This window comes from Chlorocebus sabaeus, chromosome 25 (genome assembly GCF_047675955.1).
Source record: "Chlorocebus sabaeus isolate Y175 chromosome 25, mChlSab1.0.hap1, whole genome shotgun sequence".
NCBI classification, from domain to species: domain Eukaryota; kingdom Metazoa; phylum Chordata; class Mammalia; order Primates; family Cercopithecidae; genus Chlorocebus; species Chlorocebus sabaeus.
Window position 1 is genome coordinate 11016300 of NC_132928.1, and position 72089 is coordinate 11088388.

Genomic DNA, 72089 nt, shown 5'->3' on the forward strand with positions numbered 1-72089 from the left:
TAAGGAAAATAAGGTAAAAACGTAAAATATGTAGTGTATCAGGATTTGCAGTGAGGTCAACAAAGTTTCATAAAAAGATCCTCGTAGTGTTGCGGCTCCCTAAAGGAATCTGAAAGCCTATATGACATGCACTAACTGATAAGAGAATGAGGAAAGGTGGGGGCTGCGGGGGGAAGGCAACGAAAACAATGCAGAATGTAGGGTGAATTAGTAAATTAAGAACTCAAAATGTGGATAAATGAATAGATGAATCTATCAATCAATTAGGTAGGCACCCAGTAAGGCACTGATCTAGCCAGTTCTGAGTGCAGAACTATTTTCAGCTTCCTGTATGGTAAGTAACTGGTAGTCAAATGTAAACCCATACTTTCAGGGTATGCATGCAGCTAGTTATTGTGTTTATTTTAACTGTTCACATTTAGTTAATAATTTATGCATTCTGTGTGACTAAGTTATTTTTAAAAGCTTTTTTGTTTTAAGCTAATAAGACATCTAATGTTGATTATGATAGAAAAAATCCCAATTCAGAGGTGTAGTATAAGCAAGAGCCTAACTGTAGTAGACTTAAAAAATGGTAGGGAGGGAGAAATTGAAGACCTCGGTGTAGATAACTATTTTGAGGAGCTTGCCTTGAAATGAACAGAGAACTAGGACTAATGGGGAAGAGGCTTTTTTTTTAAGTGGAAAAAGAATTATGCTTGGGGCTGGGCACGATGGCTCATGGCTGTAATCCCAGCACTTTAGGAGGCTGAGGTGGGTGGATCAGAAGTTTGAGACCAGTCTGACCAACATGGTGAAACCGTGTCTCTACCAAAAGTACAAAAGTTAGCTGGTATGGTGGCACATACCTGTAGTCCCAGCACTCGGGAGGCTGAGGCAGGAGAATCACTTGAACCTGGGAGGCAGAGGTTGCAGTGAGCCGAGATGGTACCACTGCACTCCAACCTGGGTGACAGTGAGAATTTGTCTAAAAAAAAAGAAAAAAGCCAGAAGGAAAACAAACTGTAGAAATGATCCCTGAAAGTATATCTGTCTGACAACAAGCTACAAGGAACTTAAATAAATTTACAAGAAAATGCAAACAATCCCATCAAAAAGTGGGCAAAAGATATGAACAGACACTTTTCAAAAGAAGACATTTATGCAGCCAACAAACATATGAAAAAAATCTCATCATCACTGGTCACTAGAGAAATGCAAATAAAAACCACAATGAGATACAATCTCATGCCAGTCTCATGGCGATCATTAAAAAGTCAGGAAACAACAGATATTGAAGAGGATGTGGAGAAACAGGAACACTTTTACACTGTTGGTGGGAGTGTAAATTAGTCCAACCTTTCTGGAAGACAGTGTGGTGATTCCTCAAGGATCTAGAACCAGAAATACCATTTGACCCAACAATTCCATTACTGGGTATATACCTTAAGGATTATAAATCATTCTACTATAAAGACACATGCACATGTATGTTTATTGTGGCCCTGTTCACAATAGCAAAGACTTGGAACCAACCCAAATGCCCATCAATGATAGACTTCATAAAGAAAATGTAGCACATATATACACCATGGAATACTATGCAGCCATAAAAAATGATGAGTTCATGTCCTTTGCAGGGACATGGATGAAGCTGGAAACCATCATTCTCAGCAAACTAACACAGGAACAGAAAACCAAACACCACATGTTTTCATTTATAAGTGGGAGGTGAGCAATGAAAACACATGGACACAGGAAGGGGAGGGGAACATCACACACTGGGGCCTGTTGGGGGTGGGGGATTAAGGGAAGGATAACATTAAGAGAAATACCTAATGTAGATGACAGATTGATGGTTGCGGCAAACCACCATGGCATGTGTATACCTATGCAACAAACCTGCACATTCTGCACGTGTATCCCAAAACTTAAATTATAGTAATTTTTAAAAAGTATGCTTTATGCTGAAAGGAAGATGCAATGTATTATAGAGGAAGATATAATGCAGGAAGAGAAGGAGAGAATTTCTAGAGGGAGGGTCTTGAGTAGGTAAGAGAAGTAGAGTTCTAAGGAGGAATACCTGAGTGTATGTTAGGCGGGGAGCTTGTGAAGTTTTCTTCTTATAATTCTTGCTTTCTCCATAAAATAATAAGTGAAGTCTTCAACTGAAAGTGAGGAATGAGGAGGAGGTATCGGAGAGTTAAGGAAGGAGAACACACAAAATTGTTATCTGGAAGAGTGCAAGAGAGAAAATGGGATAGGGATAGTATGATTGACAGATGGCATTTCACTTCCACTTGAGGTTTGTGCTCATAAATTTAACATGAGACTAATAGTCCAATAGGACTGCAACCTTTTCCTTGTCTTCATTTAGGAACATGGGTGCAGATGTGTAGTAGGCAGAGCATTGTAATTAGCCAGGTTTGAGATTTTTGTCAAGTGAGTACGATGAAGAAAGAAGGGGCAAGGAAGTTGGCCACATATACAAGAGAGTGGTAATAATCAACTGCCATGGACTCTAAACTGGGTAAAGTTAAGAGTGAACATGAATGGAATGAGGGAGGTAGAGAAACTATGTGTTTGAGTGGATCAGTGAAGTTCAAGAATTGTTTTGTTTGCGCAATAGAAGCAATGAGCAGGAAAGATAAGAGGTGATAGAGAATTAGATGCTGAAAATTAAGATCATGAAAGGGTAATAACAAGGTGTAGGGGAGGGAATGTCTGAGATAGAAACAAGTTTACTGGAGGAGAGAAGGCTAATGATCTGAAGTATAGGGTGCTGGAAGGATTGTCTCTATAGGGACTGAAATCCTCCCCCAAAAGGTAGTAGTTCTGTTGGGAAAGTGACAGCAAGCTAGAACTTTACTACTCGAAGAGTGGCCCAACAGCTTCCACATTACTGGGTTCTTATCAGATAAGCAGAATCTGAGGCTCTAATGCAGAACTACTGAGTCAGAATCTACAGTTCAGCAAGATCCCCCTAGACACTCACGTGTTCACTGAAGTTTGAGAAGCATTAGCCTAGAAACTAAATGTCTTTGTGAAATGAGGGGTAACCTAGGTTTGGGATGACTGTTACAAGGAGGGGTTGTGGGTAGAGTTGATGACAGGACACTCAAAGGGAAGAGGGATGGTGAATGGTTTGGAAACTGCAATGAGAAGCAAGGAGGTTGACCATCCCACCTCCAGATGAGTGAAGAAAACAGCCACTATGTGAAAGGACACAGAGGAGGCAGTGAAGTCAAGAGAGCCTGGGTTTAATTTAGAGCCAAGAACTGAACATCTGGAGGAAATATGGAGTATGAATCCTTGAAAACTCAAAAAAGGGCAGTGGGTTCCAAAGGGCAAAGTGGAAGGAGTGCAGAGGCTGGGAATATGTAACAGAGAGGACCTCATGCAAGTTAAAGAGTATGGGAGTCTGGGACTTACCACAGTGACTGACATAAACAGCCGTAAAGGAATATAATGACTTCTTCCAGGTGAATAATGGTGGAGAGTGTGAGTATTATGGGACAAAGAAATGTGGGTGTCTAAGGTGGGGGCGGTCCTCCCTCTTTACTTCTACTGAGGGAGGTTTGGAGACAAAAAAAAGAAACAGTTCAACTTCCTTCCACAGGGGAATTGATGAATGACATTAAATGTTTACATAATGAATATTACAGTTCCGTAAAGGAATGAATCAGGATTATGTTTTTCAACATGGCTAAAACAAACACATAATGTTGAGTGAAAAAAGCAAGTCACATAAAACAGGTTAGTTTTGAAATAAAAAATGCAATTTGATAACACTTATGTAAAAAAATTGAAATATAATGAATAATAGTGAGTACTAGTAATGAATATATGAAGATATAATGAATACATACTTTTTTTAAAAGTTCGCAATTGATATTCACTATTTTAGGAAATTGGTTACCTCTGGAAGAGAAACAAGGGGAAGAGGAAGATGGAGTTTTAGCTCTATTTATACGGCTTTTTTTTTTTTTTTTTTTTTTTTTTGAGACAGAGTCTCGCTCTGTCACCCGGACTGGAGTGCAATGGTGCAATCTCGGTCCACTGCAACCTCCGCCTCGCAGGTTCAAGTGATTCTCCTGCCTCAGCCTCCCAAATAGCTGGGATTACAGGCACGTGCTACCACATCCAGCTAATTTTTTATTTTTATTTTTAGTAGAGACAGGGTTTCACCATGTTAATCAGGCTGGTCTCAAACTCCTGACCTCGTGATCCACCTGCCTCAGACTCCCAAAATACTGGGGTTATAGGCATGATGTAGGGCTTTTTAAAAAATAAAAGGAGAGCCAGGCGCGGTGGCTCACGCCTGTAATCCCAGCACTTTGGGAGGTCGAGGTGGGTGGATCATGAGGTCGGGAGATCGAGACCATCCTGGCCAACACAGTGAAACCCCATCTCTACTAAAAATACAAAAAAATAAATTAGCTGGGCGTGGTGGTGGACGCCTGTAGTCCCAGCTATTCGGGAGGCTGAGGCGGGAGAATGGCGTGAAGCTGGGAGGCAGAGCTGGCAGTGAGCCGGAGCTTTCAGTGAACCAAGATCACGCCACTGGACTCCAGCCTGGGCAATAGAGCGAGACTCCATCTCAAAATAAATAAATAAATAAATAAAATAAAAATATCTGAAGCAAAAGTATAAAATATTAACATCTGTTCTTAGTGCACACATGAGTGTCTGTTATAATTATTTGAAGTGTTTTTCATTTTAAAATATTACACTAAAATGATAGATAATGGAGAAGGGATTATAATTTACCACTGAGCCTTGGAAGATAGACATTGAGGTTCTTTCAAAATAATGACATGGCCATTTTATCCAGCTACCACTTCTTTAAGTTATAGCCATACAGCCCATCTCAGTTCTCCCATGTTTGTCTCTCTTCCTCTCCTTCTCCAGAAGTGTTAAACAGGGTAAATGCTTCATATTTTCTTACGCAGAGCAATTAAGCTTTTAAGGTGTTCCGCCCTCTCCTTCTAAACTCTTCTTGGGACATATTATTTTACAACTAAATGGTATTTTACTATATAAATGGTATTTTGCCTTACCTAGACAGTTTCCTTCCTGAAAAGGAATTTGATGCCATTTGTTAAGTGGTAAGGGGAGGGGGAAGGTAATAACTATACAACCACAAAAAATTCACAAATACATATGTAAAAGCCAAATGTTCCATCCTTTGCAAACAAACATACTGAAACCACTTCTTCCATCTCAATAGGGTGTCAGATTTTGAGCTTATTTTTTGGTGATGGTGATGATAGAGTTGAGAAATATTTGCGAGACCTTTTGCTGGAACTAGTCATGGCCACAGGATTTACTTTTTTCTCAGTACAGCATCAGGGATGAAATACATGGGCTTATAAGTCAAAAACCAAAGTCAAGTGAATTTATTAATCTGCCTTTGTAGGCATTCACACAGAGCACAGCTTATAAGCTGAAAGCCCCACATCTGCTGAACAAAACTCCCCCCTTTGCCTAGCTGAAACTGTCCTTCACATATCAATCATGGAACTGCAAATGCCAGCCATTGAGATTTATTGACATGTCGCAATGCAGAATCAATTACTTTAGTTTGAAAACATTTTTGTCTGTTTCATCACAACCCAATAATCAAATTTCTTTAATAAAACTTATGAACTTTATGTAAACCCAAAATATGTGCAGTATGACAGCCAGAACAACAAATGCAGTTTTGACCTGCATTAATATGGTGTCCAGATCAAGGAGCAATGTCATATAGCAGTGTTTCTCAATTCTTTTGTCATTATCACTCTCTAAGGAGCTTTTTAATACACGTCTTTATAATTGTCACTTGTCCCATGAAATGTTTTGTGTGTATGTCTGGGATTTATATTTAAGAAGTATTTTTTTTGCCCACCAAGAACCAATTTTTACCCCCTTGGGAATGATAGCTCCCCTCTTAAGAATACATGCTGAATGGCAAGGCCTCCAATTATATCAAACTTACAAATTGATTTTAGAACCTATATTTATCCCCCTTCTTGTTTAATTCTCATGCAACAAAAAATAATTAATATATATTATATTATAGAGCTTAATATTTAATCACAATGAAGTAATATTTCAGGCAAATAGAACCAATTGAGTATTTTCTTCATCATCACTGGTGATTTGATTATTACCTTAAAGACAGAATGTTTTAAATTTGCAGGCATCTGCATATCAACTTTCCTTGTTAAGCATTCTTTAGTCAACATAATGGTTCTCAAATTTTAATGAGCAGAAGAATTTCTGGACAGAATTATATACAATATCTTATGTACTCTCTATTATGAGTCAGTTAGGGCTTTTTCAGAAGTAATTTTGGTTATTCTCAATTCTCACCTTCCAGGCTAATTTTAGAACCTAACAATTACATGATTCCACACAATTCTATACGTTCTTCAGAACTTAGTGGAGTCTGGGTTCAGTTCTGAGCACTGGTTTTAAGAGAGACAATCACAACCTAGAAGATCACAACCATGGCATGAAAAAAAAAAAAAAAAAAAAAAAAAAGATTGCATTAATTAGGGACAGTTAGCCTGAGAAAAGAATGCTTAGGGAAACCCTAATAACTGTCTTCAAATATTTGAATAAGTAGCAAGAGGTATTAAACATTAGAGTGAACAAGTGAAAGATAGCACAATATGCTACCCCAAAACTTGCTACTTTGGCATAAGGATTATTAAGAAGCAGATACAAGAAAAGCTCTTGCCCTTCCATTATTTGCCTAAATAGCAAGACATAAATTTGTCAAGGTGTCCTCCTTCCCCTCTCTACCACAAAGGAAGAAGTTAATCATCAGAGACAGTGTTAGACCCTTCTCAGTCCAAAGGTGGGCACCAGAAAAATTTACATCACCAACTTTGCTAACCTTAGCCCTTACTTACTACTAGTTTCCCCCATATATTTGTCTTCTCACAATTTATCACCTCGGGAAACTCAAAGTCCTTTTCCTTTGTCTTGTCACTTCCCTCAAAAAACATGCATTGTGTTTTGTTAAGGTGCTACATAAACCCAAGTTCTACCTCCCGCTTTGAGTTACTCATCACTGGGTGCTCCCATGTATATGCACAATGCACATACTAATAAACCTCTGTTTATTTTTTTCTTGTTAATCTGTTTTTTTTGTTTGTTTGTTTTTGGACTTGTTGTTGTTGTTGTTTTTGAGATAGAGTTTCGCTCTTGTTGCCCAGGCTGGAGTGCAATCTCGCCCAGGGCATGATCTCGGCTCACTGCAACCTCCACCTCCCAGGTTCAAGCGATTCTCCTACCTCAGCCTCCCAAGTAGCTGGGATTACAGGCATGCGTCACCACGCCCGGCTAATTTTGTATTTTTAATAGAGATGAAGTTTCTCCACGTTGGTCAGGCTGGTCTCAAACTCCCGACCTCAGGTGATCCGCCCGCCTCCGCCTCCCACAGTGCTGGGATTACAGGTATGAGCCACCATGCCTGGCCTAATCTGTCTTTCAGTAGTCTAACTTATAGGACCCAGCAAATGAGCCTGAAATGGGTAGAAGAAAAACAGTTGTTCCTTCTCTACACTAGTTATGAGCTGATACTAGAGTAAGACCACCATGGTTCAAATCCTTTGGCCTTATGAAGGTTACATAACCAACTCATGCCTTAATTTCCTCATCTAAAAAAATGTGGGTATTAATAGAACTTAGTTTGTTATGTGTACATTTTATCCATGGAGTTAAAGTGAAGATTATATGGGTGAATATCTCTAAAGTGCCAAGAACACTGGCTAGTAGATATTATGCACTATCCCAGGAAGTTGCAACAGCTCTAAGATACTGATTACTAATTTCAGGAAAAACTTCCGTGCAGTGTAGTGAACGCCCCTTTGCTGGAAGCTGTCAAGGAGAAACCGGTTGATTATCTGTCAATAATAGAGTGAAACAGAATAGATCATAGGCCGAGGGCCAGGATACATGATCTCTCCGAACTCATCAAGTCTAGGACTCAATGCATATGCAGAACCACCTCCCTAATTTTCTCCAAGCTTAAACTACTTCAATATTTGGTCTGAGGGAAGTTGTTTGCAAAACTGACCAATAAACAAAATCCCACATGGCAGTGGCCTGAAAATCTTCCCTATGTGGTTAGTGACGTGTCCCCATTCCTGTTCAACCACATCGCTGAGCACATTGGCTACCTGAATGGTGGAGCTGACTGACTACCCCCCTTCGTCCTTACACTGAAAATTCTTTGTTAACCACCCAATGACTGAACAACTGCCAGTTCCTGCTGAAAATATGCCTCGACCTTAGATGGACTATGTTTCCCTTGATGCGAACAATGAAGAGCTTTCACTACTAGAAAAGAAACTATATTGCAATCCTTGTTGTGATACGGCTACCCAGGGTCCATATTCCATACAGCATATTAAAAACAACAAACCAAGCAGCTTTATTTTACAGTATATACATAGCTCCAACTAACTGGGGGCAGGCAACTATTTCCATTTAATTTCTAAAACTGATCTGACTAGTTATTAATATGTCACCTATTCATAACCACAGACACAAATTTTATAAATCCAGTTTGAAAATGATTAAGCTAATGGACTTTTCTTGTTTGTTTTCTTTTTTACCTTTCTTCAGTACTTGACAATTCCTTCATTACCTGCCTGTTGAAAACTCTCTTCCCCCTTGACTCGGTGACTCACAAATCTTACATTCCCCATCCTTTAAATGTACCATCTCTGTTTCCAGCCCTCCCTGCACTCCTCCTGTTGTGGTCATTAGGCTTCTGCTCTTTGCACTCTTCTCCCTGTGAAGTTATCCCTTTGTCTTAACTCCAAACACCATCAGTCTCAAGCAATCTAAAAAGGCTCCTTAGGGAGTGATAATGACAAAAGGTTTGAGAAGCAATGCTATGCAACATTGCTCCTTTCTTTGGATACCATATTAATGCAGTTCAAAATTGCATGTTGTTGCTTTAGCAGTCACATTGCAAGCATGTTTGGTTTAAATAAAACTCATTGGTTTTGCAAAAGAAATTTGATTATTGAGATATGATAAAAATAGACAAAAATGCTTTTTTTAACCTAAAGTAATTGATTTTGCATTGTGACGTGGCAATCTTAATGGCTGAATGTGTACTTCCAATGATTGATGAATTGAGGTACTTTTAGCTTTGGCTTTGACCCAGACACCAGTTGGAGAGTTGTGGTTTCGGGATGTCTCCATGCAAAGGCTTCTCCCATGACCCCATCCAAATATGCCTAAAAATAATACCATTCCTGCTTACTTTCCACTACTTGAATACTCTTTGTACTCAGATCTGAAAACTCAACTGTCTTTGACTCTTTTCTTCTCCTTCATCTTAATAGTTTCCCTGTAGCCAATGAGCTACAATGTCTCACTGACATTTCCCATAAGCCACCACTTCCCTGCCCTTTTCCTTGTATTCTCATTTAAACTTTCACAGTCTAAGGTCTGGATTACAACAAAAGTTCAACTGTTCTTGTTGCCTCTGGCCTTCTTCCTTTCAAATCCAGCACATTCGCCTCCTAAAACACAAGTTTTTACTAATTATTAATTCTTCATCCAATAAATATTTATTGAGCACTAACCTATATGCCAGGAAGACACTCCAGAGTGGTAGCCACACAAGAGGTACCCAATAAATCTTTGTGGAAAGTTTGTAAAATTCTTATATTTATTTAGATTTAGTGAAGATTCTTTGAGCAACTTGACACTGCTGATGCTTATTAGAGGGGATTGAGTCATATGACCTGGTTTGCAAACTTTCTTAGCATAGCAGTGTAACATATTGAAAATTGTTCCTCAGGGGCCACTGTGAGAGCCTCACACTCCATATTAATGCTTCAATGTCCCCTTCCAGTTTGCCATGGTACAAAGGACAAAGTCAAGGGAATGTGAGGGGAATAAAGGTGTTCTTATTCTTGTTATTTATTTGCCTAGCCCATACCTCCACATGGGGTCAGGCTTACAAATGAAAGAAGTATGGAGCTGTTATTTCTTAAGGCTCATCAAAAAAGCCTTTGACCAAAAATATATCACGTTCTGGGCCAACTTCATAGTGAAATTTCACAAGTTATTTTTTGGAACTAAAACATCAAGAGCGCAGCCTAAAATGTTATTAGGGAAACTACATATTAAACCATGGTCTGCCTTTAATTTCTTACTACCCAATAAGCTATGTTCAACAACACTTCAATTATTTGTAGTCTCTTGCACATCTTCACTTTCTTTTCATTCCTGCTGCTGCCATGTGAGGTCAGGCTCCACCAGGACTAGCATGCAGATTTGTACAGGTTGAACACTGGACATCTCCAGGGTGTACCATTACCATAGACTCCAAAACAACCTATACTTCTCAATTAGCCTTTTCTTCTCTCATTTCTATTGTAGTTTAAATCAAATTTACTTATCTAGCATAATGTATAGATAGTATATGTATAAAGTATAAGGCCCATCTTTTCCAAACAGAATTTCCATAATATAAAACTTCAGTCCTCTTATTCCATATAGCTCCACTTGCTGTTCACCTACTGGCCTCATGTTGAACATGATGACATTTGATCAATCCGTTCCTCTAACCCAAATATTCTTTACTTCTCTTTGTTCTCTCCCAATTCATATGTCCTCTAAGTTCTAGTCTAAATCCTGTCTCTTCCGTAAAACCTTCCCAGACTATTCCAGCTCAATGTTCTCTCTCTGTTGTACTCTTCCAACAAATGCCATACAGTCTACTTATTTCACACATGTTTTTTGCAGAATAATTTTTATGTACATATTTTCTTTTAAAGAAACTGTAAAATTATCAATGACAGAAGCATGATTTACTATTATTTTTATGTTTTTTATTAAAAACCAGACAATGTTGATGTTGAGAAAACTCAGTGAGCTGCACATTTTAAAGCATCTTTCTGTGTGTGTAATATAATTCAATAATTCAGGCCAGGCACAGCGGCTCACGCCTCTAATCCCAGCACTTTGGGAGGCAGAGGCGGGTGGATCACTTGAGGTCAGGAGTTTGAGACCAACCTGGCCAACACAGCAAAACCCCATCTCTATTTTAAAAAATAGAAAAAGAGTTAGCCGGGTATCATTGCACATGCCTGTCATCCCAGATCCTTGAGAGGTTGAGGTGGGAGAAATGCTTGAACCCAGGAGGCAGAGGCTGCAGTGAGCTGAGATCATGCCTCTGCACTCCAGCCTGGGCAACAGAGTAATATGTCTCAAAAAAAAAAAAAATCAACAATTTGACAAACAGAACAATATTCTGTTATCATTTGATGGTGTCTCCCAAAAGTTAATGTGTTGGAGAGAATCTTTCTCCCTTCATGAATGGACTAATATCACTAACACAGGAGGGTTTATTATTACAGAAGTGGCTTTGTTATAAAAGCAAGCGCTCTTTAGCTCTCTTGCTTTTGCCTTCTCACCATAATATGCCCTCTGCCTTGCTATGACACAGCAAAAGGCCTTCACCAAATGCCAGCGCAATGCTCTTGGACTTTCCATCTTCTAGAACCAGGAGCTAAATAAACTTCTTTTCCTTATAAATTACCCAGTCTATAGGATTCTATTGTAGCAACAGAAAACAGACTAAGACAAATACATATAACTGATACCAAGTAACTGATTGTTAGTTCAAGTCAACGGAATAAATATGAAGGCATACAACACAAAATTGAAAACATTCAATTGAAGTGGGTGTGAGACTCATGAATTGAACATAAAAAGTTTTTGAATATTAGTTATTGCTAGGAGGACAATATCACTTGAACTGCTAAATTGGAAAAATTAGATAGATAATGGGAAAAATTTATTGCAAAAATATTTGTTGAGTATCTACTATGTACAAGTTCTGTTCTAGGCCCTGAGCAAAATATCTATAATTAAATAACCCTCATGGAACTCACAAGTTAATGCGGCTTTGTGACAGTATATGTTACAGAGTTTCAATCAATAACTGTCTTTGGGTTCAGCCAAATTGTGTATTCAGACATTCATAATTATCTAGAAGTTTTAAGCCAGTTTTATAAAATTTGTAAGGGTTTAGACTAAAATTTGCAATATAACAACGTAAGGAACAAAAAGTAACAACTTGATTGCTATTCAGAACTGTTCCAATTTATGAGAACTGAAGGAAACCACTGGCTTCCAAGGACAGATTTGAAGCTGCCAAATATGGAAGAACCTACGTTCTCATTATACCTCAGACTCAAACTGGCTGTGAGATGCTGGGAAAGTCACCCAATCTCTCGGAGCCACATTTCTCTCTATGTAAAAATGAGGATACTGGACTACATGATCTCAAAGAGAACTTCTATTTCTAGTGTTCTAGGAGTCTTTATTTGCTGTGGGCTGGCATTTAATATAAGGCTGCCCTGTCTTGGATCTCACTCATTAGAAGTTAATAGGGAGCCAAAAAAATCATCCTCCTTGAAGATGAGATTTCCCAGGAAGTCAGGCAATGTGTGTCTATCAAGGGCCAAAGACTGTGCTTTCTCCTCTACAACATGTTTCCCTCTATCAAGTTTGATAGACAATGTTTGATAGAGATAGTTTTGAATGCCTAAAAGTAAGAATATGCACATCTTATTTCTACAATCTCCTGAGGTGGTTCCAAGGTGCCCCTGTGGTTACAGTTTGAAGAAGACCAAAAAGTGCTTATAATACTTGTAGCATCGTTTTCAGGGGTTTTCTGTGTACCCTCAGCAGCAAAGACATGGCAGGGCACATCTTCAGTTGTGGACATGCTGGTGCCAGAGCTGTCACAAATGTACAAGTACACAGTTCTACAGACACGCTTTGAACCAAGGGGAAGCACAGGACCTGACAAGGCTAGGGGGAATGCCCCCATATAACTCCCCTGTATTTGAAAAACAGAGATCCAAAAATTGAAACTTCTGCTCATAAGTTGGCAGCAGAGCTGTGGGAAAAGTTTTGGATGGAAGGAAAGCCAGTGAATATTGATCTTTTGGCTCTTCCTTTTCATAAAAGGCAAAAATGACTCTTCTCTTAATGAAGGATGGCTGGGAGACGCTTAGAAGATGCACTGATTTGGTTTCATTCTAGTCAGTTTATCTAAACCAGATCCAAATGATCTAAGACTTTCTGGGTTATAAAATGGGACTGGAATTCTTAGGGCAGACATGTACAATTTCCAAGGCTCCCTATTTCTTGTCATCCTTTCAGCAGTGTGGTGCCAGCAAAAACCAGCTAATAGACTCTTATGATCCAAAATTAATTTGGAAAAAAAAATAACCCGCCAGAATTTTTTAACCTAAAAAACAGGGCGGCAATTTAGGTTGGATTTGCATTTTCGGCAAAGGTTCACACTAGTCTTATTTTTATGTTTGTGGATTCACTCAGGTCTAATCTTAATAAGGACAGTTTTAGAGGCCTGGGCAGATTTTGAATGACTGATGGGCACCAATAAAGCTGGAAGAGTGCTAGAGTCCACTGGAAGTTCCGGGAGAGTCGTTGGAATCATCTCCTTAAACACCCAAGTTTCTACCTAAAAGTGGGTACCTTCCTCATTAATTACCCTCCTTTTTGGAAAAGGAGAAACTAAAAGGACAGGCTGTTTTGTTAATAAGATTTATTTTTTACTAAACTCTAAAAGGTTTAACTTCTACCATGGAGCTTACTCTGACTCTAATTCATTTTATTATTTTGCTTCTCTGAACTACAATATTTACCAGACACTTTACTTTTAAAATTGGTAATATCACTCTTTTTGTTCCCTTATAGTCACATAAGAGACAGGCTAATAGAAACAAATTGATCCAAGTTTGTGTTTAGTTAGATAAAACTTAGGTAGCAAGATGAAGCTTAGGTAGTTAAGATGAAGACAGGTAGTTTGCTTCTTTCAACTATAATATTTGCCAGAAATTTTACTTTTAAAATTGGTAATATCACTTTTTGTAGCTTATAGTGACAGGAGAGATAGGTTAATAGAAATAAATAATCCAAGTTTGTAGTTTAGCAAAATGAAGCTTAAGTAGTTAAAATTAACACTCAATTAGAAATTCATGTTCAATTGACATACAACTCATTTCATTACATTTGCTAAACATGATTTTCATAACAGTTAAATCAGTCAGCTTTTAAATTATGTTCAAACAATAATCTATTATTAAGTTGTTAGTGTTTTAAAGAGAGGCATGGATTTATTTTTGATTTTTAAAATAACATCTTAAAGCCAACACTTATGTTAATTCCCAGTTTAGTTTCTTCTAAAATATTTCTACTCTGATAACAAATTGGGGCATACAAATTTGGTAACATTGTTTCTTATTTTTAAAAACTTAAATGTGAAATGGTGTGATTTATAATAATAAAGAAATAGCAGTAAAAATGTAATTTTTCATTGGTACACATAGTAGCTATTTTATTTTATTTTATTTTATTTTATTTATTTATTTTTTCAAGATGGAGTCTTGCTCTGTTATACTAGCTGGAGTGCAGTGGCACTATTTCAGCTCATTGCAACCTCTGTCTCCCAGGTTCAAGCAATTCTCCTGCCTCAGCCTCCTAAGTAGCTGGGATTACAGGTGCCCAATACCATATCCAGTTAATTCTTGTATTTTTAGTAGAGATGGTGTTTCACCATGTTGGTCAGGCTGGTCTCAAACTCCTGACCTTGTGATCCACCCGCCTCGGCCTCCCAAAGTGCTGGGATTACAGGTGTGAGCCACTGTGTCCGGCCTAGTAGTTAGTTTATTTTTAATCACATTAAAACAGCATTTAAATGACATATATTTAAATTAATCTTAAAACAACCATCTTGATATACCTAGGATCTACCTACATTTTAGTTACAACTTAATTATCAACTAGATCCATAAGTTATCTGTCTTTGTGGAATCAATAAAACTATGCTAAGACTATACTTTCAGGGATTATTTCAGATAAGCTTCTAGAGTTTTTTCTGAACCTGTAGGGCACCAGAAACCATGAAAAGAGGGTGTAGCATTCTCTCCTGAGTGTGAGGCCAGCTCTTGGTGCTACCTCACTGAAACCACCATAGCCACTGATGATCATTCTTCTCTTACTCTGAGAGAGTAAGGAAGAGATGACACAGTCTGAGTGGTTCTCTTTCTTTTCTTTCTTTCTTTCTTTCTTTCCCTTCCTTCCTTCCTTCCTTCCTTCCTTCCTTCCTTCCTTCCTTCCTTCCTTCCTTCCTTCCTTTCTTTCTTTCTTTCTTTCTTTCTTTCTTTCTTTCTTTTCTTTTCTTTTCTTTTCCTTTCTTTTCTTTTCTTTTCTTTTTTTTTTTTTTTTTTTTTTTGAGACGGAGTCTCACTGTGTCACCCAGGCTGGAATGCAGTGGTGAGATCTCGGCTCACTGCAAGCTCCGCCTCCTGGGTTCATGCCATTCTCCTGCCTCAGCCTCCCGAGTAGCTGGGACTGCAGGCGTCTGCCACCAGGCCCGGCTATTTTTTTGTGTTTTTAGTAGAGATGGGATTTCACCGTGTTAGCCAGGATGGTCTCCATCTCCTGACCACGTGATCTGCCAGCCTCGGTCTCCCAGTGTTGGGATTACAAGTATGAGCCACCGCGCCCCACTTGAGTGGTTCTCATTTTAAAAATAAAATTAAATTAGTAAAGAAATAAAAGTGTGCTTTTGTCTACTTTATAGAAAATCTAGTTCTACTGACAAATTCATACCTATATCTTTAATATACATAGACATATCCACATATGCATGTGCACACACACACACACACCCCACACACACCAATCAGTAAAACTCAAGTAAGGGAATGTTGCTTTGTAAATGGTTTATACTCAATATTCCCTAATCAAGTGAGGCTTTGGTATAAAGCAGTAATCTCAAGATATCATTCCAAAATATGCAGGAAAACAGTAAGAAAATAGATATGTTTATTTACACAAATATGTAAATACTTATATTTATTATAAAGCTGCTTCAATATTGAAACCTCAGAATTTTGTGCTATAAAGTACAGAAGAGGTAGTTAACCATGTTTTCTTGTTGTTTATTTTAACGCATTCCTTCATTCTCTGGACTATATTTTTGAGGAGTTTTTGTGGTTGGCAACTGATAAATTGTATAAAACTTCATAGATAGGCCAGGTGCTGTGGCTCATGCCTGTAATTCCAGCACTTTGGGAGGTCGATGTGGGTAGATCACTAGTTAGGAAGATCGAGACCATCCTGGCTAACACAGTTAAAAATATAAAAAATTAGCCGGGCGTGGTGGCGGGTGCCTGTAGTTCCAGCTACTGGGGAGGCTGAGGCAGGAAAATGGCATGAGCCCAGGAGGCAGAGCTTGCAGTGAGCCGAGATTGTGCCACTGCACTCCAGCCTGGGCGACAGAGCAAGACTCCATCTCAAAAAAGAAAAAAAAAGAAAAGAAAAGAAAAAAAAAACTTCATAGATATCAGAATGTCAACTTAGCCATTTCTAGAATTTTTAGATCAGCTCACTTTTTGAAAAGGCTCTGTAGCTATTACCCCATAATTGATTGTTTCAAAAAGATTCCAGAAGTCACTCTCTTAGTTCGCTTGGACTGCTATAACAAAGTATATTAGATTGGGTAATTTATAAACAGTATAAATTTGTTGCTTACAGTTCTGGGAGCTGTAAAGTCCAACATTAAGGCACCAGCAGATTTGGTGTCTGGTGAGCAGTCATTCCTCATTGTTGGAGAACAACAGGGCAGAAGGGTAAAAGGGTAAATAAGATCCCACCGGCCTCTTTATAAGAGCATTAATTTCATTCATGAGGGCTGATGACCTAGTCACCTCTCAAAGCCTCCACCTCTTAATAACAACACATTGTAGAGTAGATTTGAACATGCAAATTTTGAAGAAACGCAAGTATTCAAACCATAGCATCCCACCCCTGGCCCTCCAAAATGTATGTCCTTCTCACATACAAAACACATTAATTCCATCCCAATAGCCTTAAATTTCTCAATTCGTTCCAGCATCACCTTGGAAGTCTAAAGTCCAGAGTCTTATCTGACTATCATCTAAGTATGATATGTGTGAGACTCAAGGTACAATGCATTCTGAAGTGAATTGCTTTGCAGCTGTGAACATGTGAAATTAAACAACTTATGTGCTTCCAAAATACAATGACTGGCATAGGATAGACATTCCCTAAAGGGACAAATAGGGAGGAAGAAAGGGGTAGCTGGTCCTAAGCAAGTTCAAACCTCAACAGGGCAAATAACATTAAATATTGAAGTCTTGAGAAACATCATCTCTGACTCCATGCCCTGCCTTCTGGACACATTTGGGTAGGAGTTGGGCCTTCAAGGCTCCAGGTGGTCCCACCTCCATTACTTTACTAGGCAAAGCCCACACTGCAGCTCTCACAGATTGGAGTTCAGTGCCTGCAGCTCTCTAAGGCTGGAATTGCATGGTTGCGACTTTATAAGAATGGGGTTATGGAGGAGGCCCTGCATCCCCAGTTCCACTAGGCATTGTTCTAGTAAGGGCTCTCTGCTGTGGCCCTACCCCCATGGCTCCACGAGGCATTGTCCTGGTGAAGGCTGTCTGTGGTGGCCACACTCCTGTGGCAGTTCTCTGCCTGGGTCATCAAGCTTCTGGGTCATTCTTTGAAATCTTGGTGGTTCCAGGTGGCCCCACCTCCGTGACTTTGCTAAGCAAAGCCCACAGTCACACGCCCACAACCAGTGCACTCTGTGACTGGTGGAGATGACACTGCATGGACACCAAGATTACCATTTGGAGGAGCAGCCAAGGCTGCACCTGTACCCACTACAGTTGAACCTGAGGTGACTGAGGAGAAATGCAGGGAGCAGAGCCTTGGGGCAGTGCAAGGCAGTGAACCTCAAATGTCCATAGATACCCTGGGACCCTCTTTTGAAATTGTTCTTTTCCAAAGGCCTTGGCGTTGTAGACTTGTAATGAGCAGGGCAGTTCTGACAATCTCTGAAATGCCTTTGGGATTATACTCTGATTGTCCTGATGAATAACATCTGGCTTCCTTATATCTGTAGTAATCCTCTTATCAAATGTCTGCTTGATCATACCTTTGGTGTTCTCTCCTGAACACATTTTATCATTTTTTACAGGCTGAGAATTTTCCAAAGCTTTAAGTTCTGCTTCCCTGTTAATTATAAATTCCATCTTTAATTCATTTCTCTCTTCTCACATTTTACTGTCAAGCGAAGCCATGCTATACACTCAACACTTTGCTTAGATATTTCTTCTGCCAAATATTGTATTTCATCACTTGGAAGTTTTACCTTCCGTAAAGCACTAAGACGTGGACAAAATTTGCCAAGTTCATTGCCACCTTATACCAAGGATCACCTTTCCTTCAGTTTTCAGTAACAAGGTCTTTATTTCTGTTTGAGACCTCATCAAAATGGCCTTTAGGGTCCATATTGTTTAGGACCACTTGGGTAATTTCTAAGAGGACTGAAGTCTCTACATCTCTCCTATTCTGAGCCTCCACCAGAACCGTCCTTAATCCTCCCTTCACAGAAATGTAGGTTGTTTCTAGCATGTACCTCCAAACTATTTCAAACTCTTCCCATTACCCAGTTCCAAAGCCACTTCCACATTTTTAGGTATTTGTTACAGCAGCACCTCACTTCTGTCTCAGTCTGTTCAGGCTATTACAACAAAATACTCCAGCTAGGTAATTTATAAACAACAGAAATGTGTTGCTCACAGTTCTGTACCGTGGGCAGTCTACATCAAGAGCAAGATGCCAGCAGATTCGATGTCTGCAGAGGACCTGTTCCTCCTAGGGGTTGCCTTCTGTGTGCTTACATTGCGAAGGAGTAAACAAGTTCCTTCAGGTCTCTTTTATATGGGCACTAATCTCATTCGTGAGGGCAGAACCTCCCAAGGGCCCCACCTCCCAAAGGCCCCATCTTTTAATATCAACACTTTAGGGATTTGATTTCAATATGTAAATTTTGGAGAAACACAAACATTCAGATCCTATCAGTCACATAAGACCACTGTAGGCTTTTTAATGGTAAGCGTTGTTTCCTCTTTAGGGCAGTTAGAATCTTCCTTTATACTTGAAGCTCCTGAATATGTATTTACACACACATTTTATTATGTGAATCTCTGTTTGCTAATGTAGACCAAGAAGGTAAACCTATTAGTATCACATAATCTTTTATCTCTGGGAAGGTTTCTTTGTGTTTTTTTTTTCTTTGTTTGTGAATGAAAATACTTATTATTCGGGAGCTGGATCTCCATGAATTGTCCTTCATATGTGCTAACAGTTCTTTCATATTTTTATCTTTATGCTAATTTATTCTGAATTCTGAGATTGTTTCTAAGTTTATTGTTTAATTCATTGTTTAAATTTTCTGTAATATTGAGTCTATTTTTTTCCTATTTTAAGACATATTTTACTTTCATTAGAGTTTTTGTTTTGAAAAAATTCTTATCTCAGCCTGTTTCAAAATACATGTCCTCATTGAGAACAAGATGTTTTCTAAATACTTCTTATACTTCATTAAATAAACCTATTTAGGAGGAAGCAGACTTCTGAGTAACTAATGCTTTGCTCTTCTCTCTCGTTGCAACATATTTTCAATGTCTCATATTTTTCTGTTTACTCATTCTTGAGTAATGTAATGAACATGCTCTGAAATGCTGGTTTAAAACACTCATTCGATATTCTTTTCATATATAGAAAAATACTTAGGCCTGGTGTTGAAAAACAATGCATTTAAAGGACTTTACTCTCACCAATGCCTACCTGTTGGCCATTTACCTCCATGCTAATCTATAACTGGAGAGCAAATTGTTGCCCAGTGGGTTCGAAACAAATGCAAAATCCTTCACCAGAGCAGAGGTCTTTATTCTCATCTTTTAAGCCATGCAAATAGATTCAGCCTGAATTCCAAAAGTAACAAAAGACAGATAGGAGAAGCATGCAAGTGTCAAGCTCCTGTTGCGTAGGAGAGAGTTCTATGCTTTTCATTGTCCCCTATGCCTTACTTACTACAAAGATGATTTATGATGAAGTTTGTAAGGCTTAAACTTCAAGATCTCTCACTTGCACAAGGCCCTTGCAATGTCTGTGAGAGTCTCTAACAAAGTGATTAACATGGTCAAGTATTTTTGTAAAATTTGTAAAACTTAGATATTTGATCCACTCAATCTTCCTGTATGTCAGGTGACTATGAAGTAGCCATAGTCACCCGAGATGCTAATAAAAAATTAAGTTTTAGATAAATTTAATTTGTTTTTGGTGGAATATATTTGTGTAGATCACAGACACTTTCCTAAACAGTTAAATCATTGCTAGCCATGCACCAAGATGGTGAATGACTTGGAAATAAACCCCACATCACTCCTAAACAGAGGTCAAAGTTTTGTTAACTCTCAAATTACTATATCACAGGAAAGGTGGAGTTCCTTCTATAGCTTACAGTTGGTAACTTCCTCAAACTCTTAGGGATTTAGAGGAGCTCACACTCACTTTTGCCATTGGTTCTTCCTGAATATTAACAATCTCTGTTGACTTTAAAGAAAATGTACTCCATATGTTTCAGAATCATTTGTGCTTAAATCACCACATGGGAGACATAAATATTCAATATACACATGTAGAAATGTATTTAGATGTGGAAGAGACTACTTTTTATTTTTAAAATGAATAGTTCTTGTATTGATCTCTGATGGGGAAAAAAGAAAAAAAAGATTCTTTCCCAGGTGTGGCTGCTCATTCTATAGGTGATTCAGGCTCTGGGAAGGTGTCCTCCCATTGACCTTGAGTCATTATAGCAAATATTCTGGCTACAGCTGTACACGAAGTTAATTTAGCAGGAAGGAGTTCAGCCTCTTAGTTCCATGCTCTTTAGCCCCACTGAAGACCAAGATATCATGTCTTCTGTGTCTTAATCCAAGGCCAGGAACCATATATTTGGTCTAAAAGTAGTGAGACTCTGTTCTTCTCCTGACTCTTCTACTAGGCAGCCATTCAACTTTGAAGAAGCAATCTACTGAGATTCAGCCTGTTTAATCATATAGGAATGATGTAGATACTTCCATCTTAATCTTTTTAATGTACATATTGAGAAAATAAACTTTTTTTTTTTTTTTTTTTTGAGATGGAGTCTCGCTCTGTCGCCCAGGCTGGAATGTAGTGGCGCGATCTTGGCTCACTGCAAGCTCTGCCAGCTCTGCCTCCCAGGTTCATGCCATTCTTCTGCCTCAGCCTTCCGAGTAGCTGGGACTACAGGCACCTGCCACCATGCCCGGCTAATTTTTTGTGTTTTTAGTAGAGAGGGGGTTCACCATGTTAGCCAGGATGGTCTCGATCTCCTGACATCATGATCCACCCGCCTCGGCCTCCCAAAGTACTGGGATTACAGGCATGAGCCACTGCACCTGGCCCCGAGAAAATAAATATTTTTCAAAAAAAGCAAGGCCAGATGTGACGGCTCACACCTGTAATCCTAGCACTTTAGGAGGCTGAGGCAAGAGGTTCACTTGAGCCCAGGAGTTTGAGACCAGCCTGGGAAACATGGTGATACTCCATCTCTACAAAAAATACAAAAATTAGCCGGGCTTGGTGGCATGCACCTGTAGTTCCAGCTACTTAGGGGTTTGAGGGTGGGAGACTTGCTTGAGCCCAGGAGGTCGAGTTGGCTGTGAGCCGTGATCACGCCACTTTACTACAGCCTGAGTGACAGAGTGAGACCCTGTTTCAAAAATAAAGGGGCAAAAGGCAAAACAATTTCTATCTCCCTTATATGGTTTTCCGGTACATTTCAATAACTATAATAATAAGGCTCAACAAGGGTTTATGGATGGAATGCCACTTCAAGGAGAAGCTAACACTCAAACTTGCAAAAGAATAGTTCTGATACACAAGCAACAGCATAAAGGTCCTAGCAGTCATAGAATGAAGCCCCAGGAGACCCACTGCTCACACCCAGCTGCCTTTACACCCGCCTTGGATTAGTCTTATTCTCATTTAGTGCTGTGTTACTCCATAGGGCATAAATGGATCTGGCCGTTGGTGCAGTTTCATCTTTCTCCTAACACCTAGCACAGCCTCTTTTTTTCATGCTTACCAAGCAGAAAGGTGGTATAGCCCTCTGTGCCTTTTAGTGCTAGGCGATATAACCACACAGAGATCCAGATGGATAAATTCTGCTTGACATCACTTAAATTTCTCAAAGGCACCAACAATCAATATATCAGAAATGAACTCTTGATCCTACCCCAAATTCTAGCTTTCTCCCAGTGTTTTCTATCCCAGAATATGTGACCACCTTCTATCCCCTTGAGAGAAAAAGCCACAATCACATAGATCTCCCTTTCCCTCAAAACCCATACTCCATCACCAGATCCTGTTGGCTTTGCCCCCTACATAATTCTAAAATAGTCTTTCCCCTAACATTTTCAGGGTCCAGAGCAAAGGGAACACATAACATATGTGGAAATAATTTAAAGGTATAAATAAAGTGAACATGCTGTTAGGTAAGACAGTTCTATGTCTCCACCTTACCTTCATAATGACGAGGAGAGCAGGGTTCAAATAAAAAATTCTCCATCTCCTTGGAGTTCTGTGCCCTTAATTAGTGACTGGGGATTGCTGGACCACATGTCATAGATGGCAGACAACAGGTTACCCCTTATTGCCCCATCCCAGCTCCAAGAGACCTACTGTGAGGGACCCTGTGAACACACACATGGGCACTCAGGCTACATGTCCAAGTTCTGTAAGCTCTCTTCACAACCTCTGTACATAGCTGCTGTTTGTTGCCTACTAAGTCCGTTCAAGCTGCTATAATACAATTCCATAAGTGGCTTATAACAACAGAAATGCAATTCTCACAGTTCGGAACCTGAAAGGTCTAAGATCAAGGTGCCAGCAGATTCAGTGTCCAGCGAGACCTGCTTTCTGGTTCTTACAAGGTATCTCATTATGTCTTCACATGATGAAAGGGACAAAACAGTTTTCTGGGGGCCTCTTTTTATAAAGGCACTAATCCCATTCATGAGGGCTTCACCCCCACCCCTGTGATCTAATTATATCCCAAAAGCCCCACTTCCTAATAATAATATATTGTGATTAGGTTTTTGACATGTGATTTTGGAGGACGCAGACGTTCAGACTGTAGCAGAAACTCTGGAGGCTAGGGCCAAATACATACTGGGGACCAGAGAGTGGTCTAGAAGCAGTGGGGGAGGGCGGCTCTCTGTGAGTTAATTCTGTTGAGAGGGGCAACAGGAAGAAATAGACCAGAATGAGACCTGTGAAGTGAAAGGATCAGGTAGGGCTTCCTTGCCTGTCTAGGGATATTCCTCGGTTCTATTCATTGTCCTTTCCTTCCACTGCCACCATCCTGGGCTCTTGCCTAAACTACTTCAATAGCCTCCTAATTAATCTCTGAACATCAACTTTTTCTCTGCAGTACATTCTTCACATTATAGCCAGAATGACTTCTTGTTTTAGTGATTCAAACATCCTTGGCTTAGACTTTGGAAAGTCTACTCTTGAAGTTTAGGTAAATCCTTTAATATGGCCTACAAAGATACCCCAGTTCTGGCACCTACCTACTTGTCCACTCCACTTGTCCTGGCTTTCTCCCAGTCCCTTATACTCATCTTCCTCCCACCACAGGTGTCTGTCCTCTTCCCTCTGAGTGAAATGTGCTTCTCAGTTCCCTCATTGCATCAGATTACTCCTATTTGGCCTTCAGAACTCAGCCTCCACAGGAAAACACTGACCTGTTGGCTGTGCCCATCTCATACCACCAGGCACCTCTCCTGAACTTCCACAGTTTTACCTTCACATTGAATGGTGTAGAGTGTAGGTGCAGGGTGCTCTTGGGTCACTTAGCTGCACATTGTATCTACTGGACCACTCTCTAGCCAGGACTTCTGAAGGAAGTGTCTAAATTCCCACTGCCAGCAAGACCAGCCACATTTCTAAAGTGGGAATGACAGTATCACTACACTACCTCATAAAGTTGGAAAGGAGATTAAATAAAATAATACATGTAAATCTCTTCTGACGATGCTTGGTACATTTTAAGAACTAAATAAAATTTGCTATGCAACTCCCCTTTCTCAATCTTAACACACATACAAGACTGTATGCATCATAAAAGCAGGAGCCAGGGCCGGGTGCGGTGCCTCACACCTGTAATCCCAGCACTTTGGAAGGCCCAGGCGGGTGGATCACGAGGTCAGGAGATAGAGACCATCCTGGCTACAGTGAAACCCTGTCTCTACAAAACAATTAGCCAGGCGTGGTGGCGGGCACCTGTAGTCCCAGCTACTCAGGAGGCTGAGGCAGGAGAATGGCGTGAACCCAGGAGGCAGAACTTGCAGTGAGCTGGGATCACGCCACTGCACTCCAGCCTGGTTGACAGAGCGAGACTCTGTCTCAAAAAAAAAAAAAGAAAAATCAGCACTGGCCAGATCAGCTGATTCATAACAGATGAATGAATGGATGAAGAGTCCCTGGCCCAGGTTTAAATGCCCTTAAAGCAAGACGAGATATTGATTTATAGGTAATTAGGAAGCCCAATATCTAGCACAGGCTTGAATTTTACTGGGTGTTTCATTAATATTTGATAAAATAATTATCATTAAATTAACAAAATTTCATCTTTTTGTCAACCCACAGTCAAACTGGCATGCCTTGGCCCATTGCAGGAAACAGAGCACTCCTGTTGCCATAGAATGAAACACACTCAGTCCTAGGCCCTGTCCTGTTGTACCTTTCACAGAATGATTTGGATAGAAGCAAAGGGAATGTGTTTGTTGAATTTAAAGATGATACAAAGCCAAAAAGTATGGGAGGAGCTAATAGTGTGTGCCAGAAAAATGATTCACTATTGTCTGCAACGATGACGTAAAATGATTCCATAAAAGCAAAAAGAGGCTTCATTTAAATGACCACTGGCTCCGCTTTTGTGTAAATCCTTCCAAGATTTTTTTGTTCATATTTATCTCTCTCTCTACCCTTATATAAATATATATATAGAAAGACAAATATGCACTTTTATTTTTTAGAGAATAAGCATCACATGCAATTGTAAAGCTTAATTTTTTTCTGACTAATGCCACGTTATTAAATATTCTTCTATAATGTCACTTTTCATTACCACAGTAGGCATTCTGTAATTTATTTAACCATTGCATGATTGGTTTCAATTTTGTTATTTTTGACATTGTTGCCATAAACATTCTTATAACTGAATGTTTGCCCATAACCATTAATTCCTTAAGATAGTTTGTGAAATATGATTGTTGACATGTATATATATGTTGCTAACTTGCTTTCCAAAAAAGCCATATATATATTACTCTCCCACAGTGGTATGTGAGGGTCCTTGTTTTCCTGCTCCTTTGCTAAAATTCTTGGTTTCATCTTTTGTTAGTCTTTACTCATGTTTACGTTCTAAGTGATATCTCATTGTTTTAACTTACTCTTTTTATTGCTGCTAAGATGCAATTATTTTGAAAATTTTATCAGCTATTTGTATTTCTCCTGACAAAATGAAATTTAACAAACGTAAATATGAAGTTCTACATTTGTTTTCCAAAAACAATCATATAACTGTAAAATGGGGAAACTTGGCTTAACTGAAGGGTACATGAAAAGGAAAATTAACAGAAAAAAAAGCAAAAGGAATGTGATAACTGTTTTTAAATGTTTGAACAGTTATCATATAGAAAAGAAATCATGTTCAGTTTATATTTTTCCAAGAGGAAAAAGTAGGGCAAGCAGATGGAAAGTTATTGGTTGGCAGATTTTAGCTCATCTTAAGAAAGAACTTTTTAACTGTCTCAGCTAGCCAAACATGGAATGGGTTGCCTCATGTAGTGAGATCCCCACCGCTGGAAGAGATCAAGAGTATAAATGGTCTACTGTGTGGAAACTGTAGAAGGGCTTTCTGAGTTGGGTTAGATGGATGACTTCGAACGTCACTGGAGACTCCATGATTATTTGCTTCTATGAACATGAGCTCACAGTAATTCTCTTAAAAATGCATTATTATTCACTCATTTGCTGTCAATTCCTATGTAAATGAGAATAAAAATACCTTTAAAAGTACCATTTTTATATCACCTAATCAAAAGATTATGAAAGTTTGTGTTTTTGGGTTTTTTTGTTTTGTTTTGTTTTTTTCACTCTTGTCTGAGCACAAATAACTGAAACTCACTACATTTTCAAATCTAGTCAACTTAAAGTATGTTTATATTATATTATAAACAAGATTACTATGGTTATTACACTTTAAAGTAAATCATTTTATAGAGCATAAACAGTTTAATAACAGACTAACAGAAATGAAAGAATTGCCTAGTTAGCAGGCCTGCTAGAATTTGGGAGCATTTCACTGACATTTAGTTTAAGTAACATGTGCTCTTAAAAGGAATACACTTATGTTAAATGAATCTATAGATTTTCACTGTACTAGATGTGTCTGCAACAGAGTTCAAAATGTCTAGTTATGGAGGGTTGGCTTTATTTGAAAAATACAGTTGATTCGATCAAAATTATGAAACATTTGCATCTTTCCTTTAGCTATGTTCCCTCTCCTTTCCACTCTTGGTTCACTTAGTAAAGTAACACCTATATTTCTTTCACTGTTTTCCAAGTTCTAAAGAAAGGACTGTGCTGAACACCTCTCATGCCAACCCAGAAAAGTATAATCATTCCATAGCGCAGCCCACTTTGCTGCATTAAGCTGCAGAAATCAGTCTTCACGTTTGGTTTTATGAGCGAGCGCATCACATTGCAGAGTCCAGAGATTCAGAGTCAATTAGTCAGATCTAAAGCTTTAACTCATCATAATACAGTAAGGAGCTAGACATGCAGTGGTATGCATTAGCACCTCTTTCCAATACTGTGCCATGGGTTTTTTTTTTTTTTTAACTCAGCTTGTTAAGTGATACCAGCCTACGTTGTGTTATATGATCTTGCTGATACTGCAGATAAAATATAGCTGCTATTTATTTTAGTAATTTAATATGGTAGAAGGAGTTTGAGAAAACTGTGGTGTTCACATGCTATTTCAGGATAACAGTGACCCACCCTGATCCAGAGAAACCGAGTTAAACAGGGCCTGGTGTTTTCCGTTCTGTTTTGTAGCACCATGTTTCTGGGCTATGTATAATCCCAAGAAAGCTGAAAACACTGACCAGGTCAGGGAGGAAAGCCCACAGCTTGACTGTGATGTAAGAGTAAGCCTGACTTCCGCATCAGTGCAGCATGTATTTTTGGGAAGTCATTTATGGTGTTCCCACTCCCATTTCCAATTTAGGGAGCTCATAGTTCCTTTTAGGAATGTTTTCTTTCTAAAATTATGTGGCAGAAAGGAGACTGTCTCTAGCTTCTTCATTTGGCTAATAATGGAAGTGCACACACCCACTCTAAAGAAATTTCAGGTGATAGAGAAAATTAGATGCCACCCAGACTTTTTCTGTCTTGTTCTGACAGTCCATTCGGGGAATGTAACTAAGAGTTCAGGAGGAGAAACTGTCGAAAATCCAGGCAACTCAAAATAATATACTTTCTTAAAATGAAGTTTATCTGTTTTCCCAAAATGCTATACCTCTTCAGTTTCATGCCTTTGGATATTCTATTCTCTTTACTAGGATATGAATCCAAATCTTTTGGGGGTGGTTTGGTGGGTTGCATTGGTTGTGATTTGTGTGGAGAAAAGAAGGGTATCTCATAATTACCTGGATAATTTTCCAAATGCATGTTGCTTTTTCCTCTATACTTCCTGCCCACCCCCCATGGGAACTGTGGTTTATTGCCAAGTAAATACTGACTTGGTCAAGGTTTTTATGCATTTGATGAAAAGGAAGATAAGTGAAATAATGAATATTTTTCAGTCATTCAAACTAACTCTGCTCTGTTTTTTTTCCATCTACCCTTCTGTTCATTCTGATATTTCATGAAGGAATGTTGTATGTCAAGACCTCTGGTGCGTGCTGGAGATGGAGAGAGAAATCCTACTTCATTCTTGCCACTGCAGAGCTCATGAAGATCTAATTAGAAAAACAAATATCTGTCTATCTACATGCATAAACAATTCATATAGTGGAAAAAATAGACATAGTGTTTCACTGGAATGGTCTAATTAAGACTAAAGTGAAATGTAGTCTAAGTGCCAAGAGATGCAAAAAGAAGGAGCAAATTCATAGAGTTGGGTTTGCGTTACTATCCCTTGGTTGGTGTATTGGGTACAAACCTTGTGTGTCTTTGCAGTTGCTCCACTGTTTCCTTCATTCATTCTTTGTCAGTATCCCATGCATGCCAAGCTGTTCCTCCCTTTCCAAACTTGGTTGGAATGCCACATTGTGGAGCATGGGCTCTGGCTTCCTGAGAGGCTGCAAGGAGGCAGAGACTGCAGCTAAAACTTCAGGAAAATTAACTCCCCAGAGATTGAACCTTGACCAATGGGAAACAAGAGACTGGAGGGAACACAGCTCACAATTTCTCTCTCCATTACCCTCTCCATGAACTGCTCTGAGGTGTTCTCCTTGCAAACCTACCAGAAATGTCTTCTCCATGAGATGAGTGTACATACATTTTGAGAACTGCTATATATGTTTGTAACTTGTCGTGAAGCAGTGGTCGCTAAAGTTATCCATCACATCACATTGATTCTCATCTTTCCTTTTTCTCAGTGTGCCATTCTCCCTCACTCCTATTGTCCTATGCTTGCACCTCCAAAGTAACTTGTTGATGTAAGCAACAAAAAATCATTGCCTCAGGCTCTGTTTACTAAAAGATCCAGAATATAACAGCTGGAATTGAGAATATCCAGTGATCCTTCTTCAACTTTGATTTTAAAGAAATTGTTAAAGAAAAGAAAGAAAACTAATTCCTCTTTGAAATCTTGTCTGCGTATTTATATATTAAAGCAAAAATAACTTAAATACAGACAAACCATTTGTTCGTGGTTACACAACCTCAAATGAGCAAATGTTTAGCCATTCTCTGGTAAGGGAGATTAGTCTATTCTTGGTATATTTATGGACCCATCCTAGCTCTGCAGATTATATAAGATACTGTTGCTATTTATCTTTTCTTCCATAGTTGATCTTCCTGTGTGGATTCAAGGGTTGTGTAAGACAAAAAACTTGAAAGTTACTTGCAATGCATCAAGAGACTAATTCGCACATTCTCAAGTGGCCACTAGGATAATTTTTCTTCTAAATCTAACCTTCTGCTTCCTAATCTAACCCCATACACTTCATATTTCTTCTGCCTTGCATCAAGTACTACAAGTGATGCAAGTCATTTCATTCCTATTGCTTTAATTCTTGTTCTTTACCTCTGGTGGAAGCTAAAGGGTTCTTAACCACTATCATCTTCCTTTCTCCTCAATTTATTGACAGACTGTACACAATCCATGTGCTTTTTTCTAATTGTTTATTTAGGAAATTTAAATACTTCTATAATTTTTGCTTGAAGTTTTATTTGTGCATATTTGAACTTTATCTCAGCATTTTCCCTGACACCTACTCTAAAATCTTCTAAGAAGTTCAAACTGATTAGTTGGAAAAACAACCTTGCTCCATTTGCAGCAAATACCAGTAGTTTAAAGTCAACAAATGTTTGAAGAAAATAAAATGTTCAAATACCACCACTCCACCCTAACAAAATATCAACTTGATGGAGAATATTTGACTGTTTGGTTCTATGCTCCACCCCCAGAACCTAGAATACCTGCAGTAGCATAAACATTTATTAAATGAGCAAATGTGTCAATAAATGTGCAGTGTTCTATTGAAAATTTATGCAAACCTATTCAAGATCATGTCTCAATCCTGTCAAATCTTAATGGTGCATTGTAAATACTATTTCTTTAAGAAGTCTCTATTGGACCTCATCGTGTCTAAATCATCCCTCCATCCTTCAAACTCTCATAATATTTTATCTACCCATATCTGTGACATTTATCACTTCCTTTTTTTTCTTTTCTTTCTTTCTTTCTTTTTTTTTTTTTTTTTTGGGAGAGAGTCTCGCTCTGTCACCCAGGCTGGAGTGCAGTGGTGTGATCTTGGCTCACTGCAAGCTCCACCTCCTGGGTTCACACCTTTCTCCTGCCTGAGCCTCCTGAGTAGCTGGGACTACAGGTGCCTGCCACCATGTCCGGCTACTTTTTTGTATTTTTAGTAAAGATGGGTTTTCACTGTGTTAGCCAGGATGGTCTCGATCTCCTGATCTCGTGATCTGCCCACCTTGGCCTCCCAAAGTGCTGGGATTACAGGTGTTAGCTACCACGCCCGGCCGACATTTATCACTTTCTACCTTGAATTATTTTTTGCATTTGTGTTTATATCTTTGAATTCTATTTCATCTTTTTCCTATTCTCCACTGCACTTAGCACAAGGCCTGGCCAACCTTCATGTTGTTGAATAGGGTGTGTGTGTGTGTGTGTTTGTGTGCGTGTGTGTGTTTAGACCATGGATTATGAAATCAATTCAAACCATTACCTTTGGGAATGCCATAATTATCACAGTCAGAATAATCTGCATAGATAACAGGAAATTAATCCTAATAATACTTGGTCTAAGCAACCAAACAAATTTTTCCTCATATGCTCAGCGATAGTTTACTAAGTCATATAATCTATCCTAGCAGTTGAAGGGGGAGAAAAAGAAAAAAAGAGCAAAAATTACATGACTATCACATTTCCCCAGAGTAAGTACCTTAGGCATTCATCTGCTGATTTATCTTCTACCACGCACATAGTTAAAACTAACTGTGTTATTATTATTACTTATTAAAGGAAAACATAGGATTTCCCCCTTATACATTTCTTTGGGTTGACCCCAAATTTGTTTTGAGTTCTTTGCTCTAATATGCACTCTAATTTTCCTCTAAACTTCTGGGTCATAATTTACCCAGATCATTAGCAATTTTCTTTCTGTATTATATGATTTCTGTCTGCCTCTGGGTGGCTTTATTTTAATTAGAAAAAAATAGAATGGAAAAGTTTCAATTGTAAACACACAGAGGTTCTGTTGGCAAGTAGGAGTTTGGCAGAAGAAAGACCCATGGTGAGCTTAGCTGCAGTTTATTGGCTTAAAAACAAGAACAATTTTGAAGGAAATTAGGATAGTTTTTTAAAGTGACAATTTTCTCCATCAGGTAGATTACACTATTTCCTGTTATTTTATGATACTGATATTCTACTTATACATTTTCTCCAGAGCCCATAAAATTTTCCATCTGGGGTACAGTTTTCTAATCCCTTTGTAAGCCTTTGGATTCAGTTTCTCCTTTCCTTTTTTTCCTCTCTTACTTACTTTCTTTTTTTCCTTTTTCTTTTTTTTTTTTTTTAAAGTGTCAGTCTCCAGGAACCTTTATCAGATACCAGGGAACATAAGTTTACATCTTAGCTAAAGAGCTTATCCACTCACAGAAAGCTTCCCATATAGCCCTGGAGGACAGAGCGTGGAAGTAAAAATCAGACTTAACTACTAAAATTACTTCTGCCTGAAATTTTAGCTTATACCTTGAACAGCTTACAACTAAAATCCTTGAAAATGAAGTCTTAGCGCTTCTAGCCAATAGATGTTTTCCACACAAGAGATGAAAGAGCAGGTACAGCCTGGGTTTCTTTCAACAGGAAGGAACAGCAATTGGTTGTGGTCTGTAGGAAAAGAAAAAAAGTAAATGTCCTTTAAAAGCTTAATAGTACCAAGAAGATCTTTTTCTCCCTTTCTCTCCCAGTGGAACCATAAAGTCCTCCGAGGCAAAGACCAGGCCGACAAAAAGAAAAAGAGATAACAGAAAAACTGAAGTATCATGTGGATAGACTTACAGACTGATCACAACTCACGTGATGACATTTTATTACTGATGGAACAAAACGGGAAACAGTTATTTCTTAATGGACATTATTTCCTGTTTCTGGAATACAGTGGTTTGTTTCTTTCATTCATACCACATAGCAGGTCAGTTGGCTTCCCAGGGCTCACCTGTGTTTATTGGCCATGCAATGGTTTGACTTTTCTCCCACTGGACATATCCTTGCTCTGTCTCCTTCCTGTACCAATAGTTTTTGTCCTCACTTTTAGAATTTTGACAGCATTCTGAGAAAGTTTGTTTAGAGAAAATATGGGAAGGATAATAAACGAATTTTTAAGTAGGAAAGCTGGGAGTGAATATTGGGTTCTAAAAGGTGAAGAGCTTCTTCTGCTCAAATGAAGGGGAGGATAATCAGGCTGCTGGCTGTGGGATCACATCAGTGACCAGCAGTGAGTTTAGCACTCAGGCAGAGCGCATATGGAAAGGGCTTGAGAATATCCCCATGAGTGTGCAATGAGACAGAAAAATGTAAGCTATGCCCAAGAGCCTCTTGTGGGCAGGATGTCGTGGCATTTAAGCATTGATAACATTGCTTTCTTCCTTCTCAATGTTCTGGAGTATCATTTCAGTGTTAGGACTCAGACTATCTGCTTCAATATACAGGCAAAACTAATATGAAGATTTACCCAATTATCTAGATAATTCACACCAAAAAGAAAACTACCAGGGAAGCAAAAGCTTCACAATATCTCCATTCAAAAGGCATCCCTGACTGCTCATCTACCAAAATCAAATTCAAAATACTACCTGACATAGTAAATCTTTGGTTCATATTTGCCCAGTGAATAAATGAATGGGATGAATGAGTAAACTGAGTAAATCACTGACTCTATTTTATTCTCCACTTTACTTAAACCAGTAGCACCTCAGCATATGAACTGAGATACTTTATACTGAACATTTCACATTTCTTCCCTAAATATTTTACACAAGAAACCAAAAGTTGTCAGCTGTTTGAAGAATCCAGGTTACTTTTACAAAAGCAAAACCACTTCTTAAAATTATGGCGTTAGCCAAAAAACTGCCCAGTCTTATGGCTGCAAAAGTGTCAAAATGTAGGCTTCTTCCTGGGGACTAAAATTGTCTCTTGGAGAAAAATATCAGGTGAGAATTATCTGGAGAACAACTTACTAAAAGGGAGTCATTAACATCATGTTAAAGATATTGTTTAAGGGAGTAGCATATTGATCTATAACAGTTACAATAAATGACTTATTCATTAATTTAAATATCATTTTATCATTGCTCTAAATGGTTATATTTGGAGTCTGACTTTTCTCATTTATTTCTGTACCCCATTTAGAAGTTAAATATTCTTCTGACTTTGTATAGCAAGAACAACACATGTAAGTAAAATCAGGAAATACAAAAGGAACACAAAAGAAAATTGCATTTTGTGCAGTTCCTACTAAGATAGCTAGTCACATTTGTTTTCCCCAGTGCTGTCAGAAATCCTTACCCACACCATCCACACATCTCCCTTATTACTCTAATTTGTCAAAATGATGGGTAAGTAAGAAAATAAACCCTTTTTCTCTATCTGTATTCAAATTATTAGAGCAACATGTTTGTAGTTATTGAAGCCGAGATGAGATAAATCCACCAACCAAGGGAAGGATGAGGTAAATGTCCAATAAGAAGAGAGAGAATAGTTTCTGTTTTCAAAATGTCCTATTAATTTTCTAACTAATTGAGTAATCTGATGTATTTACCCAGCCAAATAGTTTTTAGTGGATGAGTTAATAATACTTTTAGACAGCTTTAGAGAAGAAAAAAATCAAAAAGCTGGATTTTCTTTTTTTTTTTTTTTTTTCATTTTTCAATTGTGGTAAAATACACACAGGTTACCACCATAACCTTCTTTAAGTGTACAGTTTGGTGGTGTTAAATATATACATTATATTGTGCAAAAAATAAAAACTCGGCTGAGTGAGGTGGCTCACACCTGTAATCCCAGCACTTCGGGAGGCCGAGGAGGGTGGATCATGAGATCAGGGGATCGAGACCATCCTGGCCAACATGGTGAAACCCCATCTCTACTAAAAATAAAAAAAATAAAAAAATAAAATAGCCAGGCATGGTGGCACCTGTAGTCCCAGCTACTCAGGAGGCTGAGGCAGGAGAATTGCTCCTGGAGCAATCGCTCCTCCCCAGGAGGCGGAGTTTGCAGTGAGCCAAAATCGCACCATTGCACTCCAGCCTGGCAACAGAACGAGACTCTGTCTTAAAAAATAAATAAATAAATAAAACAATTTTAAAAAGAAACTCACATCATTAAACAACTCTCCATTTCTCCCCTCCCCCTAGCCCCTGGCAACCACCATGTTATTTCTGTCTTTATGAATTTAACTATTCTAGGTACCTTTAACTATTCTAGGTACCTATCTAGAATATACCTTATCTTACATATATAAGTGAAATCATGTGATATTTGTCCTTTTGTATTTGGCTTATTTCATGTATAATGTCTTCAAGGTTTATCCATGTCATGGCATGTATCAGAATCCCCTTTCTTTTGATGGCTGAAAGTTATTCATTCTGTCTATCTATCTATGTATCTATCTGTCTATCTGCATATGCGAAACTGTCCCATTGATGGACATTTGCAAAGTTGTTTGTTTTTATTGACAGATGTTTGTGGATCTGTTCATTAAACTGTTGCCACCATGTAGCCATAGTGTACCTTCCCCCTAAAATGAATTATATTTTTACATTAAAAAAATGGGAAATAATTGCTCACATTGCATTTCCCATAAAATAACCTTGTATGACCCAATCAATTTGCAAATATTTTGACTTTTCACAATTCAGGTGTCTGAATCATTAGATTCTGTCACTCATTTGATGTAAATAAAAAGTTATTCGACTCCTAAGGATTTATTTGCAAGCCAAACTCAACGTCCATGCTTTTGGAAATTCAAACTATAATACTATGGAGCTAGCTTTTGGATATTAAACTTTAAGGAAGCCATGCTTCTTAAAAGGCATATTAACTTAGCCCTGGTCCACAGCTGCATTGCTCAAAGTACTTGTATACTAAAATTTGCTTAAGTAAAGGAGCCAATTTCTTTCTTTTCTATATGTGATCTGTTACACTAGCTATATTCTGAGTGTAACGAGGGGCTTGAAAATGAGATGATCACTAATTTGGATCTAGTATTTATTGATAAAATACAGGACACCCAATTCAATTTGAATTTAGATAACCAATGAAGAATGTTTTAGTATAAGTATGTCCCATGCAACATTTAAGACATACTTATGCTAAAAAAATTCTTCATTATTTATCTGAAACTCAAATTTAACTGGACATTCTCTATTTTTATTTGCTAAATGGGACAGTCCTATGTGATTCCTGATCTGTAGGAACTTGAGCCAAGAGACAGATGGAAAAGACAATTGAATGAAAGTGTGCCAACACTAGGGGGCGCTGCAAGAAACAGAGTGAGACAATTCTGGGAATTAAAGAAAGTAAGGAAATTAAAGAACAGTAAGGTTCTCCTGGCTCCACTGTGAAGAGCACTTGAGGAACACATAGGAGAGGAGTGACATCGGCATGTGTAACCATCAGAGCCACATAAACCAGCCCCAGCAGGGACAGGGCGCAACCAGGCAGGCCAGGTCACTAGCAATCAGAAAGCCTCCAAGTCCAGCAGCCAGGGCAACAGAAGCAACAGCTATCGCTACTGAGCAGCTGATCAGACGCTGGCCTCCACAACCACCAACAAAGAATTTTACTGGCTTCCAAGAAGGACAACTGAACCTCCCAGGGATCCTGCCAACGAGGGTTGAGTGGATATCTGGGAACTGAGTTTCTAATAATTCTGGTGGAGTGGTGGGGGTACAATTCAAAGCTTCTTTTTAATCCCACTGGTGTGGCCTCCTTCTTGCTCCCACACAAGACACACGCACACTCCCAGAGTGATGTTCTCAAACGCCAAAGCTAACCAGACTTCTCAACAGCGGAAAATATATCATTTGAACCCCCACAACTTCCCAAAGTAGCCTTCTCCATGTTCTGCATTACTCTTCCCAACTTGCCTTCCAATGTAGACATCTCCACCAACACAGATACCTCACTGAGCCCCCCGTCTTCCAGATATAAAGGAAAACACTTCAAAGTTAAAGAGACATTTGTGATTCCAAAGATAAAAAAAATAATAATAATAAACAAAAAAAAAGGTCTGTGCCAAAAATAACAGCAACAAAAGATGTGTTAAGATAAGTCTTACTGACCGGACGCAGTGGCTCACTCCTGTAATCCCAGCACTTTGGGAGGCCAAGGCGAGTGGATCACCTGAAGTCAGGAGTTTGAGACTAGCCTGACCAACGTGGAGAGACCCGTCTCTACTGAAAATACAAAAATTAGCCGGGCATGGTATCCCATGTCTGAAGTCCCAGCTACTCCAGAGGCTGACTCAGGAGAATCACTTGAATCGAGGAGGCAGAGGTTGCAGTGAGCCAAGATCACGCCACTGCACTCCACCCTGGGCAACAGAGCGAGACTCCATTTAAAAAAATAAAAAGCAAGAAAAGTGAGTATTACCAAATGCCAAAGTATCAGTTCTAAACAAAATGTTCTTTTAGTCAGACACTTCCCTTTCTGGATCCTTAAGAGAAATACAGGAATTGTAAATAACAGAGTTGAAAGTGAATAATCTCTTCGCATCTTCCCTTTGGCTTCAAACTTCACTCGCTTTCTCTGTTCAAGAAACTTGGCAGCTTGGAAACCAGGTACTGAAAGTATGAGAAGCTATAGTGTTATAAGTGTTCACACATACTATAAGTGTGTACACACACTATAGCTATCCGCCAGCTACACATACCTTTCCTTAGAAAATGGCAAATCCATTTGAAGTCAGAGCAAAACATTGAGATAGGCTTAACGCTTATCTGTCCTGAGTCTCTCTTATCAGAGGAAAAAAAATATGAAAATAATGAATCCTAGATTTACACAGTGACCTGAGCCACAAGCTGGGTGCAAAAACCCAGGCTTTGGGTTTAACCAACAGAGAAGAAATACTGGCTGGCTCTTCTGAAGACAATTACTCACAATGCATTGCTAAAATTCATTCTTGAGAACAAAACCAGAAAGAAGGGATGAATTGAGACTTAGAAAAAAAACTTAAGCTTGATTCAGCTATCAACTGAGAGGGCCTAGAATTGATGGCGACAGAGCAGTCAGCAATTGTCTAGGGAGTACTTAAAACACCTCTATGTGTGATCATTGCCTCTATGATATGATTTCAGGGTTCTGGGAAATGTTTCTAATGTTGTTTGGCCATATATACCAGGCATTGCCAATATTAAGTAATAGAGACATCTTTAAAAAATGTATAAGGAAATAGAAAACAAATACACAAATACACCATATTATTGCAATTTATGTTTTCCCAAAAAATTCCTGTCACGTTGCAACTTTGGTCAAAAAGATCATCAGAGCATAACTCTGTGCAGAACTGCTCCTGCTCCTGGAAGAGTGAACCACAGTTTACAGCCAACACCCCAGTCAGAATATCTTGCCTTTGTCCAACGCTTTGTAGATTACAAAACTGTTCTGTGAACAGTTTCTCCTTTGATTCTCAGAATTTGTATCTGTAGTGGACATTATTATTACTATTTTGTGTTTAAAGAAACCAAAGATCTTACCTACTTCTTCCGGCTTATTTCCCACCACATTTCTCTTATCTCTGCCCCCCAACCTCTCCAGGCTCTCTCCGGCCTTCGTCACACATCGTATTTTCAGCAAACTGAAATTCTCTGAATTCAAGTTCCCTGCTTGCAGCTCTGTTGTCTCCCTGTCTAAAACGCAGTTCCTTTCTTGCAAAACACTTGTTCCTCGAATATTTATTTAACCTCTTCAGACTTAGCTTAAACCATGGAAAGTTCTCTCTGACCCTTTAAGACAGATGTATCTCCTCTGCACTGCCATAGGCTCCTTCCTGTAGGTCCCCGAAAATAGCACTTATGGCACTTGTTTTTAATGACCTGCTTAAGGGTCTGCCTTCCCCACTCAGCTTAGAGTCTATGAAGGCAGAAATCATCTCCAGTGCTGAAAAGATGTAGGTACCTAATAAATATTTGTTGAAAGAATGAATAAAGTGACTTCCCCAGGCTCACAGAAGGGTGAGTGCCAGACCTGGGATGAAAATTCTTATCTGATTCCAGTAAAGGGCCAGTTGTTTATGTGGTTGACTGATGTATGTGTTTTCAAGATGAAAGAGAGTATAACCATGTCAAAGAATGTTCAGAATAACTAGGACCAGGTGAAGAACTCTCAGTAAATATTAATCAACAAAATGTTAAAATTCACTAGACAAATCTGGGATGTATCACCAAATTATTCACAATATACCAAAGTCACACTCTTGACCTTCTTCTAGTGGAAACCACAGCTCCAAGAGGAAAAACACATTATGTAATCTAAATGTTGGCCACAATGTGCCTCAAAAAGCATCAAACTGGAGCTTGACCATCTTGTCCCTCAATTAAACAACTTTGTGTTAAATGCAAAGATGGTGCTGCTGGCTCACACAAAGTTCTTTGCAACTTGAACACATGAGCTTATCCCTGAACAAGGTGAAAGTTGCTTCTGATATTGTCTCAGCATCAAAAACTTGGCCAAATTAGTCAACATTCTTCACCAGCATCAACGTCATCTTTAACTTATGTATTTGTCTGCAGCTGTTATATCATCTTTCTATGTCTTTCTCCTTTGCTGTTCCTTTGTTCACCTAAGTTAGCATTCAGGCCCTCCTTCTCCACCAAATGTTCTGACTGGTTTCTTTTTTCCCCCTTGGAACAGAAGCATATGGCTTGCATCTGAAATCTATCCCTCTCATTTATTTTTTGGCCAATCCGGTTAAACAATTGGCTTCACTGCTTTTCTCCACCAAAATGACTGAGTGTTTCACTTGCTTACCCAAAGGGTAGAGTTATCTGACTTTAAGCAGAGGAGCCAACATTAATTTTGCAATTTGGAAGCTAAAGGACTGTCTCTGATCACAAAGTTTATAGGCGTTAAAATCAATTCAGCTCAACCAGAAACCATTTCAAATCTTTTCTGCGAATTCAAAACAAAAACTTCTAAAAAGGCAGTTTCATTACTTTTAGGGAGACATTTAAACTCTACCTCTTCCTATTTCCTTGGAAGGGAAAAAAAATTCCATTTCATTCCAAAGAAGAAAAAAATGGGAAAGGTGTTTTGTCCTTTCTATCCATTCTTTACTTCCTAAGAGCAAAAGAGTAAATTATCAGATTGGCAAGAATGGAAGAAGGAACTGAACACTGGCAAGAATGGAGGAAATGGGAGTGTAACCAGCCCCTTCCAACAGATTCCAACATGTCCCAATTTCACTCCTTCCCAGGGCAAGCAAACTGGGGCAGGGGGAAAACCTGCAGTATTCTTTACTGTGCTGTCTGCAGCTGGGTGAGCACATTGGTTCAACTCATGGGGAGGCAATTAGGAAACCTAATTATAGCCTCTCTTCCAAGCCATATCTTCCAATCTGCTATTTCCAGTACAAAAAAAAAAAAAAACAAAAACTGATATTCATTTATCTTATCCCACTGTCTATCTGGTTTAGAATTTAGAGGGAGACAGGAGAATGATTCATTACCAAATTTCAACATGTGTCTAATTTTCTGTTCCTTGGCTGATTACGTTGCCTACATCTCACGGCCACTAGAGAAATGCAGGCGTTTATAATCTTACATACCATAGTCTGAATCCTGCTGCTTACAGGATTTGTGAGCATGGGCTAAACAAATTAACTTCTTTCTGCCTCAATTCTGTCACTTCAAAACAGGCCCAAAAATAGCTATCACATTCTGTTTCTACAAGAATATAGTGAGTGAATTATATACAGTTTCTATCTAGCTTGGTACCTGATACAGATAGGTCTTGGTAGCTCTGTCACTTACATACTATAAGATGCTTTCCCAAAGTACCCATAATGATCAAACTAAGCAGAGAATAGAGGATGTTATCGGCATATAGTGTGGAACATTTTTTTTTTTTTTTTTTCTGAAGAGAGGGTGTGTTATCTAAAAGAAACATCCCAGGTGGTTCAGATTTACTAAATACAGTTCAGCTCCCTCTGTCTCTCCTTCTGGGGATCTCTTGCCATAGTGCTGCTGAGAAAAGAGTGTATAAGAAGCTGCTTTTTATTGTAAAGCTAAAAGAAATGGCATAGCACCTGGTCACCCATTCTAGTGGTAACGAAACTAAAAACTATGGTCTTCCTCTAAAGCCTGCAACAGGATCTTTTGAGAACTTCATGAGGAAAGCCTCTGAGATTTTCAGCTCACTTGAGCAATCCAAAGAGTTAGATAACTGAGATAAAGAACTCTGGTAGACTAAGTGGAGGCCATTGCATTTGAACAAATACCTTTGAAAGGTAGGAATATTCTTTGAATTTTTTCCCCTCCTAGAAACCGAAACTAGGGATATTTAGGATCTCTTTATCCTGCCCTCTTGTGCAATTTCCTTTTCACTCTCAACTTCGTTTTGCTGCGCTTGTCATCACTTCATATTCTATGGACTGTATAAGCTCTCCTTTGTTCCTGCTGTTTTAAGCTTCCTCCTTATCGCGGGACTGATGGTCTTAGCATCAGGTTTGAAACCCCTAGACATGCTGGAGCCACACTGCAGAATCACAGCAGAGCTGAAGGGGTCCCTTTTCTTTCCTGAGGTGTTCTCAGTTTCTGAGGTTCAAATCATGAAAACAAAAGAGTTATTTCCTTTAACAGAGGCTCTAAGAGCATTTTTATTCTAACAAAATGCTACGTTTTAGTAAAAGAGGCTGGTTGGAGATTGCCCCGTAGTAGTTTCCTATGAGAAAAACTGGCTTCAAATGGAAGTTGTGTGTAGCATGTATGTATTTTGATTTTTCTGATGCTATGTGTCCATATTAGAATGACGGAACATAGTTAGCTTCAGTTTGAACACAGGGTCAATCTTATCTACACGTGGCAGCTATCTAAGGCACTTTAGTCTTTCTTACCTGCTTGCTGGTATCTGAGGTTCCCTCAGTAGAAGAAACAGCCTTTCAATTCTCAGTTAGCAATAAGGATTAACATTGAAAATGCAAAAACAATGGTTCTCTACCTGGTCTATTTCCACCTCAGTACACCTGAAGGATATGACACACTTAGTAGGAGCTTATGGTAACAGTCAATCTCACCATGTTGAGGTTAGGAGAGCAAAGAGCTTTCAGAGAGTAAGATTTGATAGAGAAGAGAGACACTGGGAGAAAGGAGCCATAGAATGGAGAGGTCAGGAGCATTAAGACAAATCTGGAAGACTCCCAATTCCTGTCCAAGGCTTACCCTGTCAACAGTAAAAAGCAAAAAACACTTACATGAGCCATAGTTTCTGTATCATGGAGACTCTCATCTAGTACTTATATACCAATTGTTCAAATCACTAGCCTCCCTATATCTGCTTTTAAGTGGGTCTGCCAAAATCCACAGTCTGCAGCAACCCCTGCCTTCTCAGATGCATAACTCATCCAGCTGTCTCTGCAGAGCAGACAGGGATCCCATGACAAAGTTATAAATACAGGAACTTAGTCACCGTTTATTAGGAAGTATTGGGTGTTCCATACAAAAGGAGGGATCTTATACACTTTTAATTCTTATACCTTCTTCTTGAAGTATTAACATACTGCTTTTTGGTTTTTTTGAGATGGAGTCTTGCTCTGTTGCCCAGGCTGGAATACAGTGGTGTGATCTCGGCTCACTGCAACCTCCACCTCCCGGGTTCAAGCAATTCTCCTGCCTCAGCCTCCTGGGTACGCTGGGATTACAGGTGCACGCCACCACACCCAACTACTTTTTGTATTTTTAGTACAGATGGGATTTCACCAGGTTGGCCAGACTGCTCTCAAACTCCTGACCTCATGATCCACCTGCCTTGGCCTCCCAAAGTGCTGGGATTACAGGCATGAGCCACCGCACCTGGCCAATATACTGCTTTTAAGAAGAGAAAAATGAGTCTTAGAGTGTTTAAATAACATGATCGCACGGCTGCTGACTCCAGAAGTCTTTAGTCTTTCTATAACATCCTCCTCTCCTCTGCCTTTATATCCTACAAAAATGTTCAAGACCCACAGGTAACAGTCCAAGTACTAAGGAGATGGGCAATCCTAACCCTGTTGACTGGGTTGGTACTTTTCAATGGTCACATATTTGAAAGTATCCCTAGAGCTTTGAGCATAATGTTTCTGTCCTAACATTGTAATCAAGTATGTTAAACATGACTCAGAGACGAACTAATAAAAGTGCTCATGAAACAGGCAAAGCAGCTTGTTCACTCCCATGGACATATGAAAGGAAGGTTGGACCACCACTCTCTAGACATAAATGATGGTCAGGCTGTCAGACCCTTGCAACTCCACAAGATCCTGCTCTGTCTGCCAATCTCCCAAAAGACAAGCCAAATTCCTGGTACAGTTGTGGGCAGTGAATCTTTTTTTTTTTTTTTTTTTTTTTTTTTTTTTGAGACGGAGTCTCGCTCTGTCGCCCAGGCTGGAGTGCAGTGGCTGGATCTCAGCTCACTGCAAGCTCCGCCTCCCGGGTTTACGCCATTCTCCTGCCTCAGCCTCCCCAGCAGCTGGGACTACAGGCACCCGCCACCTCGCCCGGCTAGTTTTTTGTATTTTTTTAGTAGAGACGGGGTTTCACTGTGTTAGCCAGGATGGTCTTGATCTCCTGACCTCGTGATCCGCCCGTCTCGGCCGGGCAGTGATTCTTAAAGTGTGATCCCTGGAGCAGCAGCAGCAGAACTTAAGAACCTAAGAACCTAAGCAGCAGAAGAACCTAAGAACTTGTTAGAATGCAAATCTGGCCGGGCACGGTGGCTCACGCCTGTAATCCCAGCACTTTGGGAGGCCGAAGCGGGCAGATCACGAGGTCAGGAGATCAATCCATCCTGGCCAACATGGTGAAACCCCGTTTCTACTAAAATACAAAAAATTAGCCAGGTGTGGTGGAGCATACCTGTAGTCCCAGTTACTTGGGAGGCTGAGTCAGGGGAATCACTTTAACCCGGGAGGCAGATGTTGCAGTGAGCTGAGGATCACGCCACTGCACACCAGCCTGGCGACAGAGCAAGACTCTGTCTCAAAAAGAAAAAAGAGAAAAGAAAAGAAATGCAAATCCTCCCACCAATCCCAGGTCTACTGAATCAAAAGTTCTGAATCAAAAGTTTTCCAGGTGATTCTAAGCATATTAAAGCTTGAGGACTACTCAGCATCACCTCCTGTACCTTGATAATTTCAGCTCTCATTGATCCAGTCAATCAGTTAAGCCACAAAAATTGAGCCATCACCAGCTGTACCAGTCTTGCGTACATAAATCCTTATGTACAGTGCCTATAATCACAGCTACTGGAGAGGCTGAAGTGGGAGAATAGCTTGAACCCGGGAGGCAGAGGTTGCGGTAAGTCTCTCCCTGTACCATACTATCTCTAGAAGATAGAATCTTCTCTGTCCTCAAGAAGTTACATATAGACTTAACACAAGTGAAAAAAAAAAAAAAAAAAAGGTAGTACATAATACCATGCTGCACTGTGTATAGGCCAGACTCATACAAAGAACCATGTGCCTATTATATATGGTTAGCATAGATCAGTCAATTCCAATTTAGGTGTGCAGGGAAAATGCATAATTTCTTTCTTTCTTTTTCTTTTTTATTGAAACAGAGTCTCACTCTGTAGGCCAGTCTGGAGTGCAGTGGCACAATCTCAGCTCACTGCAACCTCTGTCTCAAGCAATTCTCCTGCCTCAGCCTCCTGAGTAGCTGGGATGACATGCGTGCCACCATGCCCAGCTAATTTTTGTATTTTTAGTAGAGACAGGGTTTCACCATGTTGGCCAGGTTGGTCCTGACCTCAGATAATCTGCCCACTTTGGCCTCCCAAAGTGCTGGGATTACAGGCTTGAGCCACCACGCCCTGCCAGAAAATGCATATTTTCAAACAATGCAAAAGATCTATGAATCACTAAACATCTATGACAGCCAATGGCTGTCCTGATGCTACTTCCTTGAAAATAGGGTGGCTCTTGGAGAAAGCATTAAAGACATGAAACTCAGAATTACAAATAGCTTCAGATTTTACACATAATTGCCTTTGACTGCCAACCAAAGGCTTGTGTGTTCAGTGAGGGTAGTATTTTTGATCATCATCAAGTCATACTCCTGTCTGCAGATAGAGATCTCCACATTAAAGAATTTCAGTCTCAGGGTTTAGACAGATGGCTATGCAGGCCAGTCACTATAGTAGATAAAAGAGTTATATCTTGGACTTGGCTCAGGCAGAAAAGATTTAAGTATTGTACCAACAGAAAACTGGATATTAATTAGCCATTTATTGAGTGCTTTATGTATACAGAACACTTACTGGTTATAAGAGGTAGTTAAAACAGCACTCACTTTTGAGAAGCTCAAAAATACCATTAAGATGTCAAAAACAACAAATAAACAATTAAAAAAGTAAAAAAGAAAGACATGTGAGTACAGAATAACTCTCTGAATTAAGTAGAGTTATCTAAGGAGTGACTAGAAACAAATTATGTTAGTTAAGGAGAATGCAACTAAAATATAAAAAATTAACAATAAGGAAAGGAAAATAGAAAGGATGATGATTGAAGACAGGAGGAACAAATGATATAAAGAATGTGGAGAAGCTAGGCACAGTGGCTCACATCTGTAATCCCAGTCCTTTGGGAGGCCTAGGTGGGTGGTTCACTTGACATTAGAAGTTCGAGGCCAGCCTGGCCAACATGGTGAAACCTCATCTCTACTAAAAAAATACAAAAATACAAAAACAAAAAAAAATTAGACCAGTGTGGTGGCAGGCGCCTATAAATCCCAGCTGCTGGAGATGCTGAGGTGGGAGAATCGCTTGAACCCGGGAGGCAGAGGTTGCAGTAAGCCAAGATCGTGCCAGTGTGCTCCAGCCTGAAAGCCAGAATGAGACTCTGTCTCAAAAAAAAAAAAAAAAAGAAGATGGAGAGTGTCAGTCTACTTGAAATCTACAGAAAACAGACCAATTTCTAAAGAGAAATGGGAAAGGACCTGGAAAGGTCAATGAGTTGGTAACCTTGAGTTCTGTTATCTTAATTGTGTTTATTTAAAGTAGACATTCAGAATTCAATACAGAATTCCGGATAGAATAATGCCTCGATAGAAAGTATGCTTGAAGACAACTTCCTGTTGTGTATCAACTAGATAGAGCTATAGGAGAAAAACAGCCTAACTCTGTAAAAGATTCTACACAAATGTTGAGAGTAAGAGGATCACCATCTTGCTTTGTGGTTGTGGAGTGGAAGCAAAGGAGAGAGGACTGAAGAAATGCACAGAGAACAGTGAGCAAAGCCGTGGAGAAGAGCAGCTAAAACCCAGGGCTTAGTTAGGTTGTCTTAACCCTAGCTGTACAAAAAAATCACAAAACAGTCCAGGCAGAGTGGCTCATGCCTGTAATCCCAGCACTTTGGGAGGCTGAGGCAGGTGGATCATGAGGTCAGGAGATTGAGACCATCCTGGCTAACACAGTGAAACCCCATCTCTACTAAAAATGCAAAAAAAAAAAAAAAAAACAACAACTAGCTGGGCATGGTGGCAGGCGCCTGTAGTCCCAGTTACTCTGGAGGCTGAGTCAGGGGAGTGTTGTGAACCCGAAAGGTGGAGCTTAGAGTGAGCCGAGATTGCGCCACTGCACTCTAGCCTGGGCAACAGAGCGAGACTCTGTCAAAAAAAATTAAAAAATAAAAAAAAAAATAACCAAATAACCAACCCAGACCAATTAAATTCTAGTCTTTCCAAGTTGACATGATATCGGTCCTTTAAAAAAACTCCTCACACACCTCACATTTCTACCATGCAGCCAGAGTTAAGAGGCACCAGCCTAGTGCCCAGGAACACTGCAGTGGCAAAGATTATTAGGAGTCAATGATTTTATTAAACTGACCCATTCAATGAGTTGGTGGCAAATTCTTTCAAGGTAGATTATCTGTAGGGGGAAGGAATATGGACGTTCAAGGCAAGAGATAGAAAGTGGCAAGGCAAGAGATAGAAAGTGGAAGTTATTAACTTATAGGGGAATTTTTTTTTTTTTTTTTTTGAGATGGAGTCTCGCTCTGTCACCCAGGCTGCAGTGCAGTGGTGCGATATCGGCTTACTGCAACCTCCACCTCTCGGGTTCAAGCAATTCTCTTGCCTCAGCCTCCCGAGTAACTGGGACTACGGGCATGTGCCACCAAGCCTGGCTAATTTTGATTCACAGGGGATCTTCAAAGCTGTGTTAGCAGGTACCTCTGAGAGACTGCAGAGAGAACAGAGTAACTAACACAGATTTGTGGACCACTGCTTCCATGGTTTATCAGGGTAATGAGTGGATTATGGGTAAATAAAATGGGAAATCAGCAAACAGGAATCAAAAAGCAGGGGCGAACCTTCAGTCATCAATCACATGCCATGAAATGATTCCTTGTCAATACTGAGCTCTGACTTTTTGCATTATTTTCTTCCTTCCCTCCCCTTCTAAATGGGCTTAGCTTTACCAGGTAGTCTCCTAGCTTTGTAGAATTTTTCCTATAAAATGCTTGCCAAAAGAAAGAGAAACACTTGCCTACATTTTCATGTCTGCCCTGAAACATGTGAGTGGCCCTCCCGGTGGTATTTTCCTCCATCTCTGCTCTATTTTAGTTGACTATTTCCTGCTGCCCCAAATTAGCCTGCCCCTAACTGTATAGATTACTTAGGTATGGCTTGCCTAGAGTAATAGATCCTAGTATTACAAACATTTGAATAATTCCTATCCACTAAAGTTATTTGATTTTAATTGAACTGAGCAGAATAAACTGACCTCTCCCAAACATTAATAAGTCAGATTGAATGAATCTTTCTGGGTTTTATTCTGCCTCTTAGCATCAAAGCAGAATTTTCCAATCTTGAAAATCTCAAAAAGAGACCCTCTGTTATAGCCCGGTTTTAATGTCTGCTTAACTTAACTCATTCTTAAATAAATAAGTGGTAAAAGGAACAGGACTACCATCATCCGCTTAGGTTAATCACTGGTAGTGGAAAAAAATTGCTGAGTCAGCCACAGTGATGACTGTGCTAGTTAAACTCTCACAGATCCTCACGGTTAATGACCAAGATTGGTGAAGCAGTTTCCAACATCACCTTTATTGTCTGTATGAAATCCTTCATATTTTGTAAGAGATGTAATTTCCCTCTGTGTTTGCATGGTATTGTCAACCACCAACAGTCAATGAGAGACAGACAGCATAAGATGGACAGAGGTGGGACAGAGACGATAGAGACAGAAGCTAGGGTCACTCTGTGGGGAAGAGAGAATGCAGCATGGGTTAGTTCCATAAGTGGTCAGTTCAATCGTAAATATTTTTACTTTATGATCACTCTTTCTTTCCAGTGTAATCTTGTAACTTCTGGGACTCATACAATTCATTTTCAAATGACAATGTACTTACGCTGTCCTATATATTGTAGTATTTGCATTTTTGAGTATATACTTCTTGTTCTCTAGTTAATTTCATCAAACATATATTTCTGATATGACCCCTGTTTAAAAAAAGAAATGTGAATCTTTTGAAACTCGGGCCTATTTAAGCTACTTCTTCCTTAAAATACTTCAGTGGTTTTCCACTGGTTTTTAGGAGAAACATCAAAATCCCTAATAGGGCCTACAAGCCAAGCAGTGCGTGACCACTGCCTGCCTTGGAACATACTCTACCTTGTCCTTTATATTCCAGAATTTGTAAAATGGCTCAGTAACAAGTTTAGTCACATTATTACAGGATGTTCTCTCTTGTTCTCCCAATTTTCGTGTAAAAATTCCTTATACAGTTATAATGCACCTTAAACGCAAGGCATTAGTTAAATTCTTATATGTTCCATATTTTTATATTAAGACTTTTTAAAAAGTTTCTCAAAAAGAACTTTTCAATTAAAAATCATTTTATCGCACAGTAGGTTAGTCCTAAGGCAGAGTGTTCATGTTGCTATTTAAAATGTCATCTTTTTCTTTGCCAATTTTGTTTTGTTTTGTCTCCCTCACCATCTTTTCACTTTTCATTATCTCTTGCAGCACTCAAACTTGTTGCTAAAATTTGGTGAAAATGTTTGACAAACTCTATCATGAATCACAAGTAGATCTTATTAAATTTGAATTCTGAAGTCTGATCTTGGGTGACCTCCTTTCTCTAAGCGTTCATTTTTCAATTATGCCGGACTTGGGTAGGGGAGAGGGTAAGAGGTAGTATTTGTTTCCTGTGATTACACAAGTAATTTATTCTTTGTAGAAAATGTGCAAAGACTAAAAATATATAAAGAAGCAGAAAAATAGACCATAATCTTAACACTCAGAGACAACCACTGATAATACCCTGGCGTGTTGACTGCTCCCACTCTGGTGCCAGTCACCAGCACCCCACACTAAAACCAACCCAATTGTCCCATAGATCAGCAGTCTCCCAACCTTTTTGGCACTAGGGACTGGTTTTGTGGAAGACAATTTTTCCACAAACTGTAGGGGGTGGGTGGAGGGAGTGCCGGCAGGCGATAGTTTCAGCATGAATCAAGCACATTACATTTATTGTGCACTTTATTATGCTGGGGAACTGTTGGCATAATTGCGTTTTTAAATGTGAGAAAGGTGAGATTTGGGAGGGACCAGAGGCAGAATGATATGGTCTGGCTCTGTGTCCTCACTGAAATCCCATCTCGAATTGTAATCCAAATTGTAATCCCCACGTGTTGGGGAGTGAACTCATGGGAAGTGATTAGATTATGGGATGGTTCCCTCATGCTCTTCTTATGACAGTGAGTGAGTTCTCACAAGAGCTCATGGTTTTATCAAGGACTTTTCCCCCTTTGTTCGGCACTTCTCTCTCGCCACCATGTGAAGAAGAACATGTTTGCTTCCCCTTCTGCCATGATTGTAAGTTTCCTGAGCCCCTGTGGGACTAGGAGTCGATTAAACTTTTTTCCTTTATAAATTACCCAGTTACAGGCAGTTCTTTATAGCAACATGAGAACAGACACAATTATGCCAACAGTTCCCCAAAGTCTTAACTGATTTCAGCATTAACCCAAAAGTCTAAGTCCACAGTCTCATTGAGACAAAGCAAGTCCCTTCTGCCTATAAGCCTATAAAATCAAAAGCAAGTTAGTTACTTCCTAGATACAATGAGGGTACAGGCATTGGGTAAATACATCCATTCCAAATGGGAGAAGTTGGCCAAAACAAAGAGGCTAAAGGTTCCACGCAAGTCCAAAATCCAACAGAGCGGTCAATAAACCTTAAAGTTCCAAAACGATCTACTTTGACTCCATGTCTCACATCCAGGTCATGCTGATGGAAGAGGTGGGTTCCCACAGCCTTGCACAGCTCTGGTCCTAAGGCTTTGCAGGGTACAGCCCCCTTCCTGGCTGCTTTCACGGGCTGGCATTGTCTGTGGTCTTTCCAGGCTCACGATGCAAGCTGCTGGTGGACCTACTGTTCTGGGGTCTGGAGGATGGGGGTCCTCTTCTCACAGCTCCACTAGGCAGTACCCCAGTGGGGACTCTGTGTGGGACCTGTGACCCCACATTTCCCTACCACACTGCCCTAGCAGAGGTTCTCCATGAGGGCTCCTCCCCTGCAGCAAAATTCTGACTGAACATCCCATATATACTCTGAAATTTAGGTGGAAGTTCCCAAACCTCAATTCTTGATTTCTGTGTACCTTCAGGCCCAACCCCTTGTGCAAACCACCCAGACTTGTGGCTTGCACCCTCTGAAGCAATAGCCTGAGATGCACCTTGGCCTCTTGTAGCCACAGCTGAAGCTAAAGCACCTGGGACACAGGGCACCATGTCCCAAGGCTGCATACAGCAGGGGTCCCTGGGTCCGACCCAGGAAGGCATTTTTTTCCTCCTAGGCCTCTGGACTGTGATGGAAGGAGCAGCCATCAAGGTTTCTGACATGCCCTGGATACATTTTCCTGTTGTCTTGGTGATTAACATTTGGCTCCTCCTCATTATTTATGCAAATTTCTGCAGTTGGCTTGAATTTCTCCCCATACAATGGGGTTTTCTTTTCTATTGCATCCCTAGGCTGCAGATTTTCCAAACTTTTTTTGCTCTACTTCCTCTTGAACACTTTGCTGCTTAGAAATTTATTCTGCCAGATACCCTAAATCATCTCTCTCAAGTTCAAAGTTCCACAGATCTCTAGGACAGGGGCAAAATGCCACAAGTCACTTTGCATAACAAGAGTGACATTTACTCCAGTTCCCAAGAAGTTCCTCATCTCCATCTGAGAACTCCTCAGCCTGGAATTCATTGTCCATATCACTATCAGCATTTTGGTCAAAACCACCATTCAACAAGTCTCTAGGAAGTTTCAAAGTTTCCCACATTTACCTGTCTTCTTCTGAGCCCATCAAACTGTTCCAGTCTCTGTCTGTTACCCAGTTCCATAGTCACTTCAACATTTTTGGGTATCTTTACAACAGTGCCCCACTCTCTGTGGTACCAGTTTACTGTATTAGTCCATTCCCACACTACTAGAAAGAACTTCCTAAGACTGGTTAATCTATAAATGAAAGAGGTTGAATTGACTCACAGTTCTGCAGGGAAACTTACAATCATGGTGGAAGGGGAAGCAAACACATCCTCCTTCACATGGTGGCAGGAGAGAGAAGTACTGAGAAAAGGGTAAAAAGTCCGTGATAAAACCATCAGCTCTCATGAGAGCTCACTCACTATCATGAGGACAGCATGAGGGGACCACCCCTATGACCTAATCACCTCCCACAAGATCCCTCCCCAACATGTGGGGATTACAATTCAAGATGAGACTTTAGTGGGGACACAGAGCCAAACCATATTATACACATATGTTTATTACAGCACTATTTACAATATCAAAGACATGAAATCAACCTAAAAACCCATTAATAATAGATTGGATAAAGAAAAATGTGGAACATATACACCATGAAATACTATGCAGCCATAAAAAAAAAAAAAAAAGAATGAGATCAGCCAGGCACAGTGGCTCACGCCTGTAATCCCAGCACTTTGGGAGGCCGAGACAGGCAGATCATGAGGTCAGGAGATCGAGACCATCCTGGCGAACATGGTGAAACCCCGTCTCTACTAAAAATATGAAAAATTAGCTGGGCGTGGTGGCAGGCGCCTGTAGTCCCAGCTACTCGGTAGGTTGAGGCAGGAGAATGGTGTGAACCTGCAAGGCAGAACTTGCAGACAGCAGAGATCACACTATTGCACTCCAGCCTGGGCGACAGAGCGAGACTCCGTCTCAAAGAAAAAAAAAAAAGAATGAGATCATGTCCTTTGCAGGGACATGGATGGACCTGGAGGTCATTATCCTTAGCAAACTAACAGGAACAGAAAACCAAATACTGAGGGTTCTCAGAAGGACGCAGAAGGGAACAACATACACTGGGGTTTTTTGGAGGTTAGAGGGTGGGAGGAGGGAGAGGATAAAAAAAAAACGACTAATGCATACTAGGCTTAATACCTAGGTGATGAACTAATCTGCACAACCAACCCCCATGACACAAGTTTACCTATGTAACAAACCTGCAATGGTACCTCCAAACTTAAAAAATTAAAAAAAAAAAAAAAAGAAATTGACCTTTCTGGGCTTAAAGCTTTAAACATATTTGTTTTGTCTGAGTTCCTTCCTCAGGAAAGGGCCTTCAGGTTTCTCTAAAGTATGAAAAAACTGAAGCTCACCAGATCACCACATGAAAACAATGAGATGCTGGACTCCTCATTCATCATGATTGCTTCTTGCCCTTCCATAGTTCCTGTTTTCTTGTACATTGTTACATTTCTTCCCAGCTAGAAGCCCTAGTTTTAGTCCATCATGGAGACGGATTTGAGATGAGTTCTCATTTCCTCTGCTGCAGCACCCAATTAAAGCCTTGTTCCTTGGCAATAATCGACATCTCAGTGATTGGCTGTGTGGCAAGGCCAGCAGCAGGACCTAAACCAAATCCCTAATGTTTCAAATACAACACCTGGACTATTGCACCAGGCCTCTGAGCTACCCTGTCTCATTGTGTCATCCACGGAATCTTTCACATGCTGTTTCTCAAACAAGCCATGCAGATCCTGTCTCTTTCGCCTGCTACTACAGAAGCTTCTTTCTCCAGAGAGACACATGTTTTACTCCCTTATCTCCAGGTTTCTGTCCTAATGTGTCCGAAATTTGTGGGTTCTTGGTACCACTAACTTCAAGAATGAAGTCGCGGACCCTCGCGGTGAGTGTTACAGTTCTTAAAGATGGTGTGTCTGCAGTTTGTTCCTTCAGATGTTCAGATGTGTCCAGAGTTTATTCCTTCTGGTGGGTTCGTGGTCTCACTGGCTTCAGGAATGAAGCTGCAGACCTTCGCAGTGAGTGTTACAGCTCTTAAAGGCAGTGCGTCTGGAGTTGTTCGTCCCTCCCGGTGGGTTCGTGGTCTCACTGGCTTCATGAGTGAAGCTGCAGACCTTCACGGTATTACAGCTCATAAAGGCAGTGCGGAACCAAAGAGTGAGCAGCAGCAAGATTTATTGCGAAGAGCGAAAGAACAAAGCAAGCTTCCACAGAGTGGGTTGCCACTCCTGCTGAGGCAGCCTGCTTTTACTCCCTTATCTGACCCCACCCACATCTTGCTGTTTGGTCCATTTTACAGAGAGCTGATTGGTCCATTTTGACAGAGTGCTGATTGGTGCATTTACAATCCTCTAGCTAGATATAAAAGTTCTCCCCACCCAACCCAGCTGGCTTCAGCTAGTGGATTTCATGCAGGGGCTGCCAGCGGAGGTGCCCGCCAGTCCCACGTGGCATGCCCACACTCCTCAGCCTTTGGGCAGTTGATGGGACTGGGTACTATGGAGCAGGGGGCAGCACCCATAGGGGACACTCGGGCTGCGTGGGAGCCCACAGGGTGGGGAGCTTGGGCATGGTGGACTGCAAGTCCTGAGCCTTGCCCTGCCTGGAGGCAACTGAGACCTGGCAAGAATTCAAGTGTGGAGCAGGCAGACCAGCAGTGCTGGTGGACCCAGTGCACCCTCTGCAGCTTCTGGCCCGAGTGCTAAGCCCCTCACTTCCTGGTGCATGGCATCAGCCTGCTGCTCCTAATGTTGGGCCCCCCAAGTCCATGCTCACCTGGAACTGGCGCTGGCCTGCGAGAACCATGCGCTGCACAGGTTCCCGACCGCACCTCTCATTCCACACAGCCCCTGCAAGCAGAGGGAGCTGGCTCCAGCCTCGGCCAGCCCAGAGAGGGGCTCCCACAGTGCAGTGGTGGGCTGAAGGGTTCCTTGAGAGCCTGGAGTGGAACCCCAGGTCGAAGAGGTGCCCAGAGCCAGCGAGGGCTGCTAGCATGTTGTCACCTCTCACTGATGTTCCCTTATCAGACCTTTTCTAACTAGCCTATCTGAAATAGCACCCTCCCTATAAGCACTTAGCACTATCTGATTGCATATGTGTGTTTATGTACATGCCTATTTACTTATTTGCTAATTGCCTGGCTCCTCTCACCATAATGGAAGGTTTATGAGAGCAGGGACTTAGTTTTTGTTCACTGCTATATTCACAGCTTTTAACATAGTGCCAGACAAGTCACAATTGAGAGGTGACAATGTGCTAGCAGCCCTCACTTTCAGTGCCTCCTCGGCCTCGGTGTCTACTCTGGCGGGGCTTGAGGAGCCCTTCAGCCCACCATGGCACTGTGGGAGCCCCTCTCTGGGCTGGCTGAGGCCTGAGCCTCCTCCCTCTGGTGCCGGGAGGTGTGGAGGGAGAGGCAAGGGCGGAAACCGGGGCTGTGCTTGTGGGCCAATGTGAGTTCCAGCAGGTGCCAGTGCGGGCTCAGCAGCCCCGCACTCGTAGCGGCCTGCCTGCCGGGGCTGCCAACCCAAGGCAGTAAGGGGCTTAGCACCCGGGCCTGCAGCTGCGGAGGTTGTGCTGGGTCCCCCAGCAGTGCCAGCCCACCAAGGTGCTGCAGTCAAATTCTCGCCGGGCCTTAGCTGCCTCCCTGTGGGGCAGGGCTCGGGACCTGCAGCCCGCCATGTCTGAGCTCCCCCCTTGCAGTGCTCTCCCCTGTGGCCTGAGCCTCTCTGATGGGTGCTGACCCCTGCTCCATGGCGCCTGGTCCCATGGACAGACCAAGGGCTGAGAAGGGCAGGTGCCACTGGGGACTGGCAGAGAGCTTTGCCTGCAGCCCGGGTGGAAGATCCACTAGGTGAAGCCAACTGGGGCTTCTGAGCTGGATGGGGACTTAGAGAACTTTTATATCTAGCCAGAGGATTGTATGTGCATCAATCAACACTCTGTATCTAGTTAATCTGGTGGGGACTTGGAGAACTTTTATGTCTAGCTAGAGGATTGTAAATCCACCAATCAGCACTCTGTGTCTAGCTCAAGGTTTGTAAATACATCAATTAGTACTCTGTGTCTAGCTCCAGGTTTGTAAATATACCAATTGGTACTCTGTATCTAGCTAACTTTGTGTCTAGCTATAACCTAGTGGGGACTTGGAGAACTTTTCCATCTAGCACTTTGTGTCTAGCTCAAGGATTGCAAATGCACCTGTCAAAACTGACCAATCCGCTCTCTGTAAAATGGACCAGTCAGCAGGATGTGGGTGGGGTCAGATAAGCGAATAAACGCAGGCTGCGGGAGCCAGCTAGCGACAACCCACTCCGGTCCCTTTCCACACTGCGGAAGCTTTGTTCTTTCGCTCTTTGCAATAAATCTTGCTGCTGCTCACTCTTTGGGTTCATACTGCCTTTATGAGCTGTAACACTCAATGTGAAGGTCTGCAGCTTCACTCCTGTCAGCGAGACCACGAGCCCGCCAGAAAGAAGAAGCTCCAGACACATCTGAACGTCTGAAGGAACAAACTCTGGACACGCCATCTTTAAGAACTGTAACACTCATTGCGAGGGTCAACAGCTTCATTCTTGAAGTCAGTGAGACCAACAACCCACCAATTCCAGACACACTCCTACCATAATGGAAGGTTTATGAGAGCAGGAACTTAGATTTTGTTCACTGCTATATTCACAGCATTTAACATAGTGCCAGACAAGTTACAGGCCCTCAATAAATATTTGTTAATGATTGAATGAAACAATTGGTATTTTTATTACCGTGTCTTCTTCCAATACATATTGAAACTTCAGTTCTCCTTGAATGATCTCAAGTGTAGCTCTAAATTTGGGCTTGGTTTACATAGCTATTCAGGCTGAGGTGCATCTATCTGCAAATGAGCAGGTTTCTAGATGGGCTATCACAAATACAGTTAATTTTTTTTTTTTTTTTTTTTGAGATTGAGTCTTGCCCTGTCACCCAGGCTGGAGTGCAGTGGCAAAATCTCAGCTCACTGCAAGCTCTGCCTTCCGGGTTCACTCCATTCTCCTGCCTCAGCCTCCCGAGTAGTTGGGACTACAGGCACCCACCACCATGCCCAGCTAATTTTTGTAATTTTAGTAGAGACGGGGTTTCACCATGTTAGCCAAGATGGTCTCGGTCTCCTGACCTTGTGATCCTCCAGCCTCAGCCTCCCAAAGTGCTGGGATTACAGACATGAGCCACCGTGCCTGGCCACAGGTGACTTTTTGCCTGTCTTAGTCTGTTCGGAATGCTATAAGAAAATACCATAAACTGGGTGGTTTATCAACAGAAATTTATTTCACACTGTTCTGGAGACTGGAAAGTCCAAGATCCAGGCACCAGCAGATTTGGTGTCTTGTGAGGGCCTGCTTCCTGGTTCATAGATGGCACCTTCTCAGTGTGTCCTCACATGGTGGAAGGGGAAAGGCAGTGCTCTGGGTCCTCTTTTATAAAGACGATAATCCCATTCATTACTGCTCTGCCTTCATGACCTAGTATTTCCCAAAGGCCCTACCTCCTAATAGTATCATTACATTGATAATTTGTTTTCAACATAGGAATTTGGGGGAAGCACAAACAATCAAATGATAGCAATGCCTTTATGCAAGCTATTAATTGTTCTGTTCATTTTTCTGTCAGAAACAAGGCTCAACAAGTTAAAACAAGAATAATCAAAGTGGGCCAGGCACGGTAGCTCACGCCTGTAATCCCAGCATTTTGGAAGGCCGAGGTGGGTGGATCACGAGGTCAGGAGATGAGGCCAACCTGGCTAACATGGTGAAACCCCGTCTCTACTAAAACTACAAAAAATTAGCCAAGCCTGGTGGCAGGGGCCTGTAGTCCTGGCTACTTGGGAGGCTGAGGCAGGAGAATGGCGTGAACCTGGGAGGCGGAGCTTGCATTGAGCCGGGATCGCGCCACTGCTTGCCAGCCTGGGTGACAGAGCGAGACTCCATTTCAAAAAAAAAAAAAAGAAAAGAAAAGAAAAGAAAAAAGAATAATCAAAGTAATCAGCAGTAAAAGTGGCAGCACCCCAGTGTCTAGAAGATCTTCATTGGATCCTTTGTGGATGGTAGGCTCATTTCCATTTCTCTTTGGCAGGACTCCTGACTGGCCCAGAACTTTTATTCTTTTCTCTGAACAATCCCAGATTATGCCTACTTCACTTTTTATTTATTTATTTATTTATCTATCTATTTATTTATATTGACGTGGAGTCTCGCTCTGTCGCCCAGGCTGGAGTGCACTGGTGTGATCTTGGCTCACTGTAAGCTCCACCTGCCAGGTTCAAGCTATTCTCCTGCCTCAGCCTCTCAAGTAGCTGGGACTACATGAATGTGCCACCACGCCCAGCTAATTTTTTGTATATTTAGTAGAGATGGGGTTTCACTGTGTTAGCCAGGATGATCTCGATCTCCTGACCTCGTGATCCACCCACCTCGGCCCCCCAAAGTGCTGGGATTACAAGCGTGAGCCACCACGACCAGCTGGCAACTTCACTTTAAAACTGACATTCTGTAATTTCACATTACTAAAGACTGTGATGATGATGATGATGATGATAGGTGAAATGACATTATATTACAAAATCACATGTTTGTGTCCCCACCCAAATCTCCATAATCCACATGTGTCATAGGAGCAACTGGATGGGAGGTAATTGAATCATGGGGCAAGTTTTTCCCATGCTGTTCTAGTGATAGTGAATAAGTCTCATGAGATCTAATTCTCTTGCCTGCTGCCATGTAAGATGCACCTTTGCTCCTCCTTCACCTTCTGCCATGATTGTGAGGCCTTCCCAGCCATGTGCAGCTGTGAGTCCATTAAACCTCTTTTTCTTTATAAATTACCCAGTGTCAGGTATTTCTTCATAGCAGTATGAAAATGGATAAATACATTTATCTGACTATTTAAATCTTCTGGCAGATGCAATTTTGTCAGTCAGAGCATTTATTGACCATCATGTGTAGGACAGTATGCCAGGTGCTGAGGGAAATCATAAAGGTTTGTGTTATAATGTAATTGTCTTGGCCATGAAAATGTTCGATAAATATGTGTTGATTGATTCATTAGTAAACCCTTTGGTTTCTTTGTTCATAATCCTATTCAGTTTTTTTCTGTTAATTTTTATTCCAAATTCAAGGCATATTTTACAAAATCTCTGGTTACAACCCAAGGAAAATACCTAATGGCACAAATTAGGAAATTAAAAAAACAGATAATAAAAGAAGCATAGTAATATTTCATTTGAAAGCATAAAATAACTGGGAAACTAGCTCACTGTCACCAAAAAAGAACATTTTGTGGCTGCAGCAACACAAAAAAAGGTTAAAAAAAAAATCTGTTCCCCTTGTGCAGTCAAATTCTGTAACTTACACTCAACTTATTTAGACTATGTGATAATTCAAACAAAGCCTGAATTGAAGTGTATTTTTGCCCTATATATATATTTAATCTATTCTGTGAGAGTGAGTGGTATAAACTAGAGTTTAAGTGAATATTTAACCTACTTAAGGGAATGTGGCAGACAGTGCTGGCTGCATATTCAATATGCATTCTTCCAGTCTTCATTACTAACAGAGCCCAGATTTTGTTTAGGGCAGCAGTTTAGCCCAGTAAAAGTAGTCAGCTTTCCAGACTCTTTGCAGCTCAAGGTGGTTTTCTTACCCAGCACAGGACATTGAAATTAAAGTGCAAGGTGATAGGGGTTTTTTTCCTAATAAAAACACCAAGCACAGCTGGCAGGCATCTTTTACTCTCAGCTCTGCTCCCTTTTTCTCCATCTTGAATAGAGATCCAATAGCTAGAAGTGAAGTAGTCATCTTGCAACTATGTAAGGATGCAGAGCACATGGTAAGAATGATGGAACAGGAAGTGTGAAAAAGCCTGTGCCCTTGGCCGGACACAGTGGCTAACACCTGTAATCCCAATGCTTTGGGAGGCCAAGACGGGAGGATTGTTTGAACCCAGGAGTTTGAGACAAACCTGGGCAGCATAGCGAAACCCTTGTCTCTTCAAAAAAGAAAAAAATTAACTGGGCATCATGCCATGCACCTGTAGTCTCAGCTACTTGAGAGACTGAAGCAGGAGGATTACTTGAGCTCAGTTTGAGGTTACGGTGAGCTATGATCATACCTGTACACTCCAGCTCGGGCAGTAGAATAAGACCTCATCTCTAAAAGAAGAAAAAAAAAAAAAAAAAAAAAAAAAAAAAGCTGTGCCTGTGATGGCTTCCTTGAGTGATTGCCAGCTCTGAACTGTCAAATTTTTGTAACACATAGCCAAGCACAATTCTAATAGATAGGATAATCTCCTGATCTCCTGAAGGTTTCATTTATGTGCAATTGGATATAGACATGACAGACACATTATAAATAATTCATATTTTCTTTCTGGTCCTATGTGTTAGTCTCTACCACTCTATTAGTCTACTTCTAGTCACTATTATTAACTGTAACATTTTCTTTCTATTTTTTTTAAGACGGAGTCTTGCTGTGTCACCCAGGCTGGAGTGCAGTGGCACAATCTTGGCTCACTGCAAGCTCCGCCTCCTGGGTTCATGCCATTTTCCTGCCTCAGCCTCCCGAGTAGCTGGGACTACAGGCACCTGCCACCACACCTGGCTGATTTTTTTTTGTATTTTTAGTAGAGACGGGGTTTCACTGTGTTAGCCAGGATGGTCTCGATTTCCTGACCTTGAGATCTGCCCGCCTCAGTCTCCCAAAGGGCTGGGATTACAGGCAAAAATTTTCTTTCATAAAAATAATGCATAATTTCACATTTTCCACTGAAATGGCCCACATGAGTATGACTGTGGTATTATTTTATCTCAGAATCTAAGTATTATTTACTAATTATTCAAAGTCAGTGATGTGGTCAACTGAAGAAAGAGTCATCAATCTTAGTGCATACACGCAGATTTCGTAGTCATAGACACTGAGATTGAATCCTGCCTCTACCCCTTCCAAGCTCGGTGACCCTGAATACATAGCCTCTTCTTTCTCTGCCCACCATCCCTTAAGGCCTATGCTACCACAATCATCACAGCACTTACTACACTTCACTGAAATCACTAACTTACTTCTCTTTTTCCTCAACCGTACTGTGAGCACTTTGAAGTTCAGGAAGGTGTTTTTAACAACTGTCTTCTCCTAATATTCATCCCAGTACCTACCACCTAGACGGTATTCAATAAATATTTGTTGAATGAATCAATAAGTAATTCTGAACCCATAATTAAGTAATTGGCTTTCCAAATATGACATTCCCTACAAAGGAAATTTAGAAAACACAAAAATTGAAGATATGAAAGGTGGCTGGAAAGTGACTGCCATGATCAACCAGAGAGAATTAATCCCACCAGAAAGCATTTAAACAAACCAGCATGGTAATGCATCTCAAGTGGGAAGGGCCATGTGCCTTCTAAGTCTCTCTCTTACTGAGTCTTAGTGGAACACGTGGGAATTTAAGAGGCTACTGGATGGCATTTAAAGTTTGTATGAAACAAAATGGTCCCCTGGAATTAAAGCCCATTGCGTTCCTTAGATTTGGCTTCTATCCATCTGTAAGGACTTTCTGCACTCTGGACCACATGGTGTGGTGGAAGGGAGAATCCCTCTCTCCACGTACAGGACTCCGGTATTAGTTCCACAGAATTGTGTGTCATGTGCACCCATAGCCTTACGTGGGAAGCAACAGAAGCAGAACCGGGAGTGACAGTGCTTCTCTAGATGGCTGTGAGAGACGGCTCTCTGAAACAAGAATCCACACACTGCTATGAGTCAGACTATCAGCTACATACGTGAAACATCCACCAGAAAGAAAGAAAAGGAAAAGAGAGGGGAAGAGAGAGGAGGGGAGGGGAGGGGAGAGGAAAATTGCTCTTGGATCTGTGGAGGGAGGAGGTTGCCAATTAATGATACCTAAGATCTCACTATTGAGAGCTGCTTTTATCAAGCACTGTGCAGATCACTTCCCACACACTATCTCACAGCAGCAATCTTAATAACGTGGGTGTTACTATCATCTCCATTTACAGGTGAAAAAATGGAGGCCAAGATAGATTTGTTTGTTTGTTTGTTTTTTGAGATGGAGTCGCGCTCTGTCACCCAGGCTGGAGTGCAGTGGCGCAATCTCGGTTCACTGCAACCTCCGCCTCCCAGGTTCACACCATTCTCCTGCCTCAGCCTCCTGAGTAGCTGGAACTACAGGCGCCCGCCACCATACGCAGCTAATTTTTTGTATTTTTTTTTTTTTTTAGCAGAGACGGGGTTTCACTGTATTAGCCAGGATGGTCTCGATCTTCTGACCTCATGATCCACCCGCCTCGGCCTCCCAAAGTGCTGGAATAACAGGCGTGAGCCACCTTGCCTGGCCGATGAGGCCAAGATAGATAGATTAAGCAGCATGTCTGCAGACAGTCATGCAGCTAGAGAATGATGGCACCTCGATTTAAACCTTGGTTTCTGATTCCAAAGCCTATGCCTTTAAATATTCTGTTAAACTGCCTGAAAGAGCCTGGAGTCTAAAAGAAAATGCAGTCACATATAGAGGTACACTTATATACACACATATACTCACATACACATACACATGTACATATACACATAAACACACATTCACATATATATGCATATATACTCACATACACATACTCACACATATACCCACATGCATAACATATTCACACACACACAAACATATACACATATACACACATGACTAGGGCTGTGCATCCATAGAAACTCTCCCAATGTATGCTAATTATTTTTACTTCATTTTATTTTATTTTATTTTGAGACAGAGTCTTGCTCTGCCGCCCAGGCTGGAGTACAATAGTGCGATCTCAGCTCACTGTAACTTCTACCTCCCTGGTTCAAGGGATTCTCCGGCCTCAGCCTTCCGAGTAGCTGGGATTACAGGCGCCCGCCACCACTCCCAGCTAATTTTTATATTTTTAGTAGAGACAGGGTTTCACCACTTTGGCCAGGCAGGTCTCAAACTCCTTACCTCAGGTGATCCGCCCCCCTCAGCCTCCCAAAGTGCTGGAATTACAGGCATGAGCCACCATGCCTGGCCTCGTCCTGATTTGAGAGAGCACTTTGCCGCATCCAATGCACATCCTCCCTTTTATCTCCCACTCCTCATAAAGGTCCTTGGAGTTAGCCAAGGACTCTCTCTTACATTTTGTTAAGGTTCTGCAAATAGCAGAGAGCTAGACATTCAAACCACGAGGGAAAGTTCCTGTGTGGGAATTTTTCAATAATCAATTAGAACATGTTATTATGGACTCCCTGAAAACACTTTTTAACTCAAGGGAGTAGCTTGACTCTGATTGGTTTTGTTAGAAATCAAAAGGAAGAGTACAAACGCCTGACCTCCTATTTCAGGCTTAAAAAAGAAAAAATAGCCTCATCTCATTTTGTGGATTTTCCCCCTTATCTGTTTGATACCAAGGGAACTTATTTCTTTGTTTTTGGTTACACATATCACAGGCAGTGAGGAGGCAGTCCTTCAAGAGCTTCTATTTGAAGTGGTTTAACTAAAAGATGAGTCGCATTCTCAGTGCTGTTTCCCAGGTTCTGAGATATTTTTCACTCTTTTTCTTTCCCACAGCCAACACAAGGAAAATGAACTGTGGGTCAGGTAATATAAGCAACAGACCACAAGATTATTGCCAAAAGTGTAACCATCCAATCAACTTCAAAGGAAAATATTCATTAAAGTGACACATGTTAATAGTATTGAATTCAAAACACTTGTTTGGACACCCAGGTGCCGGAAAGTGCCATATCCTGATTAGCTGAAATATTCTCAATTCTCTCAGATCTTCCTTCCTTATTTTGATTGCAAGTCAGGTTTCAGGGAAATTCTTTCCCACTACTGTTTACTGATCACATCACTAAAGCATTTAAAAATCTTACTTGTTTCCTATAAGAACAAATGGAAAGCACAACCACAGATATTTGTGTAAATGTCACCATTTATTATTGGAGGCTTTGTTCATGCTGTTAGAGAATTATTGCAGCAAGTTCTTGTAGCTGGACTTCTCTTCAGATACTTCCTACACTGAACACACACACTCAGACACGCCCATATGCTCACTCACTTTCTGTTTTTCTTTTTTATGCAGATGATTTTCCATTTCTTTTACCTTCTATATGTAGTCTTCAGATAGAAGGTATACTTTCTACTATGAGTGTTTTCAAGCCTAGGGGAAGAGGAAAGGCGAGGGAGCCGTTATCTCTCATAGAAGGTAGAAAATAAAATCCACAGAAAGAAAGAGAAGCACTTCCAGAAAGCAACAAGTTCACGTCCTAGCCTATCATTCACCAAAAAGGAAGAACAGAATGAGGCAGCAATATTGGGCTTTAACTCTTTCCTGTAATGCTCTGAACCAGATGCCCAGGATTTCATTTTTATTGAATTAGATCATAAATGGGACCAAGCTCCCGGTTCCGTCATTTGTCACTAAATAGCAAGAATGTGGTGTCCTAACATGGAAAGAATGTTATGTCCTAAACATTCATTTCTGGCCATGTCTTTCCCAGCCTTGAGATCAAAACTTCACCTAATAGATAAGCATGGGGCCTGGACCCCTTGTCCTACCCACTCCTCGATAGATAGCACCCCACTTGCCCAGCCTGGCACAGTCATCTTCTCCATGTTGTAGCCTGGCTGGGGCTGCAGTGATCTTTAGCCTCAGTTATGTTTATGCATCGAGTCTCCCTCACATTTTCTCACACCCATTCATCTCTCTGGTAGGAGCAGGATTCCTCTCTCTGTTTCCTTTTGCCTTGCTGGTGTTTCTAGGAAAACAACTCTGTATTTTATTAACTGAATAAATATTGGTCATTTGTCCAACTCTATCACTCACTCATGCTTGTTGCTATATCAGGAGTGTATATGTAGGGTGAGTATGTGGGAGTCGGGGAGGGATCCAGTGGATTTCCAAATAATCCAGGTGCTAGACTGAATTATCTTCGGGCAACATCATGAAATGCTGGAATTGGTCCCATCTCCATTAAAAGCTGTGTATGAGGGGTGATTCACTACAGCAATGTCAAGAGTTTCTGGTCCAATAGTCAAAGGCTTTAGTCTCTGCATTCTGTACCAAGGGAACTATACTTTCTTACACAGAGGAAAAATCTAGATTCACAGTTTTTCCTCATTCTGTCTTTGCTTACTGTGCCTGTCTTTCAATGCCCAGGACTAGCATTTGCCACATGGTTACACAGGAAGAACGCAGTGAATTTATTTGATATCAGATTTTCTGAAACTTAAAAAAAAAAAAAGAAGAAGAAGAAGAATTCTTAATGATGGAAAGGAAAACATTGGCTAAAACGAGTAACATTTGGATCCAAGCCAAGGGTTAATATTTTTATTTCTATTTACACCTTTGTTATATGATTGATTGCCCAAGCTGTTTGTACAGATGAGCTGCTTTGCATAAGAGCCATGGAACCCAAAAATATAGAAATACTGCTGAGAAGAGGGAGGTATAGGCTATAGGGTCACAATCCCAACTACATCTCTCATTAAGATGTGACTCTGGGAGAGTCACTAAATTTTCTAAACCTCAGGGGTTGGTTTGTTTGTTCGTTTTTTCAATGAGACTGAATATCTTTTTAAAATATTTTTTAATTTTTATTTTATTTCAATAGATTTTTGGGAACAGGTGTAAACCTCAAGTTTTAAAATACAGAAGATAATGATGTTACCTTTCATCCTAGCGTGATTGGGAGACAGAGATGAAGTATTTCACATAAAGCCCTTAGCTCAGTACCTGGCACAAAAGGTTTATAAATGTTAATTGTATTATTATTATTATAAATACTAATATAGTAAATCCTATTTTAAGGGACCTATGGAAGTTTACTAGTTCATTCACTTATAATCTTGTGAGGAATCATTTTGTGAAGGAAAAAAAATGTTTTGCAAGGTGAAAAATTATGCCCTTATTAATTGTTATACACATATGAACTGTTTTTAACCCAAAGATATTTACATCAATTTCATATTTCATTAATGTTTTACCAAAAGATGTTTACACGTACACAAAGCATACATAAACATGCATATGCATATGATATACATGCATAGGTATTATATGCGTGTGTATATATAAATCTATACTTTCTTTTTCTTGAATCAATTATCAGTGTCCCATAAATCAGAGGACTTATTGAAGACACACACCAATGTTTTCTTCTTAAGGTTCCAAGAGGGAAAAATCATTTGATAATCAACAGCTTCCTATACTGCAACACTCCAGGCTCCTTTCAGAGGACAAAGTTTAGTAACATTTGTATCATCATTACTCCATCTACATTCTCAGCCTCTAACTGCCTTAAGGGATACAGTCACTGTGAGCACAAGCCTCTGAGGTTACCAGCAGGACAGGGTGGAATTCCACCCTCCCCTAAATGCTCAGAACATAAGTCATCACTGATGTTGACTTGAACTGATTCACACTGCCCAGGACTTCTTCCTTACTGAGTAGCAGTCCTTCACAGGATCAGATGAGATCATCTCTCTCTCGCGCTCTCTCTCTCTCTCTCTTTTTTTTTTTTTTTTTTTTTTTTTTTAATAGGGATGGGGGAAAAAGTGCTTTTAAAATTGCTGGGTCTTGCAATGTTTTCCAATATCCTAATGCCATCTGCTTCTCCATTCCTCTCTATTCTAACAAGACCTCATCAAGTTGTGTTCTAAGAGAGATCTGACCTCATTCAAAGAAAAAAAAAAAATTTATAGACAGATTACAGCTTGACCACTCTGGATGATAAAGACACTATCTTGTAAGATTTTTGTTTTTATTTTGTTATACTTTTAGCATTTTTATTTGTTGAATACCAACAAAAAATACAGATAGTATTTTGCCTCTCCTTTGACTTCATTACATATCTAACTCTTCTAACTTACTTGTGTATAACTTTCCTACTGAGTTCATATTTTCTTATAAAAATGTGTCCCCAAGAAAGAATGCATAAGAGAAGATAGACAGTATTTTTAGAATTCTTAAACACCCTGTCACTGGAATTTTCACGTGAAAAGCATTTTCAGTTGACATATGTTATCTACTGCAATGTGTATAGATGTTGGGCCTCAAGAAAGAATACCCCAAAATGACAGCCTCAGCAACAGCCTCAGAAAGCAAAAGTTTTTCTCTGACCTCTGCCCTCCTGTCTCACTCTCATTCTCTCCTAAGGCTAGCACAGAAACTGGAATCCCTCTTTTCTAGCGAGTCTTCTGGACAAAACTCCTTTGCCCCAAAGCGAGCCATAAGACCTAAAAATATTATTCTAATTTTCCCTCTGTCTTTCTGTGTCAAAACTGGTCATAAAGAAATGATCTGACCTACCTTGTTTGACTGTAGGTCATAAGACTGCCAATCCAGAGAGGGCCCTACCCCATACCCAAAAGGAAAGAAGGGATGATCAGAGAGGCCAAGAAGAATGTAGGCAGACAGGCCTTGCTGGGTTACCCCACTCAGTCTATTAGCATTAGACCATAACCCTTTTGTCTAATCATATTTCTACACGACTGTCCGTATTTTGTTTAACCTAAGCATAAAAATGGACTGTTTCCTCTGTATCCTTGGGTGTTCATTCTGAAGACCCTCCATGTATACATGTTAAATAAATTTGTATACCTTTTCTCCTATCAATCTGCCTTTCGAGGGTTGATTTTTCAGCAAACCTTCAGAGGGCCCTTTGTCCCTACATAGGTCATGTCTGGTCAGTGAGGAAGTATTTTGTTCAGGAACTACCATCATTACATTTATGCAGGACTTGAAGTCAGGGGACAATGGACACTTCAGTAGTTGCCCTTTATCCCCCAACTCGGGCTCTGCTTAAGCTTTAGGAGAAGGAGAAGAGGATGTGAGAAGAATGGAAGAAAAGGAAAGAAAGAAGAAGCCAGAGAAGCAGCTCCCTCATCTATATAATGAGCAAAAGTAAAGACACTAAAAGAATCAAAGCCCCACCTAGACCCAAGTTCAAATCCTAATTTAAAACAGTGTTTAAATCATCCACTCTGACTGTATTACTGACCACATTCACACACTGATCTGGCCAATATTAGTTAAAACAGAGAATGTTTCTTCTCAGATATAAATGTATTTATTCCTTGTTCGTTCTTTGAATAAATTGCTCTCTTTCCTTAAGTTCAGGAGGTTACCTTAACTTTTTCAGTATCTTGAATTTTTAAAATAACAATTGAAAAGCCATTAATTTAATTGTTACAATAACAATTAAAAGCACGCAGGTCTTGTTATTTTGGCCCTTAGCAACAGCCATCCTCTAGTTTGTTTAAGGGTGGGAAAGGAGAAGAGAGAGCAGAAACCTGCTGGGCATTATTCTAATCAGTGTTCTCCATTTGGCAGCCAGCACAGACCAGCTCCTGTTCTGCAAAGCGGTTATCCCCAGGGTGCTGGAGAGGAGAATACAAAGGCAGAGCAGGTGCTGGGCTTTCCCCACTCACCATTCAGGAAGGCGTTCTTTTGTTTTGTGCCAGAAAGTTGTTGGTAAGCCACTAATGAAACTCAGAAGTTGCAACTGGGCATGTTCAAGTAGTATAGCAAAAGCATTCTTAGTGCCTCCAGACCAAGAGGGTAGCAATCTGAGAAAAAACTCATAGAAACAATATCATCTTGGTTTCAAGAATATAACAGTTATTTAGTCAACAAGCTGGGCTGAGAAATGTCTTTCTTTCCCTTGGCCAACCTCGTGTGTTTGGAGGCATGTCTCCAAATGCATGATGTCATAGAGCAGAGATATGTAAGCGGAAATTGATATCCATCAATCACCATATACCACACAATGAACAGTTCCACAGAGAAATGATCCCTAAATGCCACAAAGGAGCAACCTGCAATGCAATCTCCTTTCTCTAAATGCTGTGAGAAAGGCCTGTGGCACAGAAGCACAGAGGGAGGTTTTAACAGCACTTCTCTTTTTCAGCTTTTTGGTCAAAGGTCTACTCTTGCTAGCAAGGGGAAATCTGTCACTTCATAAAGATTTGAAAAGTAGTATGAAGACTAGAATAAAATATAAAAAGCACATGGAATCGGAATCAGGAGAACCTGGGATTTTGTCCCAGATTCAAAAGACAGGTTATCTAATCTCAATAGATCTCTGTTTTCTCATCTGCAAAATATGGGAATTAGATAGATTGTCCCCAGGTATCTTGTCACTGGGATTCTGTGACTTATGATACCTTATTATCAGATATTGGTGCTCCTATACAATGGAGCTGCACTGGCACATGGAGGAGAGTCAGCAAAATTTTATGGAACGCATTTTCTCACTATGCAAGAGTGTAATCATCCCCTTATCTTTATCAGCTAGTCACTGCTCATTCATTCAAAAAACTATGAATCAATCACTACACTAGATGTTGGAGATAAAATGTCATTTAAGCAAACGTTCTTCGTCATGGAGAGCTCACTCTAGTAGAAGAGACAGACATTCACCAGATAACCACATAAAAATTCAGTCTATAACTATTGATATGATGGTACCATGAAGGAAAAGGCAGAGCAGTCTGAGGAGAGGCCGCAACATGGTCTTGGTCTAAAGTGAGAGAAAGCCTGTTCCAGAAGCTTCCTTGAAGCAATGAATGTTGAACTCATATCTGAAAGACGACTCACAGTTGATAATGTGATGATGAGGAAAGGGCAATTCAGACATAGGGACTAGCTTGAGGCAGACATCAGCATGGAAGGTTGGAGCGTAATAGCCAGAGCACAGAATGTGAGAACAAGATTCCCGATGCAGGAGACATCGGCAGGTACTGCATCCCAGAAACCATATTAAGAACTACCATCAATTAGCTGGGTATGGTAGTTCACACCTGTTAAACCAAGCACTTTTAGAGGATCCCTTGAGGCCAGGAGTTCATGGCTGCCATGCGTTATGATGATGCCCCTGTACTCCACCCTGGGCGACAGAGTGAGACTGTCTTAAAAAAAAAAAAAAAAATAGAATTTCCATCAATAGATCAATAGTAGCCAATTCCAAGCAGATGCTTTGTGTAGGGCACTTTTCTTTCGTGCTGAGCATACCAAGGAGGTAAGGCTCAATCCCTCACCTCAATCAAATAGAACTCTAGTTTGTGAAAATAAGATGTTTTTTAGATGATGAAAAATTAAACAGTTAACAAGTGCCTTCAGCTAGGGGCCAAATGAATGGGTCACAGGCATTGACAGAATGGAGAGCTCACTGGAAGCCATCCCGGAAGAGAAAGAACTTGACCTGGACACTAAAGAGCAGACAGGACAAATCATACCAGAGATTCCAAGTGTGAAGACCAAGACCGGGGGAGGAAATTTGCTGGGATGCTTGGGGAGTCATCCTAGGATGCCTTTGACACTGTCCACCTAACAGGGTAAAATCCAGTGAAAAGAGGACCACCAGACAAATCATCATAGAGACTCCCACACGGTGTCTGTCTGTCTGATTTCAACTGAGTTTTTTCCTAAATTCCATCAAAACAGAGAGTAGATGACACACCAATTATTTGCTTTTTGTGTGTATCCCGCAAAGATTAGTTAAGGAAAAGCACAGTCTGCGTGTAAATTTTTCCATCTGCAACAGAAGGAAAATGTATCTGCTCATACCAACTAACCCAAGATTCAACAGAATAAACCAGTGAAGGAGGGAAATGAACTTAGTCATTTGTAATATGTCTGTCAGGATAAATTAAATGCACATACCTACATTTTGATATACCTGTCCTCAGTTCTTTCAAACCAGTTTCAATTACTTTCTCACCATACAGTAATGTTCATGAGTATGTTTCTGGAAGATTTTAAGTATTTACAAGTATTAACTCATTTTATCTTCACAATCACGCAGTGTGGTTATTATTGCTGCTTTCTCCATTTAATGGTTGAGAAAACTGAGACAGAATGAGGAGAGGTGACTTAACTAAGGCCGCAGCAGGGCAAAGGAGGAAATGGCATTTGAACCTAGGACATCTGGCTCCAGAGCTAAACTCTTACTCTTTGCATTATACTGCCTACCTAATGTGTATAATAAAACAGGGGCCAACAAACTTTTTCTGGAAAGTCCCAGGTAGTAAGTATATTTGGCTTTGCAGGCTATACATTATCTCTGCCTTTACTACTCTATTGTGTCATTGCAATGGGAAAGCAGTCACAGACAATATGTAAAAGAAATAAATGTAGGTCAGGTACGGTGGCTCATGCCTGTAATCCCAGCACTTTGAGAGGCTGAGGTGGGTGGATAACTTGAGGTCAGGAGTTCAAGACCAGTCTGGCCAACACGGTGAAATCCCGTCTCTACTAAAAATACAAAAATTTAGCCAGGCATGGTGGCATGCTCCTGTAGTCCCAGCTACTCAGGAGGCTGAGGCAGGACAATTGCTTGAACCCGGGAGGTTGCAATGAGCTGAGATCGAACCACTGCATTACAGCCTGGGTGACAGAGTGAAACTCTGTCAAAAAAAAAAAAAAAAAAAAAAAAGCAAGAGAGAGAGAGAGAGAGAGAGAGAGAGAGAGAAACGTAGCTGGATTTGACCCATGGCAGACCTGACCAAGCCCTTCCATAATTTGCCATTGCAAATTAAAATAAGGTCACTTTTCATACATTTACATAGCGTGAAAAAGATCTTGCTTGTTAGCCCTTTAGTCACCATTTGTAAACATTCATTTATTTACTCAACAAATACACAGTGAGTCCATACTCTGGGACAGGCACTTTTTTACATATTAAAATAACATCAGTAAACCAGATAGTTTCTATCCTCTGGAGCTATATTCTAGGAGAGGAGACAGACAATAGGCAAACAACAGAGATAGGCTAGATAGATCATAGAACAGTAGGTGGTAATAAGTGCTATGAAGAAAAACAAAGCAGAGCAAGAGGCTAAAGACAGACAGTAGTTGCTATACAGGGTGTGTGGTCAAGGAAGGCCTCCCTGTTGGGGAGGTTTCTGTAGAAGTAGTCACTGAAGTCTGGGAGTTGGGTGAGATCTCCAAGAGCATACCTGCCATTCAAAACTGAAAAGTGAAGGATTCAGCAAAGAAGGCTAAGAAGAATGCTTTAGTAAGGAGAGTGAACCAACTGCAACTGCATTGAATACTGCAAACATTCACAAGGAGGAGATCTGAGAGGTGCCCATCGATTTGGCAATAAGCATGACCCTGGTAACATTAATGAGAGCATTTTCAGAAGAGGGAAGAAAGCCCAATTAAAGGAGATTCAGGAGCAAGTGAAAGAAAGAGAAAGGGAGACAGTGAGTATGAAAAAATTCTTTCCAGAAATTCTGCTATAAGGAAAAGAGGTAGAACAGAGTAGACAGAGGATAGTATAGCATAAAGGAAGTATTTTGCTTTGGTTTTGTGTGTGTGTGTGTGTGTGTGTGTTTTAACTAGGAAGACATAATACACAACATGTTTTTATATTAATAGAAATAATCTAGTAGAGAAGATGAAATGGATGAAGTTGAGACAAAGAATAAATACTCTTGTGTTTGATGTTGCTATTCACCTGTATAATGGACATTAAATGTAATTTAGATGTTTTATGTGTTGATCTTCACCTGTAAGAGATACATAGTGTGATTTTCATGTAACACAGACCAGTGAGCTCAGCACAGAAGCAGGGCTGGTATTAATATGAACCAGAACAAACATAGCAGTTGTCTATAGTCAGTATCTGTTCTGACTGTTTAATGTATTTCTAGTTAAATATTTTATTTATCATCCCTGCTCAGAGTGCTTCTTATATAATCTTAATATTTACACATAGTCATTGTATAATATAATAAAATTTTCTTGAAATTGAAAAGAATCTTTGCTTTTCAATAGAATTCGCCAACAACAATGAAATCTAAAAACCACTGGATTAGAACATCAGACATGGGTTACCAGTTTTCTGGTTATTGGTTGATTTTAGCCAGAACACATCTCTCTATTACCCTATCTATATTTTGGGAAGTCATCCTGAGTTGCTTGCTGTGGGCATTTTTAGAAATCTTAGGTCACTCTAAGTAGAATGATACCTTATACCCAAGCCATTGTGTTTGTGTTTTGCTTAACTGATCTGAGGTTAATGCAAGTGCAGAGCAAACAAGCTTTTTGCCCATGTAAGGACTGATTGTGAGTCCTAAATGTGCCGAACCACAGACAGGATTCCTGCAGAGTTTATGACATTAGACCTGGTTGGCGGCGGGGGTAGGGGGGTGGGGAGCAGCTGCCACTAACTACATTCCTGAGATGTACAAGTGCCTTTGGAGCAAAGGTATCTTGTTTGAAGGAAATTCCAGAATCATTTGTGAATTCCCAGGTCTGGGGACAAAATCATGAATTAAATAGGCATCCTTAAATTCTTATTGACAACACATAAAGAATAGTGCCAACCTCCCTGCAAATGTTGTCTTTTTAGTATTTTCTCATTTTATTTTATGCTATAGAGCATACACATTTAGAGTGGGGGTGGAGAGGGAAGTAGCTGAATATATTTGGAGTAGATACATGGTGAGCTCCTTAAAAGCGGTCACCTTGTAGGTTTTGTATCCCACCAAATGGCACTTACGCAGGTGTTGCATGAATGAATGAATAAATAAGTAATTGGACAAAAACATACCCAGAAGTCCAGCTTTGGGTAGATTACATCTGGTCTCTCACTCACTGATTGTGTGGTCAATACTGTGTAGTTTACTCATCTTTCCCTTGTATTTCATGTCTAAGTGATTGAAGTACAATTTCTCAAGCCAGATTTACTTAACAAAGCCTTAATGAGACACTATATGTTTATAACCCAGTATCAAAAATATATTTGAGTTTTGGTTCTTGCTATTTATTTTTTCTCTCTCTCTCTTTCTTTTC

General features: G+C 40.4%; 1 long non-coding RNA gene and 1 other non-coding gene across 2 annotated transcripts; one reads left to right on the forward strand and one right to left on the reverse strand.

Annotated features, from left to right (window-relative positions):
• Window positions 1-14863: 14863 nt before the first annotated feature.
• LOC119619899 (small nucleolar RNA U3) lies at window positions 14864-15074 on the forward strand. The gene has a single exon (XR_005236334.2). It is a non-coding gene; the product is annotated as a small nucleolar RNA U3 (small nucleolar RNA).
• Window positions 15075-31002: 15928 nt separating this feature from the next.
• LOC119619758 (uncharacterized) lies at window positions 31003-47404 on the reverse strand. The gene is made up of 3 exons (XR_005236235.2): window positions 47313-47404; window positions 33903-34015; window positions 31003-31597 (listed from the first exon to the last, which is right to left on the reverse strand). It is a non-coding gene; the product is annotated as an uncharacterized lncRNA (long non-coding RNA).
• Between the last annotated feature and the right edge of the window lie 24685 nt (window positions 47405-72089).